Source organism: Lissotriton helveticus, chromosome 3_2, assembly GCF_964261635.1.
Source record: "Lissotriton helveticus chromosome 3_2, aLisHel1.1, whole genome shotgun sequence".
Lineage (NCBI taxonomy): Eukaryota > Metazoa > Chordata > Amphibia > Caudata > Salamandridae > Lissotriton > Lissotriton helveticus.
The window spans coordinates 133,895,510-133,967,598 of record NC_136062.1 but is presented as its reverse complement, the minus strand read 5'-3'; positions in this window follow the sequence as shown (position 1 = coordinate 133,967,598).

Here is a 72,089-nt window from a genome sequence, read left to right as displayed (position 1 = left end):
GACGTCAGCTCATTGAGCGCTACTTCCCTTGAAGGTGGGTGTCAATGTATGGTGTTGAGATGGTATGCAGGAGGGGTGGTTGGTGATGATGTCTGAATGTGTGTTGTGACTGCTACCTGTGGTTGGATCTGTGCTGCTTGCAAATGTGTGTGGGACATGGTAGTCACGCACGGCACCCAAATGGGTAAGTTGTCACTGGTGAAAATTGTGGAGTGGATAGATAGCACAGCCGTGTTAAACGGTCGGTGTGGTGTGAAGGCTGTGATGCAGTTTCCTGACATGTGTATGTTGTGCTCTTGTTCTCCCTAGGTCGCTTCTTTTTCAACATGAGTACAGACAAGCATTGCTCCTTGGACATGGTAACATTTACATCATTGTACACCCTGTGACTTAAACATGGAGTACATACAGACATGAGTGTTTCAAGGGTGTTTATTTACAATGGTGGCAGTGTTGGTGGAGTGCATATTTACAAGATGGGTGGGTGGGGATCATCAAGTTGAAAGTCATGGTGGATGAGAACATTGTGTAGAACCCACATTGTCGTGGAAATCCAGTACAAAACATAAAAGCGATGGCCTGGCGGTTTGGGGGAGGATAGTCAGCAGAGTGAATCACAGGCTCAGGGCATGGTGAAGTCAGCGCTGGCTCCTCGTCTGGAAGCTGGCTGGTGCTTTGCCACTGGTTTCAGCTGGCTGTTTCCTCGGACATCCCCTCTGTATTTTGGCCTTAGGGGGGACTGCTGTGGGGGCAGCTTGCTCGGGCCACATCCCTCTCTGTGGCCTCAGGGGATGTTTGTGTAATGACATCCTGCAGGCCACTGGGGGTAGGGGGAGGTGGTATATCGGCTGCAGGCTGCTCCCTCTGAGACGCTGCTTGCTGACTCATGATGTCCACCAGTTGTGCCAGCCTGTTGTTGATGGACCGCAACGGCTGCCAGTGCTCCAGTGTGTCTTCACGTGCCTGTGCCTGTGCACACTCATAAACATCCACAACCCTGTTGATGGCATCCAGGGCCTCGGCACCACAATTGGGTGGATGTTGCTGGCCACCTGCCCTTCCACCTGCCCTCATGTCTGAAATCCTGATGCCTCACCTGGGTCCTAGATCGGAGACTCTCTCTGCTCTCCTGGGATGTGGTGGATGTTTCGTTGTCCAATGGGTCTGTTAGGGTGGGACAGGGTAGACTTGTTGCAGTGGTGGTGGTGGTGGTAGTGGGAGTACAGGTCCTGACGGCAGGGGCCACTGTTGGTGTTGTTGTCAAGGTGGTGGTTACAGCAATGTCCTGGGACCGTGGAGGCACTGGCGACACTGGTGTACTGGCCACTTCCACGGCATCCGAGGTATTGAGGTCATCACCTCCAGAGAGTCCATGGTCTGAGGGGAGTGCCTGGTGTTGCCGGTTGCTGACATTTCCTGCTAGTTCACGATCACCTGTTGTACAAAGGATAGAGAGTCATTGATGTGTACTGCACAGGTTGGTTGTTGTGACAATTGGGATGTCATGTAATGCAGCACAAGATTGACAAAAGCATCACATTGTTGTGGTACACAGTACTGGGCATCATGACGGGTTCGGGTGGCATATGCCACTTGGCTAGGTGTCATACTGTGCTGGCCCCTCAACCAAGTACACCCCTCCCTGTGAAGAAGGCTACCTACCTGTTACTTTGGTGAGAGGGGTTGCATTGCTGGCACATGTTTGGGGGAATCTATCTTGCTGGGCTGTTGGTGAAGGGGCCCTGTTGGGAGTTGTAGTGCTGGCCCTTCAACCAGGTACACCCCTCCCTGTGAAGATGGCTACCTACCTGTTACTTTGGTGAGGCTAGCACATGGTGGGGGACTCCATCTTGCTGGGCTGTGGGTGAATGGGACCTGTTGGGAGTTGTAGTGCTGGCCCTTCAACCAGGTACACCCCTCCCTGTGAAGATGGCTACCTACCTGTTACTTTGGTGAGGCTAGCACATGGTGGGGGACTCCATCTTGCTGGGCTGTGGGTGAAGGGGGCCTGTTGGGAGTTGTAGTGCTGGCCCCTCAACCAGGTACACCCCTCCCTGTGAAGATGGCTACCTACCTGTTACTTTGGTGAGGCTAGCACATGTTGGGGGACTCCATCTTGCTGGGCTGTGGGTGAAGGGGGCCTGTTGGGAGTTGTAGTGCTGGCCCCTCAACCAGGTACACCCCTCCCTGTGCAGATGGCTACCTACCTGTTACTTTGGTGAGGCTAGCACATGGTGGGGGACTCCATCTTGCTGGGCTGTGGGTGAAGGGGGCCTGTTTGGAGTTGTAGTACTGGCCCCTCAACCAGGTACACCCCTCCCTGTGAAGATGGCTACCTACCTGTTACTTTGGTGAGAGGGGTTGCATTGCTGGCACATGGTGGGGGGAATCCATCTTTCTGGGCTGTGGGTGAAGGGGGCCTGTTGGGAGTTGTAGTGCTGGCCCCTCAACCAGGTACACCCCTCCCTGTGAAGATGGCTACCTACCTGTTACTTTGGTGAGAGGGGTTGCATTGCTGGCACATGGTGGGGGGAATCCATCTTGCTGGGCTGTGGGTGAAGGGGGCCTGTTGGGAGTTGTAGTGCTGACTGCTTAGCCACATGTGACCCAGGAAATGGTGGTTGCTCCATGTGTGGGTGGTCATGGTGGATGTATTTTGGCCCTGACATTCACACATTTGGATATATGTGTGCTCAACATGCATGGTGCGGGACCTAGTCGGAGTACCATAGCAGTTGTGCACGGCAGTACTTGACATTGTGATTGTGGTCATTAGGTTGTACTTACCAGCCTCCATTCCCTCAGCTATTCCTTCCTGGCTCTCCGGGTGCAGTATTCCAAGCACCTTCTCCTCCCATTCAGTGTATGGTATAGGCTGGATGGGACTTCCTGCGCCAGTACGGTCGGCCCGCTCACCGTTTTTGGCTCTCATAGACTTCACCTTTGCCTTGAGGTCGTGCCACCGCCTCTGGATGTCTCTTTTGTTGCGTGTTGCGGTCCCTGATGCGTTCACTCTGGTGACTATCCTTTCCCACATTTTGGTTTTGTTGGCCAGTGTGGTCTGTTGTACAAGGTTTCCAAACAGGTTGGGATCTACGCGTATGATCTCATCCATCATGACTTTCAGCTCACTCTCTGTGAATTTGGGCTGTTTCTTGTGGGCCATGGTGTGTGCTGTGCAGGGTGTTGGGGGTGCAAGTGTGTGTTTGTTGTGATGGTGTTGTGGTGGATGGTGAGGTGTGTGTGTGGATGTGCAGGTTGTTGTGTGTCTATTGGTGTATGTGGTGCTGTGCTCTGCTTTGTAAGTGGTGCTGTGCTCTGCTGTGTGCCTCTTCCTCTCAATTCTGCTGTGAGCCTCTTTCTCTTGGTTCTGCTGTGATGCAAAGGATTGTGGGGATGGGAGGGGCTCCTTTTATTTTCGTCTTTGTGGCTGTGTCCCAATGGGATCTTGCAGACAGGTATGTTGTGGGTGTGGACCCTTGCCTGTCAGGTGTTCCACCATGGGGCTATGTTTTTTGTTGTAGGTTATTGGGGGAGGGGTGTGTTCTTGGTAGATTTGTGTCCTGATTTGATGGATTGCATAGTGCCTTGCTGCGGCCATTTTTTTTGCGGTCAGACCGCCGCGGGGGATTAGCTTTGGCCCTTCCGATGTTATTCCGATGTCGATGTTATTTTCCGTGACGGTCGTGGAGGGGGATTCTTTACGTTGATTAGGCGGTGTAATCCTAATCGCGCGGCTGGTCACTCCGCTGCACTGTCGGCGGTTGGGCCTGTTACCGCGGCCACTCCGTCCGCGGCGGTCGTCTTTTTTCAAAACTTCCGGCTGCGGTCGGCGGTCTTTGTTGTCATCCCTCTGCCGCGGACGAGTTTTCTATGCTTCCGTCCGTGGTTGGCAGACTTTGATGACATCTGTCCGCCGCGGTCGGGTTTTGCTGGAGGGGAATCATAATTGCACCGCCGGTTTAACCACGATGCGGTCGGACGCTCAATTGCCGCGGGACTGGCGGTCAGGACGCTTTCCGTCCGCAATCCTAATCGGCCCCATAGTTTGCTAAAATATCGAATTTTTTTAAATCTCCTAAAATGAATGTAAAATTAATGAAATAATAACTATAATTAAGTAAAACATACTTAAAATACTTAAATAACCTTAAAATTAATAAATAATAAATGTAAATTAAAAAATAAATAAACATGTATTTTATTTTTATTACATATATATTAACTTAATAATATTAAAAAGTAATTAATATTTTTTATAATTAAATAATAAACACATAATTTTAAATATAAATACATATATATATATATATATTCACTGAAAAAACCATAGGTTTTACACACGTTATAGTTAGGAAGTAGCATTTAAAAAACCTATGAAATTCACTGAAAAAACCATAGGTTTTACACCAGTTATAGTTAGCTCGTATCACTACATATGATGAGTGAGTATATGTATGAGTGACTATATAGAACTGTTGGTGAATGAGTGGATGTATATATAGATGGTGGAATTATTGAATTGGTTGTTGTAACTGGTATGGGTATCTCCATTTTGTTTGAAATTTTTAGTTTCTATTTTTGAATATGTATTTCAAGGGTTACATTACAGTGAAAGGAGGTCTGTCACTCTGTCACAATGATGGTGTCATCAGTGATGTCATGAGTGATGTCACTGACCATGTCATGAGTGATGTAATATATGACGTCATCAGCAGTGCATTGCACGCGCAAGTTATAGTGAGTCCAACTAACTATAACGTGGGAATTTCAATGGTTTTATGCGTGTAAAATTTCGAGCTAACTATAACTGGTGTAAAACCTATGGTTTTTTCAGTGAATTTCATAGGATTTTTAAATGCTACTTCCTAACTATAACGCGTGTAAAACCTATGGTTTTTTCAGTGAATTTCATAGGTTTTTTAATTGCTACTTCATAACTATAACGTGTGTAAAACCTATGGTTTTTTCAGTGAATTTCATAGGTTTTTTTAAAGGCTACTTCCTAAGTATAAGCGGTTTATAACTTATTTTTTTTCATTATATTTCATTGGTTTTTTTAATTGCGAAATATAAAATATTTTTTTAATGTATTATATAGTTTTATCATAGATTTTCGAGAAATTTTTTCATAGTATTACAAACTTTTCTTCACTGTCAGAATTGCTTGGGGACTCCTTGTAAGTCTCAAAAGGTTTACAAAATCTTTACCTTACGTTCATTTTACCGTTTTCAGACTTGTCACTAAATGTTGAAAAACGTACTGAGGTGCACGACCGAGTGCACGAACCCCGGTATTTTGAAAGAATAAAAAAGGTTTGAAACGTTATCGGCATTGTTCTTGTGACCCCATATGAAGGTATTTAACATTTGAGAATGTATACCTTTCCTCCTTTTCACATTTTAAAACTTCATTAAATTAGACCGATACTTCTAATTGACGTAGGTGTCCGGAATACGTCACCGCGTATACGTCCTAATACGCGCATGTCAAATCATGTGACTTGTAAAGAACACTTCCTATTGGTTCATAGTAGTTTCTATTCTGCAATTTTCCAGACACCACCAACTTCCCTCACTATCTATTTGGCGCTGAAGAGAGAAACAACCTGTATCATCGTTCCTGAGACTTCGCTGAAATGGCTGCCGCACGCAATTCATCTTCGGAATCTGAAGAAAATGTTCATCTTCCTTTAAAAAAAAAGAAGGAATCTTTCATTTGGCAATTCTTTACCTTTCCTCAGGATCAAAAAAAAGTAAATGCTCCGAAAGTAACTTGCACAATTTGTAGCTCAGTACTTTCAAGAGGAAATCCTTCCAAAAAATATTCCTTTTCAATTCATACCATGAAGAGACATATGAGGGGGCGTGGCTAAGCACGCGATGTGAGCGGACGTTCCCGGGCTGAGCTCCGAGTGAAGCTCCCCTACCACGGGCCATTTCTCCTCCATATCCTGCGGTGGCGAGCCCAAACTCACACCGAGTGCACCCGGGAGCCTAATCCGCCGCCAGAATAATTTTTAGGCAGATCGGAGTGACAGACCCTCCGACCGACGGCAAACCCGGCTTCTACCCGCCCAGGGCTCACTTCCGGTCGGCGACCCAACCACCTGAGACCGGGGATCCGGCCCTGAGAGGTAGGCCGCGACGCGCACATCCTCCCCGGCGCGGCCCGGAGGGGGGGGGATCGCGCCGCGGCGCCAGATGCCCCCGGCGAGCCAACTACTCAGGGGCCCCAGACGCTGAAAGTGGACACACCACCCTGGCTCGCTGCAAGCTGTGACACCGGCCCACCCTGCCTGCCGGCACTGGAGGCACCCCGCCAAGCCTAGTGGACGCCGAAGGGAGATCGCGCTCTCTTGTTTGGGGGCCCACACTGGCGATATTACCCCTGGGCCCCTACGACCGCCGACGGGGGCTGAACAGTCCTGTCTCCTAGGCCTCTGCTCCCGCCCCACCGCCCTGAAATAGCCACTGACCGACACCGGACCTGGCCAACACTCAGGGGCCCGGCCCGCACAGTACGCAGTCTACGACCACAACGGAGCAGCCCCACCGGCGACCGGCCCTACATTAAGAGGACTAACCCGTGCCTGCGCGGGTGAGGAACCAGCGTGGCCCCGCACTTTTCACCGCTACTGACCTGGCGCTGGGCTGCACGGAGCCCCATGCAGCGCTTGGTGGCGCCTAGAGTGGCCCAGCGGAGCGTGCCTTTCCAGGCCCAAGGGGCGGACACGGTCGGAGAGACCACGCGGTCCGGCCTAGCAGATTTTCACGTGGCGCAGCCAGGAGGCGGTTCGACACAGAGGCACTCACAGAGACAGCCGGTGCACGTGGGAGCTCCCATGGCAGTCAAGACACAGCCATCTCGTCCTCCCCAGACGGCGACATAGTGCAAGATCCTGAGGGCCTGGCGGTGTGGCGGTTCCCCCCCCTCCCGCGGACCACACGCCACCCGACACGAGTGGAGCAAAGTGCCTACCCAGGCGGCCCGCGCACACAGGTTCCGGCGGTGTTCACTGCGAGGGCCTACCCACCTGGCCGCTTTGCGGCATCGACCAGCCCCATGTCAGGGGGACCAGAGCAAGGACCAGCACCGGTGGGGCACTGAACAAAGGAAAGATGGCGAAGAACTCAGAGGCTGACCAAACCGCCTCCAAGCTGGACACTATGCTGGCGGCCATGGAGCGCCTGGAAGAATCCGTGCAGCTGACCCGTACGTCACTGGAGAACAGGATCGATAAGGTAGCAGTGGACCTGACGCATCTCCGAGCGGACCACAAGAAACTATCCGAACGCACCACGGCCTTGGAACAAACGATGGCGGAGGCCTCGCCCAAGCTGGCGCAGACAGATAAGCACGTACGTGACCTACTCAACCGGGTGGAGTTCCTCGAGGATAGGGCGGAGGATGCGGAAGGACGGGCCAGAAGAAACAATGTGTGCATAGTAGGCCTGCCGGAACGATGGGAGCGGAGGGAGACAGCGGAACACATGGAGACCTGGCTCAGAGAACTATTGCCGGAGGGCACGCTGTCACCACACTTTGTAGTGGAAAGAGCGCACAGAGTACCGTCCCGTCCACCCCCGGAGGGCTCTAACCCGAGACCAATGCTTATGCGAGTGCTGAACTACCGTGATCGGGACGCCATCTTACGCGAAACACGGAAACTGTCAGACATAAAGGTGGACAACGCCAAGGTGATGTTCTTCCCTGATTATACGGTACAAGTTCAACGACAGCGTCAATCGTTTTTAGCGGTGAAACAACGGCTCAGGCGTCTGGCTCTCAAGTACTCATTGCTGTTCCCGGCGCGCCTCAGAGTGGTGGCACAGGACAAGACCCACTTCTTCGATACTCCGGAGGCGGCGGCGACCTGGCTGGATTCGGGGGTGGACACGAACCACGGGTCCGCACCGATGGAACGACGCAGAAATCGAGGTACTCACAGGCGGAGACAGCGGCGCACCTCGGGGGCCAGACCGCCGACCACGGACACAGAGATCGGTCCCACACCAGAGCAGGTTCAGAATGAACGGCAAGAGGCCCTCCGGATAGCAGCTGAGATCAGTGGGTCACAATCACCCATCCTGCTCTCCAACGCCAGCCCACGGTCACGCGAGAGCGAAGACGATGAATACCTGTATGGATTGCCGGATGGTTCGAACACAGAGGGCCTACCGGATGTCACACCCCAAACGGCGGACTTGATAGCATAGCAATCCTCCTCACCCTAGCCCTGGCTGGGCTACTGCAACTGGCAACATGGAGCAGTTTGTTCGCTTCCGGGGTTGATCCAACCGGCCACCTCCCCGGGGTCTGTGCTCTGCTCCCGACCCCCCCACCTGCCAGACGGACGCGGAGCCGCCGCGGCTGCCGGGAGGGAGGCCGGAGCTGTCCCACTGGAGCACCACCGGAAACACTGTTTTGGTGGGGTGGACGGACCCCTAAAGGTGAGTGCCCCCCCCTCGGGGGAAAGACGGATGGGGTCCCCCCCGGAACTCAACCTCCGAGTCCAGTGACACTGGGAACTCTGACCCTGTTTGCGGGCGCTGCCACTGTCTTCTGGTACCCTTTGACCCACTGCCCGTGGAGGGGAGTCACAACGGCTCCCTTGGCATAGCAAATTAACTTGTTTTACCTGAGCGACGTACTTTGTCATCCCCCCCATTGAACTCACGGATTGATTGAGCTCGATAGAGCGTTTGGGCGGCGACTTGTTTTGTAGTTGCCCTTTTGGTATTATGGTTCTGTTGAAGTTCCTCCTTTTGAGACTAGTGTTGGTACTGGAGTGTTACAACGTGCATTCCTGGGTCTGTGTGGGATGGCGGGTGGGAAAAGTGGTCATTGATAACTGCTGCTGTGCGTGTGTGGGCGGGGCGGGCTGGGGGTTGGGGGGGGGCGAGTGCTTGGCCGCAATGGATACTGTGATGACTACGTTTAAATTCTGTACCTGGAATGTCAGGGGCATGCACACACCCTCGCGTAGATATCAGGTGTACTCCTATCTTAAAAGACATCAGATCCAGATTGCACTACTATAAGAGACACACCTGGTCGCCACTGAGGTAGCCACACTTCGCCGTAGGTGGAGGGGGCAGATATTCGCCACGACCTTTTCAGCGTTTGCACGAGGGACCCTGATTTGGGTTCGGCCCGGGGTTCCATTCGCACTGACACACAGCAATGTTGACACTGAGGGGCGCTATGTCTTCATACAGGGCAGGCTAGACGGGCAGCAGATAGTCATAGCCTCCATCTACGCACCTAATGTCGAGCAGGGGAAATTCTTCACGCGATTATCGGCGGTAGTTGCACCTTGGCCGGACGTACCCCTACTGTTAGGTGGGGATTATAACTGCGTGCTAGATGTCTCCCTTGACCGCTCGTCCCCCCCAGCGACAACCGCCCCGGCGCAGGCAGCCTCCAGGGCCCTACTTGATTGGGCGGCGCAGTGGAATTTGCAAGATGCCTGGCGAGTCAGGAATCCTACCGCCCGGGTGTATTCCTACTACTCGGGAGCCCACTCATTGCATGTCAGACTGGATAGATACATGATGTCCCGCGACCTGATCCCTTCCGTGACAGACACTGACTACCTGGGGCGGACGCACTCAGACCATAACCCACACACTCTAGTATATGGGTGGAGGCGCCCACGACCGCCTGTACCCACGTGGCGCTTACAACCGGACCTCCTGCTTGACACCCCATTCCGAGAGGAGATGTCCAGGAGGATAATACAGTATTTCGAGGACAGTAGTGACTCGGCCTCCTCCCCGAGAATCGAGTGGGACGCCTTCAAGGCGGTGACCCGGGGGGACTGCCTCGGTGTGCAGGCGGGCCTACGAAGACAGGTGGAGAGAGATCTGATACGGGCGGAAGAGACACTGCTAGACAAAGAACGAGAGGCGGCGGAGGGCGATGACTCCCAGCTGATCTCGGCCAGGGCGGATCACGCTGTTTTGATGGAGCGCCTGAAGAACATTAATTTCGCAGCACACTCCGCACGCACCCACAACACAGGCGATAAACCTGGCAGGCTCCTGTCATGGCTGGTACGACAAGACACCCAGTCCGCTTCGGTCCTGTCGATCCGCACGGCTCAGGGCATTGAGGTCTACACCCAGAAGCAGATACACGAAGCGTTCACGTCGCATTACAGGTCCTTATACAGCTCCCGGCTGCGGTCCACAGTGGCGGAGATCACGAACTATCTGGCGGCACTGCAACTGCCGGTAGCTACTACTGCCCACCAGACAGAGTTGGGTGCTGCGCTTACCAGTGAGGAACTACGGGAGGTGATCTTCTCCCTCTCCAATGGCAAGGCACCAGGCCCTGACGGACTCCCGGCTGAGTTCTACAAAGCCTACTCACTGGTGTTAATACCGGAACTGTTGAGGGTGTATGTGGCAGCATCGGAGGATGCTGAACTCCCGGCGTCCCTGAACGAAGCTAACGTGGTCTCCCTACTAAAACCGGGTAGAGAGGCAAACGAGCTCGGCTCGTACAGACCATTGGCACTCCTCAACACTGATTACAAAATCTTAGCAGCGACACTGGCTCGGAGGCTTGTGCCGCTGGTCCCCACACTTGTACACTCTGATCAGAACGGCTTTGTGCCCACCCGGAGCACGTCCTACAATCTGCGCCGCTTTTTCAGAATCCAACGGTATGCGACCCCCACCTGGCCACGCTCAGGATGCATCATACTTGATCTGGAAAAAGCGTTCGACTCGGTGGAGTGGCCATATCTCCTCCGAGTCCTCGAGAAGTACGAGCTGGGCGACGCCTATGTCCAGATGGTGGGGCTTCTCTATCAGGCACCTGCGGTGCGAGTCCGGACTGGGCGATTGTTCTCTGACAGGATTCGTATTGGGAGGGGCACCAGGCAGGGCTGCCCCCTCTCCCCTCTATTATTCGCCCTGGCGATGGAGCCGTTTGCAGAACTGCTCCGCACCTCCGGCGACAACTGGGGCATCCCACTGGCGGATGGCATTCATTCGGTGTCTCTGTACGCAGATGACTTATTATTATATATCAGGACCTCACCTGCATACACGAGGCAATCACGGACATCTTTCAAACGTTCGGGGACATGTCGGGGCTCCGCGTTAACTGGGCCAAATCGGGGGCATATGCTTTCAGTGACGAGATGCCACAATGTGATGTGCGCATGATGGGGGAGACGCTCCGGTGGCACCCGACGGTATTCAGGTACCTAGGGATCTTAATATACCGAGACCCAGTGGATCTCCTGGAGGGCAACCTAGTGAGAGCCATATCCTCGCTCTCGGCCCAGATCACGTTCTGGAACTCCCTCCCACTGAATGTGCCGGCCAGAGTGGCGCTAATCAAGATGATAATGCTCCCCCGGCTCCTCTATTATTATACTAACCTGCCAGTGTATGTGCCGGCACGCGTATTCAAAGGGTTGGAAGCCCTCACCAGGCGCCTCATCTGGAATAAAGGGCGACCCTGGGTGGCATTGAAGACCCTCTACGCGGCCTCGGATGCTGGAGGCTTGGCGGTACCCAATCAGGAGCTATATTACTTAGCAGCCCAGCTACAATGGGTCGCTTGCTGGCTGAGCGGCAAGAACCTGATGGACACGGCCACGATCGACGCCACCCTGACCCCCGTACAGGTGCTGACACTTTTCCACCCCCTGACGCGGGGCCGGCCCCTCACTCAGGTCCATGTGGCAGTCGCGAAGCAGTGCTTTATGCGGAGCCTCAGACTTACCAAAAGTACGGTGCCTTATGCCCCGAACCTGCCTCTACTGGGGACTCCCTTTGGCACTAGCGTGCTGTCCTCGGCCGAGCTACGCAGTTGGACTGCGGCAGACTTGGACGAACTGGGCAGCCTGTATGGCGACGGAGAGCTGTTGCCCTTCGAGTCCTTGGCCGCAGATACCGGTCTACCGGTGGGCCAATTTCTGACGCATGCCAGACTTCTCCGTGAGCTGACGGAGGCATGGGGTGACATGGGACACGAGCCATCCGCACATATGCTTATCCAGTATCTACATGTGATGGGCGATGGTTCCCATATAGTGCATTGGTTAGCACAAGCGCTGCACAGTCATACTCAGTTTTCCTCTCGAAGACTGAGGGAGAAGTGGACGACTGACCGGGGTAGCGACTGGACTGACAAACAGTGGGCCGCAGTATTAGCGGGCGCCAGGAATATTCCTCGCAACGCGCGATTTAAGACCATCCAATATTACATCATACACCGCGCGTATTTGTCTCCTGACAAACTGAATCGCTACTTCAGACTCACATCGTCGGCGTGTCCCAGATGCGGCCTCCTGAATTCGGACTTCCTGCACGCACTCTGGAGTTGCGCCCACCTCGCCTTGTACTGGTCGGCGGTCACTGACACATTGACGGCGGCCACGGGTGACACCCTCCCCAAAACCTGGGAGGCATGCCTGCTGGGACTCTACAAGAGAACCAAACAAACCAAACTGCGGGCGCGTTTTTGGGACTTAGGACTCATTACGGCTAAACGTCTCGTCACGAAACGATGGAAGAGTGCTACCCCACCGCGCCCTGCAGACTGGCGTCGCTCTCTTGGCAACTGGGCTTGCGCGGAGAGTGTGTCTTTACACAGGGAGGAGACTGCGGGCCTACGGAAGTACCCGATCGCCCGCGACTGGGACGCTACCCTGACCGCGTACCATCGGGCGTGCACCCAGGCCGGTATAGCGTGACCGCCCCGACACGGAATAGTGAGGGCCCAGTTGACTGCTGTCCGGGCGTGGCGTGAGCTCCCCCCCTCCCCCTCTCCTCCGCCCCCCCCTTCCCTTCCCCCAGCCACCGGGGTCTTGCCCACCGGGGGAGGTGTCCCCTGTTGTCCCCCCTGCCTTTCCTCCCCCCCCTCCCTGCCCTACAGCCGCAGCGACACTACATTCTCAACCGCCCCCACACGGCCCACATAGGGTGCACCACACACAGCTAGGATCACTGATACACTACTGTACACACAAATACTAGTCCAACAGTTGTTGAAATGTTTCTTCCTCCCCCCTTCTTTTGATTCCCAGTTATGTCTCTTGGTTGGCAAAGAGATTGTTTATGCTGTACTCATGATAATGCTCGATTTCCCCTCCCTGTTTATTTTTCACACAATGCCTGTTGGACATTGCCAGGAACAGGAGACTGAAACCCAGCGACCCGTATGACTAAGTGGGATATGATCCTGCCTTTGACTGCTACTGTGTCAATCAGGGAACGCGACCCAAGACAATGGTTGTTGACTTTCATGACCACGTTGGTCCTTTTGCAGTGCTGCGGGCCACGAGCACTACAGCACGAGACATTTCCTCGCACTGCCGCTTGCGGACTAATGCATCTCCCCTGGCTACTGTTTATTTTCACTCCTGTATAACTGACATGTCGAAATGTGATACTTGCTGGGTACCGTTTGTAGTAGTTATTCTTTTTTTATGACATTGTGTGAATAATTGCCTTCTTATCTGTGAAACTAAATAAAGTTTGGGACCATTGGTCTTAAAAAAAAAAAAAAAAAAAATGAAGAGACATATGAGCCAAGTCCACCCTGTGCAATATGCACAGGCAGCGACAAGAGCTCTGGCAACAGAACTACCACCAGCTGAGGCCAGTACTTCATCGACCAGACGACCTACATCTCCATCTACTGCAGATATGGAGTTGAAACCATTTTTTTCGAAAGTGCATATAAAATGCAACAAGTGTAAAGGATTGATTGTGTACGGGGAGCAGAGCCTCATTCTTGTTGAAAGAAGATATAATGACCATGTAAGATTCGAATGCAGCTAATTTTTTAACAACTTCCTATGTTCCTGTTTTACAGTTCAAAAATGTGGTTCCAGTTTTACAAATTATAAAGAATAAAAAACTTTTTGAAAAAAAAACAAAAGAAAACGTTATTTTCAGAACTACCTCATTATACCAAAAAGAGCTCTATTCATAAGCTAAAGTATCGCCGCATTTTCAGAACAATAATTAAAGAATGCGGCAATACTTGGGGCATATTATGAAGAAGGCGTGATAATTTATCGTCGCTTTTATCGGCAGAACGCAGTAACAAAAGCGCCGATAATCGCCTTCATAATATGAGCCATATTATCAAGGACGGACGATACAATATCGCCGCTTCTATCGGCAGGAAACTACCGATAAAACGGCGATAATGGACTTGATAATATGCTGTATGGAATTCCTATCGAAGCCGATATTAGATATTTTCACATCTCACATGGGCTTCGATAAGATTTCCATACGGCATATTATCAAACCCATTATCGCCGCTTTATCGGCAATTTCCTGTCGATAAAAGCGGCGAAAATGTATCGACCGTCCTTGATAATATGCCCCTATGTTCTAAAAAATTCAAATTGAAACGTATGTTATAAGCCTTTATATCTAACATAACGTTTGACTGCAATTTATAAAGCATATTATGGACGCCGTTTTCGCTCCTATATCGGGAACTTCCTGCCGTTCAAGGCAGCGATAAAGTCTTCCGTATCCTTGTAAATGTTCCTGAACACCTTTGTTAGAACGTCATAACACCGCCTGCGGTAAAAGCACAAAGCACTTTGCATGTGTGCAGCACAGACAGTTAATGACATGCATAGTAGGCATATGTTAAACTACAAGCAAAATCTCTTTAAAGGCGAAAATACTATCACGTACACGGCTATTGTTTGGAAAACAGTTTAAATAAACTTGTTTATCGTACGAGTTGCACGGGCTGCTTTGATAAAGCATTTGGCAGTGTTAACATGGAGGTGTGGAAAATAAAACTAAATCAACCTCCTCTCCTAATTACAAAGCACACATTAGTGCATAAAAACAACGCTTGTTTTCACGCGGTAATGTTAACATGCACTATCATCACTAGAAGTAAAATCATAGTCATAGTCTATTTTTATTTAAAGTCACGTTTTTTGCGTTTAGAAATCTACTTACCGTAAACAACTAGCAATAATTATCACTATGTTGGCTTACTTCCAATAATTTTTCGTCAACCAACGGCGATTTTTAACGCTTAGGAGTGTTAAAATTATCAAACTTTATTTCTAAAACTACTGATTCCCAAACTGTGCACCGCGGCTCCACAGTCCGCCGTAATGAGGTGCCAAGGGCACGGCGCACACTAGGGTGACCAACGGTCCGTAAATTCCACAGACGTCACTACCCTGTTATGTGTAACTGTATCCATCTCAGAGAGCTGCGCGCTCCTCCCCTGTGATAAGGCTCACAGCCCATGCTAGAACGGCCTTGGATTTTACTGCACCAGAAGCACCCCTCCCGCACATTGGAATTCTCAAAGGAGCTTCCTGCCTCAACGAACAGAAGGCATTGCCTTAGATAAAAAAAGTAAAACCACCAGCATGCCATATTAGGAAACACTAAGGCATATTACCAAGCAAAAGCGATAATTATCGCTATTGCGTGGTTAGAGACAAAATTTTACCGCAGAGCTGCGGCAATTTTTATCGCAGATAAACATTGGTATTACCAAGGTTTATCGCAAATGCGATAAAAAACGGCCGCAATGCATGAATATCGCTGGAAAGTCAGCGATATTCATGCATTACCGAGCTAATGCTCTTAGCCATGTTATCCACCTCCCATTGGATAACATGGCTAAGAACTGCTCAGGGCAGGTGTTAGCTTTTGGAGATATTCGCGCTTAGCGCGAATATCTCCAAAAGTTGGTAAAAGGAGATAGCGATGTTAGCGACTGTTTCCAGTCGCTAACATCTTGGCACGCCCACTTTGCATTTCATTAGTGATAAATATCACTGACATGCAAAGTGGGGCCCAAGATGGTCGCTATCTCCTACTAGCTGTCGCTAACTGGTGTTAGCGACAGCTAGGTAATAGGGAGATCATTTTATCTCCGCTTTCTTGGCTTTTTAAGCCAAAAAAGCGGAGATAAACCCCCTTGATAATATGCCCCACTTTCTTTAAAGAAGACTATGAAAGAAAATTAAAAAAAACAGATTAACGTTCTTTCATTCTGTCATGAATTTTGAACAGCAGTATTTTCATTAACATATTCAACAATGCCATGGTTACTGCTTTTGTACTTAAAGGAACTAGCACCTAATGTCAAAGCCAATAGTATTTGCTTATTGTTTGTGTGAAGGTATTTCCTGTTCTACATATCTGCATGCAATCAGACATACACCATACCACCAGTCGAGCACCACCCTATGCTAGACGCATATTTGTAGTTTAGGTGCTTTAATGTGCCCACGGAATTACATCCAACACCTCCTTTGAAAAGATCCCTCCCTTTTTTTAAACAGTCCTTAAAGCCATGGAAACAACACCATTTAACAGTAACCTCACATCCTGTTACTGAACATCATGTATAACTGATAACTTCTACGTTTTCAGTCTGCATATGTAAGAAAGTATTGTAAACTCTCACCCACCGCACCCCACCCTTTGCTGTAGGTTGTTCTTCACAGGCCTCTTCTCCCTACAACTCTGCAGAGAAAGACTCAGGTCATAAAGTGCAAAGGTGGGTGAGTAAATAAGTTTCAAATGTCTAAATGGCTGGATCGATTACTGAAAGGATGAATGAAAAGAGAATAGTTATATAATCTCAGAAAACATGCATGAATAAATAAATGAGAGCAAATATAGATCAGAGAAAAAATAAATAGATGAATGTATGGCTGGAAGGCTGCTTGAATGGCTAGAAGGATGGATAGATATGTTAAAGGATGGATGCATCAGTAAAAGAGCACGTGATGGATCAGTGATTTAGTGAATGGATGTGTGAAAGGATACATAGATAAATAAATGAAAGGGTAGATGATGGTCAAGTAAATGCGTGGATAGATAAATTGATATGTGAAAAGCTGAAAGAATAGTTAACTGAAAGGGTGATTATAAAGATAAATTAGTAAGTGAAAGGGGGTAAATAGACAAAAACATAGATACATCAGTGAAGTAAAAGGGTGGTTAGTTAAGAGAGCGGATGGCTGGATCAGTGAACAGATGATTGAATGAGTGATAGAAAGTGTCTCAATTACTTTAATAAAGGTAACAGGATGTACAAAGCACCTACCAACTGTTAGGTAAAAAGGTGTGGAACCACTGTAAACTGCTGAGTAGGTCAAGAAACCCACAGGTGACCATTGTATGCGAACCACTGTCCTAAGTGATAAAAATCGGTCCAAATAAATAAATATTGTTGTAAAGTCAGCAATATTCATCCATTACCAAACTATTTGTCTTAGTCATGTTATCTACCTACCATTACATGACATACGTAAGAACTGCTCAGGGGCAGCTATTAGATTTTTGAGATTTTGGAACATGGCACAAATATGTTTCAAAGTGGGTAAAAGCAGATAGCAATGTTAGGAACTGTTTCCAGTCACTAACATCTTGCAATGCTAACTTTGTATGTCAATTATATTAAATTTCACAGACAAACAAAGCAAATCCCAATGTAGGCATTATCTATTATTAGATGTCGCTAACTGGTGTTAGCATCTGCTACATACTAGAGAGATAATTCTATCTCTGCTATCTTGGCTTTTAAATTCAAAATTGCAGAATAAAACCCCATTGATAATATGCTCTAAAGTTCTGTAACACATATCATTTACCTGTAATGTTTTGACACATCCGCATTTGTGAACTAACTCACTGAAATGTTGCTGATTTCTTAAATTAATTTTTAAGAGGCTCCTTGTGACCGTGCAGCCAATCTTCCATGGAAGTGCTCACATAAAACACAACACTAGTATGACCAGGATACTCAAAGAAATGAGACAGTGTTGAAAAAGTATTTTTATTATTTATACTTACCTAAGAAATAGTAATAAAGAAAAACTTAAAATCTTTAAAAAACATGGTATCTGTGGAAGGAAAGTACAAATATGGTTATAGTGTTATTTTATAAAACAAAACAAAGTAGAAGTGAATGAAACAGAAAGTGAAAGAAAAGAAGACTGAGGGACAAAAAAAGACCGAGACAGAATAATTTGAAAGAAATAATAGCACTCAAAGAATGACTGTCTAAAGGAAAGTAAGGTGAGAGACAAAATGAGAGTATGATCACTGATAATACACAAAACAAACAGTCTGTGAACTAAACAGACTAAGAGTACCTAAATGTCTCAAAGACATAGATAAAATAAAGAAACAACACTAACAGAAAAAGAGTGAAAAAGGTTGAGTAACAGAAGATGAATGGAATACAAACAGACATAGAGTGTAAGAGAGACAGATAAAGAGAAAAGAAGTAGGGTGAGATAACTAAACTATAGATTTTAGCTTGGAAATTGAGTATAATTAAAGAAAGCAGAGTAAGGGAACAAATTGTAAGGTACAGTAAGACAAAGAAGTTAAGATTCAGGAAACAAAGGTGATAAAGGATCAATAAAGGTGACTCTCTTTAAAGCAACATAAGTAACAAACTGAAGAGTAAGAAAGACTGAATAGAATACTAATAGAAAAGATGTAAGAGAAAAAGCATGAGTTAAAGGGAATAACCAAATGTAAACACCACTAACAAAGGAAGAGGATGAAGAAAATAAGGATAAGACACAGGTACACAAAACTCTCAGATATGATTAGTTGTTCTTACCTTAAAAATGTAATATCTGTGGAAGACAATAAAGAAATCTGTTATAATACATATTTCTAAATCCTATGTAACAAAATAACTTAGACAACATATTTACTGGTTTATTTTTGCTGTCCTCAGATAAATTGATTTTCACTATAAACAGTGATTTCAATAGTAATCATCCTGTGTGTTGGGACTGGAAGTCTCCTGCATGTCTCTGGAGAGAGTGCTTCCCCTGCCTTATGCTAATCTCCAGGCAAGTCACTCAAAAAGCTACTGTATAGTTTCTAGATCCCTACCTCAGTGAGCATGACAATCATACATGTCCACTGAGGGTCTCCCTGTTTACCTGGATTGAGACCCTAGAGCTGGGCTCTGAGGTCGAGGGGGGATGCCTAGTGCACCCCTATTTTTCAGAGAGTGGCTACTGCCCTCTCTATTATAGCTGTGGTAGACTGACAGTGGTAAAGAGTCCTTTCACTCCGAAGGGGATTAAATGCTATAAGTGCCACGAGAGGGACACTTAAAGCCAGACTGCCCAGTGAAGGACGTGGTGCCAGTGGCACCCGTGATAGCAAGTGTGCTTTCAGTGGGGGCAGACATGAAGGGAGGCCCGAGTGAGTTTAACTTAGTCACCAGGGACATCTGGGAACTTGACACAGATGCCCTTAAGCATATTCACCCTAACTCAACGGGGTATATGAGTGTGGCAAGTATCAATGGAAGGAAGGTTCCTGCCATGAGGGATACTGGTGCCCACAGGACTATGGTTGAACGCAAATATCTCAAACCCGAAGAGATCATTCCTGGTTCCAAGGGGTATGGACTTGTAGCTAGTGGTGATGACATGGAGTACCCTCTTGCTAGAGTGGAGGTAGAGGTGAATGGCAGGAAGGCCATGGTCAATGTCGGGGTGCGAGAGAAGCAGGGTGCTGGGTGCTTTCTGGGGAATGATCTTGTTGAACCCGGGTTAGTACCAGGCCCTGAGGCCTATATGGCCTGGATTTCATCAGCTGTGCTCACTAGGGCACAGAAGGTAAAACTGCTTCCTAGTTAAGTGGGGACAACTCTAGCGGAAGAGACACTAGAGGGGAACAGGCCCGAACAAGGACCAAGGGCAGATTCTGAAAAGGCACCTGTCCTGGTATCGGCACCTCCTGCTCCAGTGGGAGAGGAGGGTGAGCATCCAGAGGCGGATAAGGTGTTGGAGTCTGGGTCCCTGCCAGAGCTGCAGGAGCTGCTTGCGGCAGGCGGACCGTCCCGTGAGGAGTTTTGTAAGGCGCAGGCTGAGTGTCCTACACTGGTGGGCCTGCGGAAAGCTGCTCAGGAACAGGTCTCTACTGGAGTAGTCAGAAAGCACAAGGTGGCTTGGGAAGATGGACTCCTTTACAGTGAGCCTGCTGACCCAGAGCCAGGAGCCAGCAAAAGGTTGGTGGTTCCTCAGGTGCACAGGAATTTCCTGCTGCAGCTAGCCCATGAAGTACCCCTAGCTGGGCACTTGGGCATCAAAAAGACAAAGGACAGGTTAGCACCTCTGTTTTACTGGCCAGGAGTTGGTCAGGATGTGGAAACATTTTGCCGAACCTGTCTGGTCTGTCAGGCCAGTGGCAAGTCTGGTGGTCAGACAAAGGCACCCTTGGTGCCCCTACCTGTTGTGGGGGTGCCCTTTGAAAGGGTGGGGATTGATATAGTTGGTCCGTTTGACCCTCCATCATCCTCGGGCAACAAATACATTCTTGTTGTGGTGGATCATGCCACCAGGTACCCTGAGGCTGTGGCTTTGAGGAGCACTACTGCTAAGGTGGTAGCTAGGGCTCTTCTAGGGATCTTTTCCAGGGTTGGATTTCCACAGTCGGTGGTGACTGATAGGGGAACCAACTTCATTTCATCTTATATGAAGGCCATGTGGGAAGAGGTCGGGGTGACTTACCACTTCTCCACCGCTTACCATCCCGCAACCAATGGTTTGGTGGAGCGCTTCAATAAGACCTTAAAGAGCATGATGGGGACTCTGTCTGATCCCCTCAAGAGGAAGTGGGATCTCCTCTTGCCATGCCTGTTGTTTGCTTACAGGGAGATACCACAAAAAGGGGTAGGGTTCAGTCCCTTTGAACTACTTTTTGGGCATCCTGTCCGAGGTCCCTTGACATTGGTAAAGGAGGGCTTGGAAGGCAACCCTAAGTCTCCTACCCATGATGAGGTGGACTATGTCTTGGGCCTCCGTAGGCTGATGGCCCAGCTCATGAGTAAAGCAAAGAACAATCTTCAAGCCAGCCAACAGCTCATGAAGGAGTGGTATGACCAGAAGGCTATGCTGACTGGGTACCAGGAGGACCAGGAAGTTTGGGTCCTGAAGCTGATTTGTCCCCGGGCTCTGGAGGACAAGTGGTGTGGCCCCTACAAAGTTGTTAGGAAGATTTCTGATGTCAATTATCTAGTTGACACAGGTGCTGCACGGGAGCCCCAAAGGGTATTCCATGTCAATCGGCTGAAGCCGTGTCTTCGCAGGGGGTACACGGTTTCTTTGCTTGCAATGGCTGAAGAGGTGGAAGAAGAGAGTGAGTCCCTCCCTGACTTATTGCAAGGTGATGAGAAGGATGGTTCATTTGAGGGAGTTAAGCTTGCCTCTGAACTGACACCTGAACAGCAGGTGGAGTGTAAAGAGCTGCTTGAGAGATTGTCCCGTCTCTTTTCACTTACCCCTGGGCTGACGCCTGTCTGTGCGCTTGACACAGACACAGGGGACACCCGGCCTGCTAAGAAGCAGCCCAGGAAGGTGATCTGGACTGAAGAGTGTCAGGAGGCATTTGATGGATTGAAGGCTGCACTATGCAATGCACCTGTACTGAAGGCCCCTGATTACAGTCAGACCTTCATTGTGCAGACGGATGCTTCAGACAAGGGAGTTGGGGCAGTTCTTGCCCAGCTCAATGAAAAGGGAAGGGAGCATCCGGTGGCCTTTATCAGCCGCTGACTACTCCCCAGGGAGCAGAACTGGTCTGCAGTTGAAAAAGAATGGTTTGCCATAGTGTGGGCCCTTCGAAGATTCAGGCCTTACTTGTTTGGTGCAAAGTTTGTGGTTCAAACAGATCACAAGGCCCTCAAGTGGCTTATGGCAATGAAAGGTGAGAATCCCAAGTTGCTCAGGTGGTCCATATCTCTGCAGGGACTAGATTTTACAGTGGAACATAAAGCAGGCTTACAGCACGGTAATGCCGATGGACTTTCCCGCCGGTTTATCCAATCAGATGATCGGTCTTCTCCCACTGGGAAGTAAGTACCGGCCATTCTGATCTGGGTAGGGCATATGTTGGGACGGGAAGTCTCCTGCATGTCTCTGGAGAGAGTGCTTCCCCTGCCTTATGCTAATCTCCGGGCAAGTCACTCAAAAAGCTACTGTATAGTTTCTAGATCCCTACCTCAGTGAGCATGACAATCATACATGTCCACTGAGGGTCTCCCTGTTTACCTGGAATGAGACCCTAGAGCTGGGCTCTGAGGTCGAGGGGGCATGCCTAGTGCACCCCTATTTTTCAGAGAGTGGCTACTGCCCTCTCTATTATGGCTGTGGTAGACTGACAGTGGTGGCAGCAATAAATCTATAGTCAGGAGGGGTGAGTCCCTAGGCACCCTCCTGACCAAGTCTGTGCAGTTTGCCATGCCTGTGGGCTTGTTGCCGTTGTCTGGCTGATGTGTGTTTGAGAGCCCGTGGGTGTACAGGGGAAGAATGGTAATTTAAGCCAGTGTGAGGAATGTGAGCTGTCCTGCTGGACATCCCAGCTCCCCCGTCCCCCTCCCTATTTCCTTGGAAAGGCCTGGTGGGCTGGGGGAGATCCTTAGCTCTTATCCGGGTTTAGCTGCACTAACTGTGTGGATAGGACCCTCCCTCACTTGTCAGGGCCTCCTGGGCTGGAGTTAATTAAAATTCCTCTCTAGAGGGTTGCGCAGCCTGATACCAGAACACGACATGCTACATGCTTTACCCATGCATTGAACACGCGGTGAATGGTCTGTGATTGGAGGTGTAAAAAGTAGCAGACCCTCTGATTGGATGAGCCTATCAATCAGAGGTGATAAAAGTCTGGCCTGAGTGGTCAGCTGTTGTTCAAAGACTGGGCTATGACAGAGAAGATAGCCAGGCACGGACCCCGCTGGTGTGAAGACAGATGATAAGACTCTGTTCACTGCGGTCTGGAAGGAAGGTCATTAAGGACCAGCTGTTTGTGAGGCTTGGATGAGCGTTCGCTTTGGACCAAGGAAATTACAGACAGCTGCCCAAGGTGTGGGAAGGAAGCTTGCGGCACATCACCCAGTGTGGAGAGGAAGCTTACAGCACATCACAGAGGCTGGTGGAAAGAAGCTTGCAGCACATGACGAGAGCCAGAGAGGAGGATGCTTGATTCTAGTCCTTGAAGGTGAGATCAAATCCCCTCTAGGCTCCTCCCTTGCGCTGTGGGAGCCTGTACAAGCAGTAACTGGGAAGAGAGGCCAGTGAAGCAGACCCCACCTTTCTTTTTGTGAACTCTGAGGGTATCAGGGTGAACTGGCACTCTGCCCAGCCACTACCCTTCTTCAGCTAGCCAGTGGCTACTGGACTAGTGGGACTCCAGTAAACTGTGCCAAGACATCCGGCACCTCTGATCAGATCCCTGACACCTCTAGAGCAGTGTCCTCACTCACAATGGGAGGGCACTTCTGTTGCTTTGGGTGGGGGGTTATGGGGCTGATCACGACCATTTGACTTTGCATCATATGCTGAAACTCTATCCTTTCAATACAAAGTTTGGTATCAAGGCTCTAGTGAATGAGAACAGCCCTGTGTAACATGATCTGTAATATGCAATGCTTACTGTGTGTTTTCATGTTAACTGTGTTTTTATAGTGCTTGGCGTCTAGGCGCTATAATACTGTTCGGGGTCAGAACTCTGCCCCAGAGGGTTGTAGAGACTTCTGGTTTTCACTGTTTATCCTAGTTTTATGTGTAGAATAATTATATTATGTGTATTAAAGTACTTTTCTTTTATAAAAAGTAAAGCACTGACTGGACATTGAGTTTATCAGCTGGTGGTACGGTTTACACTGTAATCTGAATGTCTAACCCCACCTCACCTCCTTGAGTAAGCCTTGGACTGCTCTGTCTCACTACCCTGAGAGAGTCAAGTGCTGGAGAGGAGTACTTGGTTATCCAGTTTTGGGTCCTTTAGTACTGAGGCCCCAGGACATCAGTGAGGGAACACTCCAGTTGATGCGATTGGAGCGCAGTTACCGCTGAGTGCCCTGGTGCCCAGGAAGCCGGGTCTAACAATGTGACAGCGTGAAAAAAAACACAATCAAAATGATTGTATTTAAAAAAAACGTACAAGATCTCTATACATACCATAAATACCTAAAAAAAAACATGTCTTAAATGTTTTTCTCTAAATTGCAATTTCTTGAGTAAGCACAGCACATACTCCACAATTACAAACTAATTAAAGTATACCAGTTACTTTTAAATACCTCTCCACAAATAACCGTGCAACTATGTTCTTAAAACAATTATCTCAAGTCAACATTTTGATATCTCATTTTTTTCCGCATGGCCAAATACTATGAGTTAAGTCGTTATTTTTTGAGTACCTCTCAACAAACTTGCGAGTAAGTATGTTCTAGAAACATTTATCTCAAATCCAGATTTAGATATCTCATACTTTTCCGCATGGCCAAATAGTATGAGCTAATTCGTTTCTTTTGAGTACCTCTCAACAAGCTTCCAAGTAAGTATACTCTAAAAACATTTATCTTAAGTCCATATTTTCATATCTCATTGTTTTCCGCGTGGCCAAATAGTATAAGTTAATTCCAACATGTCCTGTACCATCAACATTAAGGAAACCTTACCTTATGCTATCTCTTTGACACATAAAAGTTTCATTTCTATATTTGAACACCCTTAAACACATGATATTTCTAAACAACACATTTTCATATCTTTACAGTATTACTCTGACTAGACCAAGTAATTTCACTGAAATTTTGTTTGCAAAAATATCAGATAAGAATTTCTTAACTCAGAAGGCAAACGATTCTTAAAACTTAATTGACTATCATTGCAGAGCGTCCAACCAGTTGGACACTTCAAATAAGCTATGTAATGTCCTGATGATATTGATGGCCCTTCATGAAAAATAATTGCTACAGTTACAAATGTTCTTCTAGAAATAGATATTTTAGAAGCCACATAGTTTTTAATTAAAGTTGACAATTTACTTCCATCAGCTCTGCATCGTTGAAGCATTAAAATTACATACTGTCCATATCTATGGATAAATAAGGTTGATAACATTTCTGAATTACATTGAGAACAAACCATGTTCTGATACGCATCTTTAACTAGTTTATTAAAGGACACTGTTTTACAATCAGGTAATGTTAAATATATAAATCTTTCTGTGTGTATGTCAGTACTACTTGTAAATGAGCAATTATCGCAAATATGTTCCCATTTATAAGAAAGGCCAAAAAGACTATCAATACCTACACCTTCTTCTTCCAAAACTGTAAGCATATACATAATAAATTCCTGACAATCTTGCTGAATATTCTGAGAAAATTGATTTAGTCCTGCACATATGTCTAAAACATTCCTTACTTCTGAAACACTTCCTACTTCACTATTACCACTGGTACATTTTTCAAACACAGAATTTAAAGAACAACAAAATGTTTGCTCCTGATTTTCTCTAATCTGTTGCTGTAAACTTTTTAGAAAAAAACCACATTAACCACTACATTTGCATAGCAGTTGACACCAGACCTATTTTCAAATTTAAATCCAACAATCTCTGTAGTACTAACCTTTTTCTTACTCCTACCAATGACAGTCTCATCTTTTTTTCTTCGTTTCTCTACTACTTCAGTACATTGTTCCTCATTTCTCCTTTTCTGACCAACTATACTCTTTTTAATTAAAGGATATTGAGGTAAACTTGGAGCATATTCTCTTCTTAACCTATTATACTCCTTCACACATTTTAAATCTGCACTGATCTTTGTCTCATCAAAATCAATTAGATAAAACCCAGATAAAGTTCTAACTCGTGATAAAGCAACATATCCCATACCCTCTTTGAATACACTATTTCCAATATTGACCAAAGCACAATCTACACTTAAACCTTGCGATTTGTGAATAGTCACTGCATATGCCAAACAAATTGGAAATTGTTTCCGACGGACATACAAGTCTTTCACAAGTAAAAAACGACTTGAGCAGCGACTGATTGGTTGAACTTCCTCAATTCCATCAAATTTTATTTGTAAAAATTCAATCTCATCTCTATTTGGGTAATTTACAAAACCAACAACATTACCCATTGCTCCATTCACCAGACCTCTTTCTACAAGTAAATTTCTGCGTAAAATAATCCGACAATTTAAACATACATACAGATTCTTCTCTAAACCAGCAGTTTTAGATATAGATATCTGTAGACTATCCAATTTTAACTTTAATTTATCAGACAAAACAATAGTACTTCCTTCATACTCTATTTTATCTTTTGCTTCCAGTTTCTAAATTTCTTCATTTTCCAACTTCAACATTTTCTCATTGAAAACTGAGCATTCTTTTAGAGTTGGCATCAAGCATATGACTGACTTATCTTTTACCTCTTTACTATATATTTTCTCAGGTACATTATCTTCATTGGGAAACAACTTACAAAGTAATCGAGTTTGTAGAGTTTCTTTTGCATCTTCAGTTAGTCTTCCAATCCTTATATCTTGAAGAATATTTCCATATTTAGTATCCTTTGCCTGTCGCATATTTTGTATCAGTTCAGTATATTTGAAATGTGACCATATATTAACATTTCCAATACTGCCAAGGCACTTTCTGGTGTCTTCATGTGTAACAGTTTCAAATACAGATTGTCCTTTCACAGGAGTTAGTTGCAGTAGATCTCCAAAAACTATGACATGTTTCCCTCCAAATAAAACATCATAGTCAGTTTTAAGTATCTGCTGCATTCTTAAATGTACAAAAGCAAGCATTAAATTGGATACCATGCTTACTTCATCAATAATAAGAAGTTTCATTTCTTTAAGAACTCTAGAAACTTCATAACAAGCGTCTCCAGATAGCTTGTGATATTGTAATTTATTTTCATGTTCAACTGGCAGCATCAGTAAACGATGTAAAGTAATACCTTTAATATTATGTGCTGCCAATCCAGTTGGTGCTGTTACAACACAAGACAATGGTGACTGAGTTCTTTGCTGTAGATATGTACTAATTCCTTTTATAAGAAAACTTTTCCCTGTTCCAGATTCTCCACTTACATCTAGTCGAATAGGTTCAAATGACATACATGCGCATTCTTTTTTGTCATGACGAAAACCATGCTCAATATGCTCTGTCACTTCGTCATATATCTGTCTTTGCTCAAGATTAAATTCCTTCTCCAATTCTTCTAAATTTATTATATCCTCTTGAGCTTGCTGCATTGCTCTTTCCACCTCATCCATGGCAGTGGCTGCTTCATTTCGGATAATTGGTTCTCCCAGTGGATCCTGACTCAACGATGCTGAACTTTGAGTGTCTTGTGAACTTTCTCTAGCAATCTCTGCTGCAATTGTTGCTTCTTGCTCTATTTCGTCGTTCAACATTTTAAGATAATTACTAAAAACAGGACATTCTATACTACTTTTAGATGCGTTAAAGGAATCTTCATAACTAACAAAGTCTCCAAGTAGTTCCTCTTCAGTACGCCATGGTTTAAAGAGTTGCAAAAGAGCTAAATAGTAAAATTCTCTTTTGTCTGGATTTTCACAACTCAGTTTTCGGTGATTAATCAAATGCCCTTTTGTTTGTTTCACCAGACATCCTTCCTGTCCAATTACAGCGTATATACCTTTTTCAACATTCTCTCTAATATTCCTTTTAAAAGTGTATTTTTCAAGTACTTCATACAGACAAATATTTTCAAGCAGAGTACTTCTATTTGGATAGTATGTATCCAACATATTTGTTTTCAGAATGTCTGTACTGTCTGGTTCTTTCTGTGCTAAATATTCAATTTCTTGCACAGTTTTCAAAACACGGTTTCGTGTTCCTGCTAGACCTAAACTCACCCACAGGATACTTCGAGATTTCGCATAAAGACTTGCTGATGATAATCGATCACAACATTCATATGCTCCAATTTCTCGATGTGATAACATCTTCAAACTGTATCTATACAATTTCTTGCTTAGGCTCTTTTCATGAGAAATATCTTCCCACATCTCCTTCAATTCCGTTTTTTCAGATTTTGTGATGTAAGACGTTACATATCGAGCCACAGCAATAGAGTTGTCCGCAACATATTGTATATCCATGTTAGCATTCCACATGGTCAAAATGACAGGGTTGTAGTCATTTATATATTTGGACTCTTCTCCTCTTCTTAAATTGTATGTATTTTTGGGTGATCTTCTTGTGATATTATGACATCAAATTGTTGACTCTTCCTTTTGAAAGCACCGGTCGTGCAAATCCAAAACGACATTTTGTATAGAACTTATCCTTTGATTTGAATTTTCGCAGACAATATTTTCCACAACGATGTCTTTGAAACCGTAAAACTTTTCCTCTTAAGTCTTTATCAGTTGTACTGTTAGGTATGTCACAAGTGGCATATTGTTCAATAAAAGCCAGTACAGTGTCATCGGAGTCTTTTCCAAGTTTGGGAGCATCCTTGATCCATAGTAACATATGAATATGAGGAGCACCTCTTGCTTGGTACTCTTTTCTCCAGAAGAAATCCAAAACTTCACCAAGCGGTGGATTCTTCTTGTTTGTAATAAACGACATCATTGCTTCAAATCTATGATTAAAATATCTGCAAACATTAACCGGATCCAACGAACACAATTCTCCTGGTGTCTTGTAGTTTATATTTTCAATATTTACATTCGCCTCTCGATATTCAAGTAAATCTTCCCAGGCATACTCTGCACAGCTTAGAGTTAAAAACCATGTTGGTGCTCCCAAGTTTCTTAGCATGCATTTTAAATCTCCATGACGACGGTACCAATATTCATTAGTACCACGCTGACATGCCATTAAATTAATTAGGTGAGAATCCAAAACACTATCTTTCTGTTGCACTTTATCCATAAAATCCTTTGCTGAAACATTTTGCAGATGCACTCCACTTTTTAAAATATGGTTTACTGCATAAGAAAGACCAGATAAGTCACTCTCAAACAGAAGATGAAACAAATATGGAATACATTGACGAAATCTGAGATCTTCTGCATATAATCTTGTTGTCCGGTACTCAGATGCAGGAATCTGCATAGGTCGATCATCATATCGCGCACCTTCACCTGTTGGGAACAACTGTGGGAAACAACGACCTTCCAAACTTTCTTCCCACACACTAATAGGACTTCCTTCTGCTTTTTTCATCTGAAATAACTCAATAGCATTCCCCATTGCTTCTTTGGAATGCAGTGGATGAACACTGTAATGTTCATAAATTTCTTCAGTTCTGGACATGTCGACTTTTTCAATTTGTCCAATAGACAAATCATTATCCTCTTCATCACTTACATCTTCTTCTTCTACATACACATTTTTATAGTATTTATTATTTTTGACTAAATACAACGTTGCCTTTTTCACTTTCCTAACATCCACTAAATCTTGCCAGATTTTCTTACTCTTTGTAGGTACACCATTAACTAGAATAACAAGAGGTTCCTCTCCTACATTTTCAATACCAATTGTCTCCATATTTTTTTTTAAATCAAGTGGCAAATATACAACTCTACCCTTTAATCCTCTTTGTAAATCTGTAGGATTTAATTTCCCAGTCTTAGGCTCCATACGAACAATAGCCTGAAAAGGATGTACACATTGAATCAAAATAGTCTCATAAGTATTTAAATCCTTCAGTTCTGATGGAATATTTATCAACTCAAGATTATTATGAACAGCTCTAGCAGGCATTTTATTTTCATTTAATTTATTATAACAATATTTACAAATACGTTGCTCAAAACCCAAATCAAAATACTTTTCTACCAGCAAATAAGTTGCAAACTCTCTCCACTGAGTATTATCTTCATCTTCACTTTTTAAATATAAATCAACTAACCTAGTTTGACTTTTGTAGTGAATGCGTCGACAAAACACACAAGTTAAATTTGGTTTTTCACCTGCAATCACCTTAAATTTTGTTATTTCCTGTTCAAATTCTTCAGTATTAAAATGTCCAACATTTTCTAACACATTTCCTTCTATAACTATATCAGTTTCTATATTCTCTTCATTTCGACCAAAATAACTTACCTCAATTTCTGCACAAATATTCTTCACATCTAATGCACATCCATGCAAAAGAGCACTATTTAACTCTTTAAGTTTAAGTGCTGGACTTTTTGCATAATACATATTTCTGACTAATTTTCTCATTTTGGTATGATGCACTGCTAACATCCTAAAGTGATGAAAAACACTCTGGCATATTTTTTTTGACAGACAAGCCAGAGAATGGCCTTGCAAACCAGTTTTTTCTCTCACTCTGCAACGATCTAATTCTTGCAACATTACAATTTTTTTTTTAGACTTTCCTTACTGTACTTACGTAAGAAATTGCGAAAGAAATCAATTGAATCCTGTCGTACACTGCAAATACTGCTACAATTCCAACTATAAACAGGAGCATGAACACGTCCCTGTAAAACTTCTCCACCTATTTCCTCTTCTGTATTTCTGACCTCAATTTTCTCTTTCTCAATAGGACAGCCATCCTTCACTTCATACGCTCGACCACTGGTGTCAACTGCATGCAACAAATCGTTACTTTGAAAGTAACTCTCTTCATTAAAAAATGGCTCAGAATTTGAAGTATGCATCCATTTACCAGAATTTTTTTTACAAAAATTAGTTCTATTTATGTGTTTCTTCCATTTACTCTTAGCTTTTAAAACTCTGATTTCCTTATTTAGTGTATTTATTCTTTTAAGCACTAAAACAAAAATAAATTTTTTGTCTCGAACACATCATCCACAACTTCCTCTATATATTTCTTTTTCTTATAAAAAGCAGATTTCCTTTTAGAAACTTTTTCCTTTTGTAATAAATTTATAACAACTCTCTTATGAAACATACGTTTCCTTATTTCCGCAAACTGATTCGTACGTCTTTTACTGTACATACTTTCCTCACCACTGTTTTCAGACACCGTTTTCTTTTTTCTTCCATTTCTCCTTGTAGATACTGAAAACTGTTTTTCCTTTTCAACATTATCCAATTGACTTTTCCTTTGACACAATTTAAAAAAAAAATCCTTGCTGCTCTTACCAGGAGCACTCTTGTTTTTCTCCGTCCTTTGTTGATTAGGTAAATCTTGTGCCTCTTTTCTCTTCAAATGGTATGTCTTTTTATACAGCTTTCTTTTTTCATTTCTCGTTGGCATAGTGATTGATGTTTGTGATATAAATGACAATCTGTTTGGAAAAAAGTAAAAAAATATTATAGACCCCTACTACCATATAACATACAAATTATAACCACTGCTTGATTTTATAACTTGAATAAAGACAAAGAAACAGTCTCTGGTCAGAGTAGAAGATCCTATAGTGAATATTGTTTCTAAATTTATGACACTCCATATCTGTGTTATCATTACACATGTATTAAATGAATGTAATTTTTCAGGCATATAAGTACTATTCTATCTTTCAAGCATTGTAGTTGTTCCTAATGCTTTTTATTTCTATAACTTTAATCTTTTATGCACCTCATCACAACTTTTACTGTCATTCTCAAAAAAGAGAATACCGATTAATAGTACAACAATAATGTTTTGAAGTTTTTTTTTTTAAACAAAAATATTTTTATTGATTTAATAATTCATATTCCAGAAGCACATGTATCATCATTTCATCAGATACTTCATTATTGTTTTCCTCTTCCAAATTCTCTTCTTCTTCCACCATTTCTAAATATGCACTAACAAAAGTGCAGTCCAAAAACTCCTCATTTTCTGTTGTATTTTCCTCTTCAAATAGTCCTTCTATTAATTCTTCAATCAGTTCAGTTGCCATTTCAAAATGGACATTCATATTTTCTGAGTAATCTTCCATTTTATTTTTTATTTTCTATCTTCTGTGTCCTTTTAAATAAATATAAAGACAAAATTATATCTTTTTTATGATTAGTTTACCAAAAATTACCTTAACTAATCTTTGAACTACATACATTTTCATACTTTTTAAGACATTAACTACATTGATTAATATAGGACCTACCTCTTTATTTTAGAAAAAAACTGATACTATGATCCTAGACATTAACACTATCCCTTTTAATTTCTTTAATTGAAATTATGCTGTAAAAACACATTTCAAAGTGAAATTTGTTTTCTGCATTTCTGTGCTGTAGAACTATGTATACACTTTCTAATTTAATTGTAGAGATCTATTTTCTAACTTCACCACTACAAACTGTGATTCAAACTATATGCAAACTGAAGAAGTGACTCACAATATACCAATTAAACATTCACTAAACAGATTGCTACTTCCCACAGAGGCAGTTGCTTTTACCTTTAACAGCATACTCAACATGTAAATTTCATTTAATGGAAAACATTTCATCATAACCATATGAAACCATATTCAGCCGCAACTCGTTCAAGGAATTATGGTGGGGCAGGCAGACGAGGAGGGGGAGGTCTACGGTGGAGGGACCTAAAAACCAGAATATAGATAATTTGTAGTAAGTACATAATTTAATTATTTAAATGAATTTTGCAGTGTGCACTGCATTCCAAAATGCGATGCTGTGTACACTAAAAAATTAATTTTATTAATTGAATTGTATACTTTCCTGAATTTATCTATAGGCCACATTTTAGATCTCTCCACCCTACACCTCCCCCTCCCTCCCTCCCTGCCCCACCGTAAGTCCCTCCATGGCGTCAGACTGACCTCATCATAATACACCTGTGCAAATGCATATAAATAGTGCAGATAGATAGTACAGTCACAAAAATGCATCCGAAATGCCCATCACGCCAACAGCCATGTCATAATACACCTCTATAATTTCAGAAAAATGACTGTACACAAATGATACAGCATAAGTTAGAGACATAATGATGACTTAGCAAGAATTAATCCATGTAAACAGCAAACTCTTACAGTCAAAGAATAGATGAACCAAAACTGCATAGAAAATAACACATGGACCCGACCCATAAAAAAGTTGTAGCAATAAACAATGGAACCGTATTTCAAAATACATATCTACTACAAGCATGTACAAACATGTTTATAATAGAAATTAAAATCCTCCTGCAAAAGAGAAGCAGTGTAAATTTTCTTAAAAAACATGCATATTATGGTAATCTGCTAAAAAATTAAATTATCATTTAAAAATTATCAACTCATCTGTAAAAAAGGATTTTCTGTTTGTATACTCTCACGTTCACCTCAGGTTGTTGCTTTTCAGCACCAAACACTCTTTAAAAAAAATAAACAACTGAATTTTACTTAACATAATACAGACATATGTATTAGACAACATACACCCATTCTACCAAATATCATGCCTAACAGATACATTCCCTAATTTTCTATCCAATATATATCGTAAAGCCTAAGTTTCAGATTTCTTTGTGAACCACATTTATTTACCAAATTTTTCACCCACATTTTTTTAAAATCAATCATCATTTACAATATAATCTACCATACATTACCAGGATACTACATGCAATATTTTTGATATGCACTGCTACACAATCTTACTTTCTATATTTATTTCCTAAATACATATAGATTATGTGCTGGGTGTTTTTTAACAAAATGGCGGTCAACACTTTCTGAATTCCCCCGAATTGAATATTTACTGACATTAAACAGAAAATCACAATGCCATTCACGCACACCCGCATAACTGACTAAAAAGGAAGAAAAAGTTTCTATGCATTGAATGTGCAAAACCGAGAAACAATCCTGTGTAATGAAAAGGAAACGTGGTTTATAATTAAAATTTAATGGTGCAAAAGTAGAGGAGACATGAAGATAGTTTTAGGTCTTAAAGTTTTATAATTTTGCCTTTTTTTCCAAATATGCAAAAATTTACAGTTAGCGGAATTATAATTTGCTGCTCAACGTCTGTCAACATTCGATTCGGAGGAAATGAGGAAGTGTTGTTAGTGCGAGTGCATATATTCTACTGAACAAACGGTGAGAACATGGAAAGAGAAAAAGGTACAAATTATTTAAGCGAGTACGTTTTCTCAGGGGGTGCAGTATAGACCCTGTACGCGAAAACAACATTTTTTTTTTCTGAAAAAGTTACAGGATGCGCGCACTCGGTCGCGCATCCCTATTTACAAGACTGTGATTCACGTGGTTTATAAATAAAATTTAATGGTGCAAAGGCAGACGACACTTGAAGATAGTTTCAGAACTTTAACTTTAGTTATTTTGCCTATTGTTTAAAATTGCAAAAATATACAGTTTACAGAATTCTGATTTTCTGTTTAACGTCTGTCTACATTAGAATCGGAGGAAATCAGAAAGTGTTGCCCGCCATTTTGTAACTGCGAGTGAATGTATTCTACTGAACAAAGGGTTAGAACATTGAAAGGAGAGAAGGTACAGATTATCTAACCGAGTAGGTTTTCTCAGGGGGTCCAATATAGACCCTGAACGCGAAAGAAACATGTTTTTTCGCCGTAAAAAGTTACGGGGTGCGCGCACTGGGTCGCGCACCCCTATTTACAAGACTGTAGACTATTGCCTTTTCTCACAGATTATTAGCTGCACATGTTAAATAAACCTTAATTTACTTATCTCACTAATGTTTAACAAACTTCAACTTACAGTCCCGCTGACACTATAGCAATATTCTCATACCTAAGTTTGTTAAAAAATAAAAAGTATTCCATACTAAATGTAACTCTCTTTAAAGGTTTTCCGTTCCGTAACCACACTACATTCACCTAACATCATTTCATTGCGTCACTTCTCCACTACTCATAAGTACACAGTGTCAAAAATATCAATGCTGCACATAATCGTTCACATCCAGGCACTACCAATTGCATGACTTAATTAACAGGAAGCGCTGTAATGTTGCATGTGTTTTCAAAGGTACACCGGTATCTCCTATAATGCCGAATTTTACCTTAACACTCAGCAGTAATTATTTATTTTCAAGCAATGTCAATTACTATGACTTTTTAAACGACAAGCTTTAGTCTGTAATAGTCACTCTGCATATGCCTCTCTGTAAAAATAAACTTCATCCACCCACGCATGGGAACCTTGATGTTTCCATCTGGCCGCAAAATACGGCCTTGAACTCAAAGTTCCATCCCAAGACTTAAACAACAGCCTTATTGTCCCAAAATGAAGCTACCCAAGCATCTGTTCACAAACATATCTCATTCACTTAGCTAACACTCGCAAAAAACTGCAGACCTTATTAAATAGTGACCTTCCTTTACAATTTTCTAAGGTGACTCTCATAATCTTTAACGCCTCTCCACTTCCCAGCTGCACTATTTTTTTTGCAACTACTAACCAATGGTTTGGTGATTTTTTTGCACCAAATCATTTAAAGGCATTCTGCTACTCTCACTCCATACTCTCAGATCTATGTTTCTGAACTTCCTCATCTACTACCAGCAGCTGCAACGTTTGTATTCCTATTTTCGTTATTACAAAATGGATGTCCGTCCTGCCTTCGCAAACGAGCTGGAACACTTAGAACTATTTCGCCACAGGATGCTTGACCAGTATGGCATTCTGCCACTCGCGACTTTGAGTGCATCATATGGATTATCGTTTTGATTTTCCTATTTCACCTGTGTGCAGCCTGTATTTCATTGCCTGAGCTGTGATTTCATGTGGGCCCTGGACTTATGTCTCTGCAACTCCGTACCTCCTGAAGTGAATTACAATCATCTCATGAATCCGTTACTTGATCATGAACAGCTTTGTTCCGACGGAGGGATTATGGTCTTTGCAGCGATACATGGAATTCTGGGTCATTGGAATATTTTCGCAGCGGCGCAAGATTTCTTGGCACACAGCTACATTGAAAATTCACCGAGTTCTCCTCTGATGCTCCAGTAATTAATGACCATGTATGTTCATTTCCTCTTTTCAATTGGATGACTGACTTGTTTTCGGATGATAACAATGACTTTCTTTTAGAAGCGGTTGCCACTTACTTTGCCTATTCAATGGAAGGATAACTGTTATGCAAGCCATTGATATCTTGACTGTTTTTTCCCTTCCTAATTTTTCTTATTATTTTTTTTTTTTTATATTTTATATAAACAGACCTATTGACTTTACTAACATTGGACATTGCACTTTCCCCCTGGTGAGATTTTTTTTTTTTGTGGAGTAAATTTTTTTTCCACACCTACTCGATTTTCTTCAAAACATTTCATGATGCTCTAATTTCAACAAATCACTACCTTATGTTATCTTATCTGATTTGAAATATTCTCGAAGCAAGGCTGCGTAAAATATGGTTAAATGTGCCCTGATAAATGTGTAAAGACTTTTTAGATCGTTTATCACCATTTTCCCTTTCTACTCCAATTTCCGCCTTACACACATATGTGCTGTTTTTGTTTTATGCCTATTGAAAGATTTTTGATTCATAACTGAAAAGTATATGATTACACTCATGTTACCCATGCTTATCAACCTGTATGTTACATCGAGTACTGAAACCTTTCAAAAAATTATCTCAATACAGTAGTTGTTCTGAGTACTAATTTTCAAACGTACCGGCAGATAACATACATGCACCTCCAGCCAAGTTCTCGCTTTTGGCGCGTTTTTCATTTCCTTTCACAATACCATACAACAAGCTTGTTAGTGCTTCGTATGCAGAAAACTAATTGTTAATGAGGTGATGTTTAACCACTAGCATTTTCATATATGATTACTGAACTTAAAATCGAAAGACACCTTCTTGCATGCAATATAATTTAATATATTTGATTGCGGGGCTGTACAATATGTTTTTTAAACGTTATTCATTTTGCTTCAGACTACATTTCCATCATTTGTGTTGTATTGACTAGTAACTATGCCCACTACTTTCTTTATAATATGTTTACTTGTATTACATCAAAAACTTCGCTTCAAAGTACTGCATCAGTGAATAAAAATTTGAAATATATACGTTCCCTCTTTTATCCAATATTCACAACTGAAATAATGTATACTAAAACTGTATTCATGTGTTTGACGTAATCTCAGCTGTACTCAATTCATGTTTTCTTTTGTCAACCTGAATTATTCATAGTTCAACCCGCTGGCCTGCGACGGTCACTCAAGCCTTTCTTTGCGGGTTGTGAACGATAGCATCAATCGTACCTCTGGCAAAAAAATAATTTATTACTGTAACCAAGCACCGCCGCAGTTGTGGTTCACTCAGACTGTTAATCACTGCTCCCCCGCTTCCACAGAGCACACGCTATCTCGTATTTCAGTACTTATCACCCTTTCATCTCCACTATAACAAACACTTCTTTGCCAGCCATCAGACAACAAAGTGAGAAACCAAACGGACTAAGAAGAGAAACACAACATATCCTCAGCTCTGAGGAGCCCACCGAGTGGTAATTCTGAAACTCGACATACACTCACTAACGCTTCCAAAAGCCATCTCAATTATATAAATAATATTTTCAAAACCTGCCAAGTACTTTGATGTGACTATCTGTGTCTGCCTGCAGAACAAACTTCCAGCCCAGACTGAGCGCACACACACACACACATACACACACTAAGATAACACAAAGCAACTGATACGGAAAGCAGGAGTGAGATGAAAATACAGTTACACGGCGGAACACAGACACCTCTATATATATTTGGTCTTCTACATCAATTTATGAAGGCATATACTCCACGAACCTGTGTACAACCTCATGGTCACAATTTTTCATTTGATTGTACTGGGACACCTCTCCTTCTCACCCCACCCCCACCACTGCATCCCTCAGCCGCAAACCACACTGTAATTTTTTCCTCAAACTTAAAGTTTAAAATACCTAAAGCATTCCCACTTTTTGTTGACGATATCACATATAATCTAATATTTTTCTCTCTACCTGCATTATCAGTGTCTCTGCTAATTTCTTTTTTTTGATCTGTAACCAACTTTACAAATTATATGCAAACGCTCCCAAATCTCAATTTATTTCTGTCTATTTTATTACATTTTATATTCTGTTTATTCAGTATACCATAAATACATTCAAAACTATAATTCACACTTGAAAGAAAGTGAAAAAACGGCGCACAACCCCCATTAACTTCACAGAAATTCAGCCCCCTTCCCCCCCGCCTCACGTCTGCTGTGGAAGCCCAAGATAACATACATCCCAGATACACACAGAGCCGGACCTGAACATTTCACATCTGTATAAAGAACCATTTCATTATTAATTAGGCCTTGCACTTGTTTTACCCATTCTAAGAGCCCCTCCACCTTTACTCTACCTACTGATTACACGTTCATGTCCCCCTACAAAAAATAATTTTTTTTCGTCCCCCCCAAAATTCATTGCAGATCCGTCTCTAACTGACATTTAATTCATAGACCTAACAGTAGTTGATAGCATAAGAACATGACTGAAGTCCACTAACCTTAATCAAATGTATTAATCGTAATTTTAAGCTAATAATTACAAAGATACAATGTTTAAAAACAGTGATGTAATAAAATGGAACAGTAGTTGAAAACATATAAAACCGTAACAAAGTCAAAAATGTGTTTGCTTAGACACTGTAAGTCAAATAATCTAATATAGTGATCAAACCACATTTAACGGTACATCATAAAACAAACATTTATACACTGACCTTTACCAATGCTTTATCAGATGTAGAACAATGATAGTAGCAAAACGATAGCCGTTTGACGGAGCTCTCAATAATACTTCTATCACTGCAACCAAAGAATAATGGCATAGATTTCCTGTCAATACACACTCATATATGTCTCTCCAACCAATCATATTTGTTCCCGCACAATTTCATAATCAAATTAACATTTCATTTGGTTATCCTTTCAATATTTTCAAAGTCACATAACGGTCACCCTTCACCCTCTGCCTTTTCTGCCTGTTACCATGGTAACCGGTCATTCTGCACCTGGCTGAAGGCAAAGGTCAAAAGTTCATATCTCAACGTTCTAAATCAAAGCAATAAGGCGCAATTCCCTGCAAACACACCTGCCTATCCACTGTTTTTTTACATTTCTTTTTTTCCACAACCAATAGAACATTTCGTTTTAAAAAAACAGTAACATACAACGTAGTCTTCAATCTTGAGGTATAACAATCAACCAATCATTTTCAGTTTTTCATCAACACGACACCTCATACACTTTTTTATTGTGATTTTCACCATCTACTTGCCATTCCACTTCCAGAACCCATTGGAGTTCTACTGCATCTGCCTTGAAAATGAAGGTTTGGCTTGTAGGACACAGTTATATTCACTGGAGTGAAAAATATGCTGCAAACAGACGAATTTCTAACCTTGACTTACCAAATGTGCAAATTACGTGGATTGGCCAAAGAGGATTAAAATGTCACCAATTGATACCATTGGTGAAAACTTTTATGCATCTCCCTGAACCTAACCTGATAATTGTGCACTGTGGTGGGAATGATCTAGGCACATTAACAGGGGTAGGTCTGGAAATGCTTCTAAAAGACAACTTTCGTCAATTGATGTCACTTTTTCCTCGAACTGTCTTGGTGTTTTCAAATATATGCCAAAGACAAAAATGGAATTGGTCCAATCAACGTTGTCCACAAATTAAGAAAGCAAGGAAACATGTAAATAAATCTGTTTCTGCTTTCCTCAGAGAATATAACATGGGTTCTATATACAACAACAACCTGCGTTTCAACATGGAAGGCATCTATCAGAGAGATGGTGTTCATTTCACGGATGAGGGAAATAGAATTTTCCTCTGTAACATGAGACTCTGCATCGGAACTTACTTATAAGTGCAGAAAAAACTCAGTTAACACAAGGGCTCTTTTAAGAGCCACCTTAGATCTAAACACTCAAACTTGCAATTTATCTCCATCTTTCTTTATGTTTTTTGATCGCTGTGCGCGACCGGGTACGCGCACCACGTAACTTATTTGCAAAAAAAAGCAACTTTTAGACTTTTGTCATCCTTACTAAACCCCTCAAGAAACCTACGAAATCAAACACTCTCCACCCTGCTCCCTTTCCATTGTCACCACTATAGTATTTCACAGTCTTATAAATAGGGGTGCGCGACCGAGTGCGTGCACCCCGCAACTTTTTTCTCCCCCAAAAAAATGGTCTTTTCGCGTTCAGGGTCCATACTGCACCCCCTTAGAAAACCTACCCAGCCAGACAATCTCTACCTTCTCCCCTTTCCATATACTAACCCTTTGTTCTGTACAATATATTCACTCGCACTAACAAAATGGAGGACAACACTTCCTGATTTCCTCTGAATCGAATGTTGACAGACGTTAAACAGCAAATCACAATGCCGCTCGCGCACACCCGCATAGGTGCGCGCACCCGTGCGCGCTTACAGATATATAACTGATTTTCTCAGCAACTACTGAACAGATTTACACTATTTAAACAAAAGCGTGATCTGCGACCCACACTCTACCTTTCTACCAAATTTCTTATAAATCCATTCAGCCGTTCGAGCTGTAGCCGTGTCTAAACGTCCTATGGAAAATAACATCGGAAAAACACGTTTTGGGACCCCCCTTTTATCTCAGCCCCCACTTCACCAATCCCCCCAAAACTTTCACAGAATGAGCGCAGCGGACCGAGCCATCTTCTTTGAGAAATTCGCAAACATTCGTCCACCAGGGCCAAAGTTTTTCCCAATAGAATGTTACGGATTTCCTATGGAAACTAGGTCCTAACTATAACTACCTACTGGCGACCGCCAGTAGGTAATATATATATATATAAATAAACCTATAATATAAATATAAAAACAAATTATATATAATAAGTTAAATCATTAAAATGAGTTAAACGTTTTTTTATATTTTACACTACATTAAATATAACAATACTAAAAAATTGCATACCGTAAAAGATACAATTTCTATTTCCACTCCAACAAGTGGTACAGTAGGAAAAATATTGGATAGCGGGTAAATACAAATTACAATTCCCACTCCAGCGAGTGGAACAGTAGGGAAAGAGTTGGATAGTGCGAAGGTACATTTACTATTCCCACTCCTACTTCCCTACTGTTGCACTTCAGTGAGTGCAACAGTAGGGAAAGCGTTGGATAGCGAGAGGGTAAAAATGACTATTCCCACTCCAGTGAGTGCAACAGTAGGGAAAGCATTGGCTAGCGAGAGGGTAAAAATTACTTGTCCCACTCCAGTGAGTGCAACAGAAGGGAAACCGATGGATAGCGGGAGGGTCAAAATTACTATTACCACTCCAAGAAGTGCAACAGTAGGGAAAGTGTTGGATAGCGGGAGGGTAAACATAACTATTCCCACGCCAGTGAGTGCAACAGTAGGGAAAGCGTTGGATAGCGGGAGGGTAAAAATTACTATTCCCACTCCAGTGAGTGCAACAGTAAGGAAAGTGTTGACTAGCATAGAGGAGTAATTTAATATACCCACTCCTAAAATGTAATTAATATTAATTAACAATTTATTATTTTTGTAAAATGAATTTACCTCCCACCATTTACCCCAATGAACATCACTTACAATATTGTAACATATTAATATACTTACAAATTAATTGTTAATAATTAGTATCTAATTAAGTACTAATTAATAAAAAATATTACACACTTAACATAATTGCCAATTAATTATTATTAATCAATGTATAATTGATTAATAATACATTAATTAACTTAATTAACAATATAAATACATAAATATTAAATATTAAAATAATAACTTAATTTATTTAAATTAAATTACATCCCACCCTATTCCTCTATAAACCCACAACCCGCTACAAAATTAAATGACACAATTTTTTCTAACAAATAATTAATTAATTGTAAATATTGCTAAAAATATATATTATAATTAAATTACTTCCCACCTATTCCCCTATAAACTCACGTTAATATAGTGATTTTTGTGGTTCACCCTGACAATATTTGTATTTAATTTTTGAGTTTGGCTTTCACAGCTCTCAAGTAATAACCCCATTTCTTACAGTGAGGTAATAGGGCAAATACAAAGAGCACCACCAGGAGCAGCTTTCCTGCTGCTTAGTTCGTACACCAACTGCCAACCTCACTCATCCAACATTCCACAGCATCATCAAGCACCAACATTCTACACCACACTCGCACTGGTAGTTGGGTAGCAGTGCAGCCTGCTGCAGATGTAGGAAACCAGCTGGAAAATCTTTCAAATGTAAGACACTAGCCATTGTGCATGAAAGCCTGCTGAAGATGAGTGGAGTGGTAGTGCAACCTGCTAGAGATGAATAATACCAGAAGGAAAGCATGTTACAAATGTAAGGCATTAGTCACGGAGGAGGAAAATCTGCAGGAGATGAGTGGGTAGCAGGGCAACCTGCCGGGCATGATTGAAACCAGCAGGAAAACATGCTTCCAGTGTACAACACTAGCCACTGAGCAGGAAAAGCTGTTGGAGATTACTGGGTAGCAGGGTTATCCGGCTGGAGATGGTCGAAACCAGCAGGAAAACATGTTTCAATGTAAGATGCTAGCCAGCAAACAGGAGAAACTGCTGAAGGTGAGTGGATATCTTTCTGGCAATGCAGGAAGCAGTCCATAACACAAGGAAAGGATGATGCGCATAGGCCATGGAGTAGGAAGATCTGTTGCAGACCATAAGATGCCCAAAAGACCTTGTGGAAATGTAGGTTGTGTCGAAGCTCACCATAAGTTTAAACTAAAAAAATGTTTGTTAAGGGTTATTGAGGCCTAGGAAAGAGACAGTTTACAAATTCCAACACACCATTAACTGCTTTAAGCAAATATAATTTTGGACATATTAGTCAAATATACACTACTTTGTTGATGCTACAATTCTAAATATGCCTATTTATTTCTAATTGGATAGTGGGCAAAAGCCATGTCATTTGGGAACCACGTTCCTCTTTTGCATATTTTATGTACATTTGTGAAGCACAATTTTACCCATGATTGTATCCTGGAACTGAGCTTAGTGTGGAAATTGTTGTTTTGATTCAGTTTAGTTGAACCCATTGAAATGAAGTTGAATGGCTTGTAACATTAGAACTGAGCAAAGGAATCATGGTGTCCCATCCTTATGGATTTATCTGGTTACACTTTCCTGTAAAGCTGAATAGATATATAACCTTAAAAATGCAATTTGCACCCAATTATGCAGAAAATGGGGGAATAATATGCAGTTAGGCCTTGTTATTTCCTATCCCTGCATGAGCAAAAAGAGCTTTTGCTCAATTTACACCTTAAATTGTATTGCGTCGCTAGAATTTTTTTTTGTGGAGGGGCTCTGAAAGGGTACACAAAAAAGTGGTGGGGCAACCTTAATAGGCTAATTTATGAAAAAGTGTCCCAATATGCATTTCTATGTGGGTGAACCAGAATACAGCATTTATAATGCATGCCTTAACCACGTAATACCTTTACCACCCAAGCCTTTACAATGAAAGGTAAGTATATTTAAGATTTAAGGTAAGTGTGTGTGTGTTTATATATGGACTAGCAGCCCATCCCGACATTGTCCGGGTATGAAATAGAATGTGTGTAATGTGTGTATTCTGATACGGTCATTCGCGTGTTCCCCCGCTTGAGGCCCAGCTGCAGCCCTGGTTGATGTTAGCAGGCGCGTGTCCCCCCGCTTGAGGCCCAGCTGCAGCCCTGGTTCATGTTAGCAGGCGCATTTAATTAGTGTAGTGATCCGTCGCCTGAGCCCGGCTACAGCCCTGGCTGATGTTAGCAGGCGCGTGTAATTTGGTTTAATGTGATAGTTCAGTAACAGCGCGCATGAGAGGCTGCAGTAATTGTCCCCGCAGACACGCTCAGTCGCGTGTGCCCCCGCTTGAGGGCCAGTGGCGACCGTCTAGCAATTAGATTTGTGTAAGTCTTGATTGATTGTTTCCCGCTGTTCTTTTTTTTATGACCCACATCGACGCTCTTCGGCCCGAGTGCTTTTTAGACGCACCCTGGCCAAGCCACACACTGCGTTCGGCCCTTTCAGATGCACCCAGGCCAAGGCGCACACTGCATTCGGCACCCCCAGTATGTGTGAGACAACGGGCAGTCCCCCAAGAGAGTCATGCGAATGGTTACTTACCACGCTTCGAGGTGAACGCCTTTGTGATGCCCCCAGCTCACGGCCACAGCAGACGATCTGATTAATGTACGAACCAGATGGCATAAAGTGCGGAACGAAGCAAATGCCCCCAGCTTTTGTCACGCCCCCAGCATGCCCCTTGATGCGGCACAATTGCGTAATTGGCACTTCACATGACATAAAGGGTGGACACACACCCACAGCGCAATCACACGCCCACAGCGTTTGTCACGGCCCCAGCGTGCCCCTTGATGCAGTGCAACTATGACTCACATGGCATGAAGGGCGGAACGTACCACACGTCCCCCAGCGTTTGTCATGCCCCGAGCACACGCCCACAGCAGAACGCAGACATGCCCACAAGGGACTACTTTGCTGGCACGGTTCTTTTACCTTTTAAATGTATATGGTGGCCGTCTGCATAGCCTATGACCTTCTGCTGCAACTGCCCTTTCCAACGCTGTATTGGGTGTTGTGATTGATGCTGTGGTTACTGAGATTACCCGCCTCAAAGGTTTCAGCTCTCTCTTTATAATAATAGTATGGATATTCAGAAAAGAAACAAAGGGTAGGAAAATGGGAGATCCACACAAATCACACTTCTCTGGACTCGGCTAGGTGTCTAGTTTTCAGAAATGTCAGGGTTTGGTAGGTTTCCCTAGATGCCCACTGAGCCTGGACCAAGAACGCAGGTGTCTCCCCCGCAAACCCACGTCTTTTGTGATCAATAACTTTGAATTCTCCACAGTACATTTTGGGCCATGTACTGTTGCGGGCACTAGGCCTACCCACACAAGTGAGGTACCACTTCTACGAGGAGACTTGGGGGAACGTAATAATAGTAGAACAAGTGTTCAATTGACGTTCTATGCAATTCCGCCTTACAAATATAAGACAGTGTGTAAAAAAGAAATTATTTTGAAAAATTCCCTCTAATACACATACTAGAATGGGCACCCACAAATTCGGAGATATGCAGATAACCATTGCTTTTAAACTCCATATGTTGGTCGTATTTTGTAAATACATAGGTGTCCTTGATGCCTATTTTTCACTCTTTAAATTTTACCAAATGAATTGCGGTATACCCGCTAGACAATGAAAAACCATTGCAAGGCACAGCTCAGTTATTGGCTGTGGGTACTTCGGGTTCTTGGTGAAACTACAAGTCCTATATATCCCCATAACGAGAAGGGTCTAGCAGACGTAACAGTATAGGGCTTTAAAAGGTAGTTACAGGTAAAAATATACGGACAAATTGCTGTTTTTTTAAACTCAGTTTCAATATTGTTTTTGTCAACTGGTACTTTCTTTAGGAAAACCTTAAAGGATCTACACAGACAACCCCTTTCTGAATTCAGAATTTTGTCTACTTTTCATAAATCTATAGCTTTCTGTGATCCATTATTGGTTTCATACCCATTTCTATGTGAAAAGAGGTTGAAAGTACAAACAATAGGAAAAATAGGCTTGGTCCAAGTAAAATGTCAAAACTGTGGAGAAAAATTTGATTTTCAGGCAAAAGTCTGCCTGTCACTGAAAGCTGGAAAGATGGTAATTTTAGCACCACAAACCATTTCCAGGAAAAAAATAACTGAAACTTTCTTCTGCAGCACTATTTTCCCATGTTCCCCCAAAAAACAATATTTAGCCGCATTTTAGCTAATTTCTCAGTCTCCTCCAGGGGAACCCACAAACCCTGGGGACATGCCCTCCCCCATTAAAATTATTAATCCACCCTCCCCGGATATGGCCTACCCAGGCAGCATACACAAAAGAAGCGTGTGAGCCTGTGCTTGTTTTTTAAAAATGTTACCACGGATTTGCGGATCCTCTGCGAATTTGTGGCAAAAATGAAAAAAAAAGAAATATTTGCTCTGGTGGGGTCCATTTGAAACACCACCATCAGGCCTCGGGGGTCATGGTAATCCTACCCTGCCCCTTTTTGTATTTTTTGGGGACTCGGGCGCAGCCCCAAATCCCAACATGGCTGCTAACACTTCCTGGTTGAAGTGTTGGCAGCTAATCAGATCTCACCATGAGATTTGTCAGATCTGCAGAGGATCCACATCTCTAGATAGCTATATTTCTTTTTCCTTTAAAAACTGCAAAACTACTTAATGGATGTACAGCAAATTGCAAAAAGGGCTCTTTCTGGACCAATGTGTCTTTCTATCAAATTTGGTGTTATTCATTCCAGCGGTTCTGGTTGTAGTTGCGTCTAAAATCTCTATGGGAAATTGCATCGGGAAAAAGTATTTTGTGACCCCTCTTTTTCTATACCCTGCATGACGAATCACCCCAAAACTTTCCAGACAGCATCTGAAATGAGTGATAAATAAGTTGTGGAAATTTCATGGTTTCGTCAAATGGCGGCAAAGTTATTAGCAAAACAACTTTGTCTATGGAAACAAGGTCCAAACTATGGCATTCTTTAACTGGTGGTGCGATTCCACGGTGGGACTATGCCGTATCAATCGCCTTAAAAAAGTTATAGTTGTAACATTAACAGTGCGCATTCTCGAGTGAAGTATGAATAATTTTATTGCGCAGTAATAGAGCCTGACAAAAATACCCAACGCGTTTCAGACCTTATTCACAGGTTATTTTATGAGTTCTTTTCAATGATTATATCTTTTCACTTCTGTTCTTTCTTTTATTGCTGCTGCCGGGAATTGTAGTTCACAGTACAGTTGCATGAAGAGTTCTCTGTGCTTCTTGTAAATGAATTGTGAAGTGAAGCATGTGCTAGTTAGAAGTGTAAATGGGATCTTTCTTTCAATTGTGCATTAAAAGAGAAAAAAGGTGCATCTTCCAGTTTTATCATGAATGTCTCTCGCCCCTTTTCCTTTCTGCAATTGCTACCATGATTTCACTTTTTCGCTGTGTATTCTGGTAACTGTGGTGCTTTTTCTTGAGCTTTTGTTTTTTTCTATGCCATTGATGTTGTCTCAATTTTTATATTTCTTTGACTTTTATTGCTTCAATTCCATTGAGGACCTCCAGTAGGCTTTTACCACTATTTCTTGTCATTATTCATTCATCATGACTCGATTTTTTGTGTCTTTCTAATGTTATGCGTTGAAGCCCTCCAGTGGCCATTTTCATTGTGTTCCTTATTGTGCTCTCCAAAGAAATCCAATCTTTTGGCAATTGATTCTTGCCAAATGTTTTTCTCCATTCATTACCTTTTTCCCCTTAATCTTTTTTAGTCAATGTAATTTGCATTTGATGTTGTAAGCCCTCTAGTGGACTGTGTCACTTCCTCATTTTCCTTGAAGATAAATATATCCCTTTCAATCAATTTTCAATTTTTTCTTTTTCTTTTTATTGTAAACGCACATATAATTCCTCATTTTGATTTCACCCTTTTGGTGTTAGGTGTGCAATAACATAATGTAGCGTGACTCATTTTTGTTGTAAGATGCTTTCTCTGTTTCCCCCTGTATCTAATTTTATCACCTGGTTAATTGCATAACATTTAAGTTGTTTCCAATCACTTTCATGTTCCTTTTCCATATGATTTGCCACAGCATTGCTTCTGTCTTTGTCTGTTGTTGCTTGAATGTGTTCAGGGAATCTTTTCTTGATTTCACAAGTTGTGCTTCCAATATATTGCATATTGCATGGGCATTCCAGCTCGTACATGAAAAATGTACTTTTGCATGTAATATATGTTATTTGATGTTACATTTATGACCATTTCTATTTTTTAATTGTTTAGAATTAACTGCAATTTTACATGTTTTGCATTGATTGCACTTCCAAAACCCAGGGTGATTGATCCAGTTTTCTTTTTTCTACATTTTGTATTGATGGTGTACTAATTTATCTTTCAAAACGTAAACTCTTCTATATGGTATACAAACATGATGACTATTAATTGGGCAACTCCAGAATCTAGTTTCAAATGTCCCCAATGCTTTCTCAAGATGTTTTCTCATTTGAAAGCGTTTACATTTTTCAATGCTATATTTTTCATATTGCTTTTCTTGTGAATAATTTCTTTTGATCTTGAAAAACTATCAATATGGAATACTCCATTTTAAATGTGTTTGATGGAAGCTATCCACGTGTAGAACTGAGTTTGTGGCAGTTAGTTTCCTGTGAGCTGTTGTGTGAATCATATTCTCATGTATATCTCTATATTTTTCTGTAGCCAGGAAAGTTTCTCATGATTAGCTAATTTCATATGTAAATTTTAAGTTGACTGTGTTGTTGTTGAGAATATCAAAGTATTTTTCAAAGTCCTCTCCTGTGCCACCTCAGATAAGAAAAAGATCATCTATAAATCGCAACCACATGATTGTTTTCTCCACAAATGTATCATATTTTGGGGTCCCAGCCACTTGCTGTTCCCACCAACCCATTGTTAAAATCACGTAGCTTAGAAAAATAAAAAATCCTCTAGCAGTTCCTTTTGTTTGTTTATAAACCACTTTATTGAAGATGAATATGTTGGCATGTAAACACAACTCAATCATCTGTGTTAACACTTGGTTATGTTTGAAAAAATGTATGTTCCTGTTCTTTTGGAAATATTCACAAGCCTGGAATCTTGTTTGATGTTCTATGCTTGTTTTTATGCAAAACAACATCCATTGTCACTAATTTGTAAGTTGAATGCCATGGATCTTCTTGTAGATGTGATATTAGATCTCCAGTGTACTTTAGATATAAACTTATATTTTTTTACTAATGGAGCTAGGAAGTGATCAATGTAATTTGACATTGGCTCTAATAAAGATCCATTGATCAAAAGTATTGGTCTAACCAGATTGTTCCTCTGATTTTTGTGGATCTTTGGGAGGAAGTAAATTATTAGTTTTATTGGATAATTTTTTGGTAGATATTTTTGTTCATCCATATCAATGAGGTCCTGATTCAACTATTAATTTAGTTTGTGTTGTAACTCATTCTAAATTTGTTGAGATGGAGTATTTGTCAACTTTATATAAAGATATTTATCTGATAGTTGGCTATTAGCTTTTTTTACAAAATCACTTTTATTTTGGATTATGATAGCCTAATTATCTACAGGCCTGATCTCCACATTGTCATCTTCCTGTAATGCCATTTCTTTTTTAGTTAAATTGTGTTTAAATATGTTTTCTGTATTTTGTATAGATCATTGATCACTGCCTCATGGAATAAATCTATCTTATTTCCCGGTGGAAGATTTGAGTAGAATAATGATTTTGGTTTTTTACCACTGAGACCCGCTCCAAGTGGAATCATTTCCTCATTTAGTGATGCTGCTTCTTCTCTATCATCATTTTAATTGGGGGTTATTAAGTTCAGTAGAAGTAGTCTGTCTCCTGCTGTGAGGTCATATTTCTGTTTGTCTTTACCAATTTCACCTTCTTTTTCAGAGACGATTTTTGCTAGTTTTCTATTGCTTATGTATTTGTATAAATCAATTCTGTATTGTGTGATATTCATATGTGATATTGGGCAAAAACTAAGTGATTATTTTTTCTGTTTGAAAGAGGTATTACATTAAATTCTTGCGTTTCTTTTTCTATTGGTTGTTTAATCGTTTCGTATTTCCTCAAGTTTGAACTCCTGGATTTAGGGCTCGATTGGTGTATTGACTCCTAAGGGTGTTTCCTGAGAGTGGGGTTCCCAGAAGAGGTATTACAAATTAGTTAAACACATCTTGGTTGTAAATTGAATGCATCACAGGAGCTAGAGAAGATAAATAGTATCCCATCCTTGTGAATGATCGATTTCCTTGAAGGGAGCCATGATAATGTCAGGCACACAACAGCAACGTTGTAAAAGATTTGAAGATTTACATTTTCTTCGAGTGTTGTGCAAACAGAATGTCTGAATCCCAGGGTTTTTACGGTCTCTGAAATGTTTCATAGATTTACTTTACCCCACATGCTTTTAGCCTCGCTCATTGGCCTTGGTGGAGGATTTTACATTTATACACCAACCTACGAACAGTATTAATGGCATAACAGGACATCAAAAGAAACAGAAGAGAAGGCACGACAAGAGGAAAAGAAGAATTCAGAGTGATGCGAACAAATGGGTACTTCAAATGTATGAACGATATCTTTGCTCATCACTCAGGGGTGCCTTTAAAAATCGGTGGGTGGAGGGGCAGAAGCAAAATTGGCACAGCCGCAAATCAATAAGGTTCAATGCAGAAGAGCACGTCATTTGTTTATTTGTAACCATGAATGCATTAAGATTAAGAATATATTATCAATGGTAATGTACCTGAAGGTTAATTCTAATAAAGGGTGGTTTTATGGTTTAGGGTGGGTAGAGCTTTAGGATGGTAAGGGTATTTTTAGGGTTTACAGGTGGGTAAGGGTATTGATTGTCAAGGGTGTTTTTAGGATTTAGGCGTTGGTAAGTATATAGGGTGGCAAGGGTGTTTTAGGGTTTAGGAGTGGCTAAGGTAAGAGGGTGCTAAGGTTACAAAAAGAGGGGTTTCTTCCTAATAATTCAAAATATTGGGGGGTTAAGGTGGTCTCACCTCAGTTAAGAAAGTTTTTAAATGTACAATATTTCAAAAATGGCAGGGTACGGGAGCTCTCCCCCCAATAAAAAACAAATACAAGGATTTAATGGTTTTCAAAGAAGGCTCTCACTCAGAGTTCATGGAAAGATTTTTCTTTACATCCCACAAGACACATTTTGGCCATTTCAAACTCACTGAACACCGTAAAGTATCATACTGTGTTGACATATTAACACAGTATTATATTTGACGGTGCTCAGTGAGCTTTTCTTCTATGTTTATTTGTGTGCACTGTTTTTTTTTTTTTTAAATGTGGTGTACTTGAGCATTGTGATTCGCTATACTGGTATATGTTAGCAAGGAAATTAAAATGCTCAAAACTCATCCTGCTGGGAGTAAAGCGATATCTTCATGTGAACTCTGAGTGAGGGTCTACTTGTGGTGTTTGACCCTGACTGTGCATCTCCATCCAGTGAGCTTGTCCGGTGTTTGTGCTCCACCCCTCATGGACCCGAGGTCTTATTTCTTGAGCATCTGGTCATCAGTGATATCATTTGAGATGTCATCAGTGATGTCATCAGTAATGTCACTCACCTTGTAATGAGTGATGTAATATGTGAGGTTATATGCAGTGCATTGCGGGGCGTCAGTTATAGTTGGCTTCGCTAACTATAACTGCTGAACTTCACTGGTTTTATACGAGTGCAATGTGAGTCTAACTATAACGTCCCTGTAACTTTAGTTTTTTTCTGTAAATGTGTAATTTTTTTAATTTTTGTCCCTAACTATAATGTCCCTGTAACTAATCCCTGGGTGTAGGACTACGCTACGCTCGCGGAGTGTGCGTAGTTTGCGCTCCTACGCGCTACACGAATTGCACAAAGCACTGTGCAAAAACACGTAGCATAGCTGGCATTTTTTGCTTGCTCGCGGTCCTCAATGTCAAGTTGGCGACCGCGAGCGAGCAAAAGCTATATCCAGGCAAGACTTTTTCCTCATTTGCGATCATCAACATCAAGTTGCTGATCACGAGCATGGAAAATATACCTCCCAGCAAGATTCTCAACGCGGGGAGGTCAGGTTTCTCATTGCGCGTGGTCACGTATGCTTGTGACCGCTCGCGATGAGAAACTCCCAGTCCGCATTGAGAAAGCTGCCGTTCAAGTACGAATCTACTCAAGCGGCAGAAAACGACCGTTTACACTGTGCATGATGTCGTTTGCAATGATTGTACAGTGCGGACAAGCATCCGGCACTGTACAATCAGTGTGAACAGCATTTTTTCTACCGCACTACGCAGTTCGCATAGCTATACGTAGCTCGCGTAGTGTGAAATGCACTGCGCATAGCTATGCGTAGCGCTACTATGCAAACTACGCCCAGGGTTGCCTGTAACCTTTGTTTTTTTCAACGAATTGCCAAGGTTTTTTGAAATGTTGCTTCCTAACTATAAAGCCCCTGTAATCTTTGTTTTTTAAGTGAATTTCTAAGCTTTTTTAAAACAAAAATCCTAATTGCAACCTGTAACCTTTGAGAGTGAATGTGTGAGTGACTGCATGTGTGTCTCAGTAGATCTGTGAGTGGGTGTGAGAGTGTCTGAGTGGGTCTGTGAGTGAGTACATGAGTCTACGAGTGGCTGTATGAGTCTCTGATGGGTTGCGTGAATGCCTGAGTGGGTCTTTCAGTGGGTGTATGAGTCTCTGAGTGGGTCTGTGAATGGGTGTGTGAGTGTTTGAGAAGTTCTGTGATAGGGTGCATGCATCGCCAAATGGGTCTGTGAGTCGGTGTGTGAGTGTCTAAGAGGGTCTGTGAATAAGTACATGAGTGTCTGAGTGGTTCTGTGACTGAGTGCATGAGTCTCTGATGGGTCTGTGAATGGTTGCGTGAATGTCTGAGTGGGTCTGTCAGTGTATTGCATGAGTGCCTGAGGGGGTCTGTGAATGGGTGTGTAAGTGTCTGAATGGATTTTGAGTAAGTGTGTGAGTGCCTGGGTGGATCTGTAAGTGGGTGTATGAGTGTTGCAGTGGGTCTGTGAATGGGCACATAAGTACCTCAGTTGGTGTGTGAGTGGGCGCATAAGTCTCTAACTGGGTATGTGAGTGGGTGCACCATATTTGTCTGAGTGGTTCTGTGAGTGGATGTGTGACTGTCTAATTAGGTCTGTGAGCAGATGCATGTATGTCTGAGTGGGTCTGTGAGCGGGTGTATAAGGAGTGGACAGAAGTCCACTGCCCAGATGGTAGTCATGAAAATAATTAGGTTGCAAAATGAAGAGGAAGGTGTTCCATGTACAACCATCTGAGAGATTTCTGTCTTAAAAAATTACAACACCCTAATGTAGTTTGTCTTCAGGAGGTACTCATGCAAGATTCAAGGCTTTATCTTATTTTTTAATTCCTTTCCATAGATTTGAATAAATATCTGGATACTATCTCATCTGACCAGTATATGCATACATTTCTTGTCAAGAGTCACTTATACCAAATCTTTCAAGGTATTGTGTTTTGTCATACATGCAGAGTCCTACACATAGACTTAACACCATAGAATGTGTTAATAGACAACAAAGGAGTAATTAAATGAGCAGATTTTGGTTTAGCATGGGTCTTTTGCATACCGGTATGAGTTTACACCCATTAGGTTGTGACTATGTGATACAGGGCGCCGGAAGTGCTGCTTGGGTCACTTTGGTACCCCACTCCTGTGGCTGTATGGAGCATTGGAACAATATTTGCTGTAATGGCAACAACGAAGCCACTCTTCCATGGAGGCAGTGAAATGTATCACTATTTTTATTATTCAGAGCTTTAGGGACTCCAAATAATGAAATCTGTCCGGAAGTGCAAGATAATAAAAAATAAAAGATAATTAAAATACAGGGCCCGATTTACAAAAGTAAGGAGTAGTAAAGTTAGTGTACCACCACTCTGTGCTAAACTAGGGGGAACAGTTGTCTAGGGTGCAATTGTGGCTGGAGTAGATTCCTTGGACTTTGTACAATCATTTGTCCAATGGGTCTTCTGTTTACAGATATGACACCATGGTTTCTGTTTGCCTTTATTCTTGTTTGATTGTGACTCCCTACAGACGAAGACATTTGGGGCCCTTGAGAAGACTTCTGGTCTTTACCCTTTTCCCCAACCTAATCTGAGGTTTTAGAATCTTGCTTCTTAGAGTCACCACCTTGGTTCTGAAATTTCTGCCTCACCATGGTTCTAACCCATTTGTCTGCCTTCTGTCCCAATTCTTTGGGAGATGTCGGATCAGAGTCCACCAGGTACTGATGCAACAACTGATTTTGACAATTATTAAGGTTCTGCTCCCTCATAATTCCATTGTACAATCCTTTAAAATCACACACTTTACTGCCAAGTAACCAGCCTTCCAGAGCCTTAGTAGCACAATCTACAAAGTCAACACAGTCCTGAGTGGGTGCCTTCTGGGTGTCTCTGAACTTAATCCGTGGTTAAGCCAAACCCATAAATGAGAGCACTTTTCAAGACTAATTATCAGCAACCTCTTCTCTTCCAGTGAGGAGCTGATCTCTACCTTTGTCAGCAAAGGAGAGCCACAAGATAGCTGCCCAATGCTCTTGAGGGACCCTGTGTAATTTACAGGCCCTCTCTAGAGCAGTTATCCATTTGTGGATGTCATGCCCACTCTGATAGGGAGGGACTATCTTGTTCAGGTTCCTATGAGTATATTCTCTACCTCTAGGGACACTGTTGCTGCCACCATGGGGTTTTACCCCAAACCTTCTGGAAGCTCTCTGGAGCTCTAGAGATTCCCTGTCTAAGGCCAATTGTTCCCTCTTGATTCTGAGTTTGGTCCTCTCATACTCAAGTAATTGGCACTTCTTCTCATAAGAGGAGTCCCTTTATGAGAAGCAGAGGTCCCTACAAAAGTACCAGAATGATTAGATTCCTGAGAAAGAGATTTTGATCTTCTAGGTAAACTGTGTACTTTCCCTGGTGGAGTAAAGAGAGGGCCTTCTCCCCACCTGAAGGAAGAGCTGGATTTTCCAGGGTAGAATCGTCTTGATCCTCCTGGCCAGGGTTTGAGCCAGCTCATAGAAGTGTTCGCTTCCTGCTCTGTCATCATCTCCTGTCCCACCCAACTTGCCTGCCTTATGAGACCCTGGGGTCTTTCTGAGGTCATCTAAGAGCAACATCTGCTTGAGACGTTAGGTGCTTGCACTTCTCCCTGTCCTCAGTTTCCTAGATGTACACATATTTCTCAATTCTTAAAATGAGAGATGGTCATGTCTAGTTGTCAGAGGCCCACTGGCTTGTGGCCTAGAAGACATACTAGTGTTATGTGGTATAGGAACCTACCTAACCTAACGGGAACTAAACTCTCTTGAGATGGAGAAAAGGTGCGCTAGACCCTTGACTACCCAACTCCAAGTTCAGTAGAACTTACTTATTCTAGTCTTGATTTATATGTACCTAATACCTTTAGTGGTTTTCAGTTAATCACTCAATGAGATTTATCTGGTAAAACAATAGCAAACTTGAATCCCAACAGTTGCACACCAATGTGAGAAGTTGGCCTGGTATATGCTGTCCACTAGTTAAACCCTTGCACCAGTCCAAATGACCCTTACTGATGATTAGGTTAAAGACAACCTTTATTGAAAGCTATCCTAGTGGTAGCTATAGAGAGCAGCCTTCAGGCTAAATCTCGAAGGAATGTAACGCAGCTTGTTTTACCAGATCCGAACCTCCTGAATGACCAAATGAAAGGAGAACCACACAAGAGATATATAAAATATATGTATTTATTACTAAACACTCTCTACTAAAATCTTTATGAAATTAGAGCACAAAGCAGCAAAAACACCTGGTACTGCGGGGCAGTAGCAAATGTAAAGACAGTTCACGCGACATCAGGATCTGCAGCACAAACCAAGCAGCAGCGTGAAAACACTGAGGCTCTCTTCCCGCCCGGTGCCAGCCCAGAAGGGCCTCTACTGCCAGCAGCCCTTGGAACCCACAGCAGCAGCCGACAGGCCGCCGTGAGTCAAAGGAGTGAAAGGAAGAGCACACACGGCGGGCAAGATAGAGGGTGCGCTACATAGGAAACCGTTCCTCTAATTTCGACAAAATGGGGAGAATTAAAAAATACTGTTGTGTTAGTGAGCATGCTTGAAATACTTCAGCATGCACACCAGAGACTGTGGGGCTTTGACAGCACGCCAGAACAATCAACTAACTATGGAGCCCACAAGCGAGAACACCCACCGGATGGAGAGGTGGGCCGCTGGGGGGCACCGGGCATGGTCGCGATCCCACGGTGCGCGAGCACATGAACTGAAAGCGAAGAGGAGATGACATGTGCGTGCACACAGGTCTGTCTGTGCATGCACATTGTTTGTCTCCCTTCGCAAACCAAAGCGACGGCAATAGTCTCGTCAAGGCGAAGCAGCGTATGCACTGCGTTCGCTAGGCGAGACCTAAATAGCACACTGTAAAATTGTCGTCACTGGCTGTGCTGTAGAGCTTTTTTTTTTAGCTTTCAGCAACGCTGAACATCATGGCTAAAAAACATTGATAAATCCAACAGCCCTTGCGTAGGCAACGTCTACTAGCAAGGAGGAGCCCCGAGCAACAATGATTTACTCTGAATCACAGGATATTGAGCTGACACCTAGACTCAAACTTGTTTCCCCAGTTTCAAAGTCATCAGCCCCAGCCATTACAGCACATCCTCTCCCTACTGCATGTATGTAATGTATCTGGCCGGAATCTCATTAAAGATTAAAAACATTTTAAGATATTAAATGAAACACAAGAGATGTTTTGTACAGCGCACATACTGAAGTCACTTAATGGAAGGTATGCAATAATGAACATACAGGATCCTCTGAGAGATAATATATTTTCCTAAGATCACACAAATTGGGCAAGAGAGGAACACTAGGATCGATTCCTTTCCTTTGATATCACAGCTCTGTGTGTCACAATTAGGGAAACTTAGCCTTCTGTGAAGGAGGGCAAAGATTCCCGGCTATGTCCGATTTCACATAGACAAATTTGAAATGGTGCACAGACATAATATCGACTCCAAAATATCGTTTGGACAGAATATCGAGTTTTAAATATCGTTTGGACAAAATATCGACAGGACAGAATATCGACAGCCAAAATATCGTTTTTAAGGTAAGTGAAGTAATATCGACTGTAAATAATATAGAAAGTGAAAATATCCAAGTATATAATCTAGATAGTAAAAAATATCGTTTTTTAAATATTTAATTATTTATAGTGTTTTTATGTTATAATATGTGTGAAAAGCGTCATTTTATGTTATAATTATTTTTAAGTAATGATTTTTTTTTAATTATTGTGTAATTTTATTCTGTAGCGGGTTGTGGGTTTATAGGGGAATAGGGTGGGAAGTAATTTAATTATAATTAATTAAATATGTAAATGTATTAATTGGTAGTAATATTTAATTAATTGGTAATTAAATAATATTTGTTAATTATTTAAAATTTAATTGGTAGTTAATTTAATTTAATTGATCAATTGCTAATTGTGTAAATTTAAATAATTTATTTCCTGTAGCGGGTTGTGGGTTTATAGGGGAATAGGGTGGGAAGTAATTTAATTATAATTAATTAAATATGTAAATTTAATAATTGGTAGTAATATTTAATTAATTGTTAATTAAAAAATATTTGTTAATTAATTAAAATGTAATTGGTAATTAATTTTATTTAATTAATTAATTGCTAATTATGTAAATTAAAATAATTTATTTCCTGTAGCGGGTTGTGGGTTTATAGGGGAATAGGGTGGGAAGTAATTTAATTATAATTAATTAAATATGTAAATGTATTAATTGGTAGTAATATTTAATTAATTGATACTTAAAAAATATTTGTTAATTAATTAAAATGTAATTGGTAATTAATTTAATTTAATTGATTAATTGCTAATTATGTTACATTAAAGGGGTATTTTTAGGGTTCAGGGTCAGTTTTTAGTTTTTGGGTAAAGGGGTATTTTTAGGGTTCAGGGTCAGTTTTTAGTTTTTGGGTAAAGGGGTATTTTTAGGGTTCAGGGTCAGTTTTTAGTTTTTGGGTAAAGGGGTATTTTTAGGGTTCAGGGTCAGTTTTGGGTTTTTGGGTAAAGGGGTATTTTAAGGGTTCAGGGTCAGTTTTTAGTTTTTGGGTAAAGGGGTATTTTTAGGGTTCAGGGTCAGTTTTTAGTTTTTGGGTAAAGGGGTATTTTTAGGGTTCAGGGTCAGTTTTGGGTTTTTGGGTAAAGGGGTATTTTTAGGGTTCAGGGTCAGTTTTTAGTTTTTGGGTAAAGGGGTATTTTTAGGGTTCAGGGTCAGTTTTTAGTTTTTGGGTAAAGGGGTATTTTTAGGGTTCAGGGTCAGTTTTTAGTTTTTGGGTAAAGGGGTATTTTTAGGGTTCAGGGTCAGTTTTGGGTTTTTGGGTAAAGGGTTTTTTTAGGGTTCAGGGTCAGTTTTGGGTTTTTGGGGTACAGGGGTACAGTGTAAAAATAAAGTAAAATTAAATTTACATTAATTTAATTTAATGAAATGAAATTAAATTAAATTATATTAAAATAATTTTAAATAATTTAAATTAAAAAAATTATTATATACTTACCAATACTTACGTTGTAATGGTAGTGCGTTGTAAAAGTTGCGTTGTAACGTCATATATCCACTGTTGCACTCTTTGCAGTGGGAATAGTAATTTTAACCCCTACGCTATCCAACGCTTTCCCTACTGTTGCACCCACTGGAGTGGGAATAGTAATTTTTACTCTTTTGTATTTGTACGTTAATAATATTGGCTATTATTTAATTAAATTTTGTTACTATATATATATATATATATGTTTTAAGAAATATGATTAAAAAAATATTATTTTTTTACTTTCATTAATTATTTAATTATTAAAAGTTATTTTAAGTATTGTTAATTATATTTTAGTAATGAATTTTTTATATTAATGTAATTAAACATTGTTTTTATTAAAGTCGATATTTTTTACAACTATATTTTTGTAAACGATATTTTGTACTCGATATTTTTGTACTTACCTGTTTGTACATACAAACTCGATATTTTGGCTGTAGATATTTTTTCCTCGATATTTTGGGTAGTCGATATTTTGGCAGTCGATATTATTTCAGTGATCCAGGATCGGACAGGGATGATGATGATGATGGTGCAGGTGCTGGAGTCTGTGACTTTAACTCTGGGGAACGTGCATGGGCTCAGATATAATGGCTTTGTCATGGGAAAATATATGTTAGATGGAGCAGGATTTTGTTTCAGGGAGTCAACATGCCAGTGGCAGGGTCTTAAACTGGAAACAGCTGGCATGTGGCACCAGTTCACCCAGTGAAACGCATTTTAAAAATAATTTGTGTTGCTTCTTCAAAAGAACACTGAAGTTACCCTTTTTAAACTTTAAAATAAGAATTAAAGTTCACACACCCTAGTTAATAGGCCAGGGTTGCCATATAGCACAGAACAGAACAAACAGTATTATGCATCTTTTGATGTCCCATAATTAATCAATCAATCATAGTATTTATAAAGCGCACTACTTATCCAGGAGGGTCTCAAGGTGCGTGGGGGGGGGGGAGAGCTGCTACTGTTCGAAGAGCCAGGTCTTGAGAAGTCTTCTGAAGGTCAGAAGTTCTTCGGTCTGCCGTAGGCGGATGGGGAGGGTGTTCCATGTTTTGGCAGCGAGGTGGGAGAATGATCTGCCGCCGGCAGTCACTCTTCGGATGCGGGGGACGTGGCGCGAGTGCGGTCTACGGAGCAGAGCTGGCAGGTGTGGGTGTAGAGGCTGAGTCGCCTGTTGAGGTACGTTGGTCAGGTGTTGTGGAGTGCCCAGTGTACGTGGGTGAGGAGTTTGAAGGTTATTCTCTTGTTGACAGGGAGCCAGTGCAGGCCTCTCAGGTGGGGTGTGGTGTGGCTGCGGTGAGAGATGTCGAGGATCAGGCGTGCGGAGGAGTTCTTGATGCGTTGAAGCCGTTTCAGGAGTTTGGCCGGGGCTCCTGCGTAGAGTGCGTTTCCGTAGTCCAGTCACTGCTGATGAGGGCCTGGGTGACCGTCCTTCTCATTTCGGTGGGGATCCACTTGAAGATCCTGCGAAGCATGCGGAGGGTGTTGAAGCAGGAGGAGGAGACAGCTTTGGCCTGCTTTGTCATGAAGAGGGTAAAGTCGAGGATGACCCCTAGGTTGCGTGCGTGGTGGGTGGGTGTAGGGGGTGTTCCTAATGCAGTCGGCCACCAGGAGTCGGACCAGGCCAAGGGGGTGGATCCGACGATGAGGACCTCCGTCTTATCTGAGTTCAGCTTCAGTCTGCGACGCCCTTCATTCCTTCGTGGAGGTTGGTTTTGGCGGTGTGGGGGTCGTTGGTGAGGGAGAGGATCAGCTGGGTGTCGTCAGCATAGGAGATGATGTTGAGGTCTTGCCGTCGTGGGTGAGCGGTGCAATGTAGATGTTGAACAAAGTTGGGCTGAGGGATGAGCCATGCGGTACGCCACAGATGATCCCGGTGGCTTCGGAGCGGAAGGGGGGAGGCGGATGCTCTATGTTCTGCCGGAGAGGAAATAGGAGGGGGTCCAGTCCAGGGCTTTGTCTTGGATTCCGGTGCCTTAGAGGTGTGTTCGTAGTGTGCGGTGGCAGACCGTCTCGAAGGTGGCTGACAGGTCCAGGACGATGAGGGTCGTGGTTTCTCCGTTGTCTGGCAGGGTCCTGATGTCATCGGTGGCAGCGATGAGGGCAGTTTCGGTGCTGTGGTTACTGCAGAACCCGGACTGGGATGGGTCCCGGATGCTGTTCTCCTAGAGGAAGCTGGTCAGTTGTTTGTTGACAGCCTTGTCAATGACCTTCGCCGGGAATTGGAGCAGGGAGATGGGTCGGAACTTCTTGAGGTACTCAGGGTCCGCCTTGGGTTTCTTGAGTAGGGCGTTGATCTCTGCGTGCTTCCAGCTCTCCGGGAAGGTCACTGTCTCGAAGGAGATGTTGATGGTTTTCCGGAGATGGGGTGCGGTGGTGCTGCAGGCTTTGTTGAAGATGTGGTGTGGGCAGGGGTCTTCAAGGGATCCGGAGTGGACGTGTCCATGATCTTGATGGTGTCATCGTCATTGATGTTGGACCATGCGAGCTGGCAGTTGGTGCGGGTGGTGGTCGCGGGAGCGGGGGTCTCAGTTGTTGCCGGGGTGGTGACGACATTGAAGCTGTTGTGGATGTCTGCAATCTTGAGATGGTTGAAGGTGGCCAGCGAGTCGCACAGGTCTTGCGAATGTGGGATGTCATTGGTGTTGGAGCTGGGGTTGGAGAGTTCCTTCACGATGTTGAAGAGCTCTTTGCTGTTGTGTGTGTTGTTGTCTGGGTGGTCTTTGAAGGAGGTCCTTTTGGTGGATCTGATGAGGTGGTGGTGTCTGCGGGTGGCGTTCTTGTGGGCTGTGTGGCTTTCCGGAGTTCGTTCACGGATTCAGTGTTTTTTTTAGTTTTCGGCAGGTTCGCTTGGAGGCCTGAAGGTCTTCGGTGAACCAGCTGGCTTTCTTGCTGGTGTGGGTGTTGGAGGGCTTCTTGAACGGGGCGAGGGTGTTGGCGCAGTCATTGATCCACTGTCTGAGGTTGTGAGCGGCGGTGTTGGGGTCGGTCGGATCTGCGGGTGGGCTCTGGGTGAGGGTGGTGGACAGCTGGTCTTCGGTGACTTTGCTCCAGCAGCGGCGCGGCATCTGTTGGGTGCGGTGGTGCGTTGTGGGTATGCGGAAGGTGAAGTGGATGCAGCGTTGGTCTATCCAGTGGAGCTCAGTGGTGTGGTAGAAGGAGACGTGGGAGCTTGCGGAGAAGATCGGGTCAAGTGTGTGGCCGGTGGAGTGGGTGGGTGTTGTGACGAGTTGTCTGAGTCTGAGGTTGGTAAGGTTGTCGATCAGGGTGGAGGAGTTGGCATCGTTGTTGTTCTCGAGGTGGAAGTTCAGGTCCCCGAGGAGAATGTAGTTTGTGGAGGCGAAGGGTGTGTGTGCTGACGAGGTCGGTGATGGAGTCGCTGAACTGTACTCGGGGTCCAGGGGTCTGTAGACGAAGGTTCCTCTGAGGGTGGTGTTGGGATCGGTGTGAATCTGGAAGTACAGGTGTTCAGCGGTGCTGAGGGTGTCATCGGTGTTGGTTGAGACTTTGAGAGTGTTCCTGTGGACGATGGCGATTCCTCCTCCTACTGCATTGGTGCGGTCCCTGCGGCTGATCTTATAGCCTTCCGGGATGGCTATGGCGATGTTGGGTGCCGAGGAGGGGTTCAGCCAGGTCTCCGTCAGGAAGGCGACATCTAGGGTGTTGGAGTCCAGTAGCTCCAAGAGTTCCACGGCAGGTTTGGGTGCGGAGCCAGTGTTGAGAAGGATGCATCTGAGGTAGTTGGGTTCTTTGGAAAGGTGGGTTGGCGGGCTGGATGCTGGTGAAGCTGCAGTTCCGGCTGGACAAGGGTCCTTGGGTGCACTTCGGGGTGGCCAGGCAGCAGGTGCGTGATCGTCTGGCGTTGAGTGCGTGGAGGGTGCTGGAGTCATAGCAGTGGGGGGCGTTGTGGCGTTCTCGGGGGCCAGGGGTCATGCCGCTGGCCGCGGTCCAGGCGTGGACGGGTGCAGACAGGCGCAGATGGGCTTGCCTTAGGCGCGCCTTCTGCACGCTGGCGGCACGCACGCTGCGCGCGGCCGCCATATATGGTGAGGTGGGAGGGAGGAGCAGCTGAGAGGCGGGAGCGGGGTGGCGACTAGGCGAGTGGGGGGGCGGGGCCGCAGGGAAGCAGCAGCAGGTGATTACGGGTGAACAGAAGGCAAGAGGGGTAAAAAAGGCAGAAAAAAAAGGGGCAAACAGCATAAGAAGTACAGTAGAGGTAACGCAGTAACAAAGACAGCAAAATTAAGACAGGGCAGCAAGTCACAAAAAACGGGGCAGGCAGACACAGGGGGAGCAAACTCATGGAAGAGGCAGCAGAGGTCCTAGAGTCACGAACGCACAGGCTGTGCGGTGTGGGGAGCAGCCTGACCTGCAAGCAGGGTCAAGGGTGGCTCCTTTCACCATGCAGCGGCCGCCATATATGGTGAGGTGGGAGGGAGAAGCAGCTGGGAGGCGGGGTGGCGACTAAGCGAGCGGGGGCGGGTCCGCAGGTTAGCAGCGGCGGGTGATTACGGGTGAACAGAAGGCAAGATGGAGAAAAAGGCGGCAAATAAAGGGGGAAACTGCACAAGAAGTATAGTGGAGGCAATGCAATAATAAAGACAGCAAAATTAAGACAGGGCAGCAAGTCACAAACAACAGGGGCAGGCAGACACGGGGGGGTGAACTCACGGAAATGACAGCAGCGGTCCTAGTGTCACAGACGCACAGGCGGTGCTGTGCGGTGTGGGGAGCGTCCTGACCTGCAAGTAGTGCCACTTGAATCTAATGGCCCTGCCTATATTGCTCAATTTACATCTTTATTAATGTTATGTATTGCTCATTTTAGCATGGGGTGCTTGTTTTTTTCCCGTTATAAAATTAGATTTAATGTAAATAAAAGAAGACAAGAAAAATATTATCCTGTGACTGACTTTTCTACCGTTCTCCAAAGAACATTGTATGCTTATTTGTATGTAAATGAAAACTTGTGCAAAAGCTAAATGGTGTTCATTCTTCACTAAGTAACACATAATTCTGAATTTATCAATAAGGCTTATATTTATAATTAAACCACAACAAAGAAAGGCTCTTGAGTAGTAAGTAGGTCCTCCTCAATTCATCAGGGCCAGCTTAATTTTGTGAGTGCCTGAGAATTAATCAGATAGTCATTTTCAAAACATTCACAAATCATAAGGAACAGTCTCATCTTATAAGTCATCAACTGCTCATCCTCTGATCATCCGGAATAGTCGCACCTTGTGAAGTCATCAGATACCCATTTTCAAGTCATCCTCAAAACATCAGGCTCACTTTTCTAAAATGTTCTGATGACTTCAAGAGCTTGATGATATCTGATGATGTGAAAATGACTTCTACAGTAGTTGGGTGATCATCCGATGACTCTGCGATGACTTTAATTCTGTTTGACCTGGGAACTTGAAATATGTGCTGCCCACTTTATCAGTCAAAGAACTCCATGCCAGTGCGGCAATTAGCTGTCATTTGGTTCAAGAAGCTACCCTTACCTGATGCCATTTTCACATCTATTGAATAGAAAGTGTGGTCGCTTGATCACAAAAGGTGCGCTCCTTTAACATGAAACCATTCAGGTTTCTCATTCAATTGAGTTTTTTCATCATATTTGCATGAAAACAGGCTTTATCCAAGCAATAGGTTCTTGAGAATCATTTTTATTCATTATCATTAACCGGTCCTCTGAAGCTTGTTTCCGGTCCAGGGAAGACATGGCTTGGCAGTTCGGGCTGGACTGTTCCCATGAGGCACAGGGTCGGACTGATTTGCATATAGCCATGTCTGAACTGGGATGGCAGAGTGGGCTAAAGAACGGTGATGGATTAAACCCAGATCCTTTGACCTGGTGTGAGTGTTTGATTGATTCAGATGCTCCGTCCATCACCACCCCCTTTTGTACCGCATTTGGCCGCCATAAGTGTGGCATGGTATGCTCAGTCGTGAGTCCCTTGCTCACTGTGCCACTGGATTCAAGCAAGAAGACGGCAAGAAGACGGCTGGAATGCCAGAAACCGGTCCTCGGAGGCTTGTTTCCGGTCCAGGGAAGACATGGCTTGGCAGTTCGGGCTGGACTGTTCCCACGAGGCACAGGGTCAGACTGATTTGCATATAGCCATGTCTGAACTGGGGTGGCAGAGTAAATGTACAGGAATTTATATAGCGCCAATCACCGAGCGGTTTCTAAGCGCTTGCTTAGGGAACCCGTCCTGGTATTCCCCTGTGAGATAACCCCGGCAGGGTATCCGCAAGGTGAAAGCCAGGCATCCCGCCACGAGGGGCCGTTGTGGAGATTAAGCAAGCTATTGCCCAGAGTCGCAGAGTGTGAACCCGTGAATCGAGTAGGCACCGAAGCGAGAATTGTCGAGTCCATGGACATTTTTTAGGATTCAAGACCCCGCCGAGCCGGGAATTGAACCCTGGTCCCGGGCTGACCTCTGCTTCCAGGTCTGCCTCCTCTAACCAGTGAGCCACACTTCTCCACTAAAGAGTGGGCTAAAGAACGGTGATGGATTTGACTGGGTGTGAGTGTTTGATTGATTCAGATGCTCCGTCCATCACCACCCCCTTTTGTACCGCTTTTGGCCGCCATAAGTGTGGCAGGGTATGCTCAGACGTGAGTCCCTTGCTCACTTTACCACTGGATTCAAGCAAGCCGGGCTGAAGACGGCTGGAATGCCAGGAACCGGTCCTCGGAAGCTCGTTTCCGGTCCAGGGAAGACATGACTTGGCAGTTCGGGCTGGACTGTTCCCATGAGGCACAGGGTCAGACTGATTTGCATATAGCCATGTCTGAACTGGGGTGGCAGAGTGGGCTAAAGAACAGTGATGGATTAAACCCAGATCCTTTGACTGGGTGTGAGTGTTTGATTGATTCAGATGCTCCGTCCATCACCACCCCCTTTTTGTACCGCTTTTGGCCGCCATAAGTGTGGCAGGGTATGCTCAGACGTGAGTCCCTTGCTCACTTTGCCACTGGATTCAAGCAAGCTGGGCTGAAGACAGCTGGAATGCCAGAACCCGGTCCTCGGAAGCTTGTTTCCGGTCCAGGGAAGACATGGCTTGGCAGTTCGGGCTGGACTGTTCCCATGAGGCACAGGGTCAGACTGATTTTGCATATAGCCATGTCTGAACTGGGGTGGCAGAGTGGGCTAAAGAACGGTGATGGATTAAACCCAGATCCTTTGACTGGGTGTGAGTGTTTGATTGATTCAGATGCTCCGTCCATCACCACCCCCTTTTGTACCGCTTTTGGCCGCCATAAGTGTGGCAGGGTATGCTCAGACGTGAGTCCCTTGCTCACTTTGCCACTGGATTCAAGCAAGCCGGGCTGAAGACGGCTGGAATGCCAGAAACCGGTCCTCGGAAGATTGTTTCCGGTCCAGGGAAGACATGGCTTGGCAGTTCGGGCTGGACTGTTCCCATGAGGCACAGGGTCAGACTGATTTGCATACAGCCATGTCTGAACTGGGGTGGCAGAGTGGGCTAAAGAACGGTGATGGATTAAACCCAGATCCTTTGACTGGGTGTGAGTGTTTGATTGATTCAGATGCTCCGTCCATCACCACCCCCTTTTGAACCGCTTTTGGCCGCCATAAGTGTGGCAGGGTATGCTCAGACGTGAGTCCCTTGCTTACTTTGCCACTGGATTCAAGCAAGCCGGGCTGAAGACGGCTGGAATGCCAGAAACCGGTCCTTGGAAGCTTGTTTCCGGTCCAGGGAAGACATGGCTTGGCAGTTCGGGCTGGACTGTTCCCATGAGGCACAGGGTCAGACGGATTTGCATATAGCCATGTCTGTACTGGGGTGGCAGAGTGGGCTAAAGAACGGTGATGGATTAAACCCAGATCCTTTGACTGGGTGTGAGTGTTTGATTGATTCAGATGCTCCGTCCATCACCACCCCCTTTTGTACCGCTTTTGGCTGCCATAAGTGTGGCAGGTTATGCTCAGACGTGAGTCCCTTGCTCACTTTGCCACTGGATTCAAGCAAGCCGGGCTGAAGACGGCTGGAATGCCAGAAACCGGTCCTCGGAAGCTTGTTTCCGGTCCAGGGAAGACATGGCTTGGCAGTTCGGGCTGGACTGTTCCCATGAGGCACAGGGTCAGACTGATTTGCATATAGCCATGTCTGAACTGGGGTGGCAGAGTGGGCTAAAGAACGGTGATGGATTAAACCCAGATCCTCTGACTGGGTGTGAGTGTTTGATTGATTCAGATGCTCCGTCCATCACCACCCCCTTTTGTACCGCTACAAAGCCCTACACAGCAGGGGCCCGTCTACCTCAACCACAGGGTCAACTTTCACCAACCGACCCACAATTCAATTTTATTTGTATATGATTTGGAACTCAGCAGAGATCCACATATTTATAAGAATACAAAACAAAAAATATATTTTTTTTTTAGCAAAAAATTACATACAATCATAACAATTAATATAAATCCAAAAAACATTTGAAAAAATTAAAAATTCTGTAGCAGAACATTTCATTGGGCGGATTGCGCATAGCGTCCAGTAGAGATTTTGAAGACGAGATGCATAACTTTAGGCATATTGGTCTCAACCATTTTCGGCGGTGGGCCATTAAAGCAGGGCATATAAAGAGGATATGGGAAATATCCTGCGTTGAGGAATCAACATTACATAGGTTACATTTATCAGAGCAACCATGCCATCTAGCTAATAATTTTTTTAAAGGGAGGAGGTCGTATCTCAAAAGAAACCAAAATCGGCGTAAGCCGTGTGGGAGGGACCAAGATGCATAGGGTTGTATCTTTTTAAATAGATAAGAATTAGCAACCTCAGTGACACCTTTTTTTATACAAACAACATCTCTATCCCTCTTAAAACTTAGCTCCCATGTAGCCCGTTTTAAAAGTAGTTTTAGCTGATGCAGGGATAATAGAAAGAGCGATGATTCCTCTAGTTCTAATAACGTAACTGCCCTTCTAAAATTCTTTATAAGTAAAGAATATTCATTCATAGGACCCAATAATTCTTTTTTGATTAGGCATCTTAGTGTATCAGGTTGGCCCTTGGCTAGATAAAAAACCCAACGTATTACTCCTGCCAGGGCTTGAACCCAGCTGCTTCGTAAGCCTAATTCAAGTCTAAGGGTTTCTACTGTACATGCATTATTGACAGACAACAAACTACGCAAGAGTCTACCCTCAATGGTATCCAAAAAACCCCATTGTCTTAAATCTATTAGTTCAGTGCCATAGAGCAGGGAAGCGGGAATTTTTGCTCGCAAAGCCACCAGAAGAATGGCAAAATGTCTTCTGCCGGTGGCTTTATAAAGAGCGCTCAGTCCCTTTCCCTGGGACATTGCTTTCCTGATGTTACCGTCTACGTGTGCCTTATCACTCAAGTTGACACAAACTATTTTCCCCAAGAAAACATAGGTTTTTACAACCTCCAATTTCTCATTCCCTAAGAGCCAACAATAAGTACACAGTTTAGGTTTTTTCTTCCCCGTGAAGCATAATACTTTACTTTTTGACATATTAATTTCCAAATGATGATTTTTTGAAAATAAGTGCAAAGCATGCAGGCGACTATTAAGACCCTTAGGTGTAAGGTCAAGAAGAAGTATGTCATCTGCATACATTAAACATGCTACCTGTTTATCTCCTAAAGAGGGGGCAATTCCTTCACTCAGGGAAAGGATCTGTGGAAGATCACAAACATAAAGGGAAAAAAATAGTGGAGCCAATAAACAGCCTTGTTTAAGACCATTGGCTGTCGGAATTATTTGGGAAAGGCCTCTCTCCCCCCCAGCAATACTCTACACCCACAGTCTTCACTCCTCATCTCTTTTCTTAGCCCACATCCCCAGGAGTAGGCGCGGAAGTCACGCCTTCTCTTACCAGCCGGCTTAGAACTGGAACAGCCTCTCCCTCTGCACAGCCCCCAACCTACAGGAGTTCAAGAAGGAAGTTAAGAACTGGCTCTTTGATTAATCCATCTCAGCAGCAGATTCCCCCCCCCCCCACCTACCCCCCACCCCTTCAGTGCCTTGGTACCCTGAGTGGTGATAAGCAGCGCTCTACAAATCGTATTTGATTGATTGATTGATTGATTGATTGATTGATCCGCTGGCAGTGGCATAATGCCTGCCCCTGCATCCACTAGCAAAGGGGAGTCCTCAAGCCTTCAAGTGATCCCATGTCCAACACCAATGAATATCTGTGAAACACAGTAGACTCAGGGCCACATATCACATTCTGCTATGGTCCTTATCATTAAGCCTTACACCGCTGGTGACGCGTGCACTCTTAGTGCCACCCGCAAGAGGTTTTGTTTAAATGTACAAACTTTCATGTTTTTTTCTTCTCTTCCCAAACTTCTAGTTTGCAAATAAACTGGCCTCTGCTCACAAGAAGTTAGAGCGAGAAGGAAATTAATGCGGAAGTCAAGCCTCTGCTCGGGGTTGATGTTTATATGCCATCCTCATTAGCACCCAATCATTTCATTCCATGGCAGTGTTTATACTGACCTTCTACACTCCAGAATGAAAGCATAATCTGCAGGATTATACAGCCAATCAGCTACTCAGATCTTGCGTCCAGCTCCAATTAAATATGTGCTTCACAAGAAATCGCGTTGAATGCATGTACACCATTACTGCATTTTGTAATGCCCTAATGCATCCGAATCCTATTTTCAGCCAACTAATAACTTCAGTAAAAGCCCGTCGAATGCCAATTAGTGGAATGTCCTGCAAGAGCTCAGACACAAATGTCAATCCGAGCACTTAGGTTAGTTTATGAAAAGCTTGACTGTAGGATGACCCACGGCAGTCATTACAGCTTTGGCAGCAGGCTCAGTAGCTGGAAAGTAACTAAACTGAGATAATTGCTCAGAAGCTGACGATAGGCATTTTAGGAAATAGGAAAGGTGCACAGAAATGAAGGGTCCTGCACAGACTAATGGAATGAATATACGAGGGTCAGTGAATTTTAGCCAACAGGCTAAGCATGCTGGGGCATTTCCTTTCAGAAGAATAGGGCTACAAATCCCAGCGTGCTCAGTGCATTTGGCTGAAAACCAGGAATTGCTGACAGTCACACTCATGATATAGGGTAGTTAGCAGCCTAGGTAGGCAATAGGGTGGAAAGTTAATTGGCTGACAGTCCTGTATTTTATGGCAGACGTAAATAATTCTCTGTAATATTACTTGTAATTTCACAACAGTTGAACACAGTTGCTGAGCAATCTGTGTTAGCATTGATTTTCAACCACAATTGAGGCAAACTTCAGATCTTTTCTCGTTACTTTTCTAAAAATCTACATATTATATATACACAGTGGGAAGCAGAGGAGGGTTTCATTCTCACTGTCATGCTAAGTAAGGGTTGTTTGTATATTGTCACACATTCTAGTGAGTGCACACATTGCAATGCATGAGGTGCATTGCCTTCAGCAGCTGACAGTGACTAGCTAGTGAGACCAGAATGCTTTTTAAACTAATAGTTTCTCCAACAAAAGCAACAAATGTTAACAAAGTGCTTACTTAAAGTACAATTGAGATAAACATGTAAACGCACTAAGAACTTGTAGGATCTCACTTCTAAAGATTTTTGCTGGCAAACACTACTTTAGAACACAACACGAGTGATTTTATTTATAAACAGGAGAAAGGTCAAGTGGTCAGTGCTTTATTTGAACTGGTAGTTTGTAGTGCTCGACATCAGCACTTAATCGTCAACACTCGCACTTATGACAGTCTGTCACAAGGTGGTGCTGTTTGTGCAATTCAGAGACGAGCGCACCATAGTTATTTATGAATTGAATATATATATTAAAATAACTAATACCTGCCGCCCAGGGAAATTCTTATAATTTTGCGGGACCGGAATAGTCTGAACTGTCACACTATTAGGAGTGTCGTGGTAAGTAGTTGTGTTGGTTCTGTTATTGGTTGTGCTGAAAGGAAAATAAGTGGTGCAAGCACTTATTTTTTTTTATTTCCAAATTAAGCACTGAAAGTGCCCCAATGCATTTTCCTACTTCTCTCTATCTCATTCCGAGTCATCATTTGTGCATAATCCGCATTGCTCCACCTCTTCATTCTTTAACTTGTGTCGGATTTTCAGTGCATCTGTCCCTCCCTTTCCCTTGGTGTGTGGTTTCCCATTGCTACCACTCCGCCCTCTTTTTCACAGATCTTGCCACTCCATCATGAATGCACAAAACAGACAGAGTAAGGTGGTCAGGAGGGACTGAACATCTTTGCTGAAGGAGCTTGGATGCCCAAATTCCAATCCACACAACATTGTTTGTATCTTGGCCAGGTGCCCCCTGCAAATAGTGGCAGGGGCACCATTTGTCCTGCCAAGGGCAGGAGCAGCCAGAGTGAGGATTCCATCATTGGTGCTGTTATAGTGTCACTGGGCTCATTTACTTTTGATCTTTAATTTATCTGGCACTGCACCTCAGGGTCACTTACCTGGATCATGAACCATGCCGTGAGGGGTTGGATATAGGGGATCCAATCCAGTCATCCAATGAGGACCAGGAATCAATCCAAAGGATATTTATTTTCACAGTTCCGGGTTGGCACCTTCGAGGTTACCTCATCAGGACATATCACTCAGTCCATTGGCCAGTTCGTATAGGATGCTTATCATGAGACATAAAGAAGACACATTTTTCGGGATTATAGGCATTTCAGGTTACATAAATGATCAGATCATCCGGTTGAGGCGGACCTGTAAACAAAGATCCTTTAACAGGGCACATGAACAAGTTCAAAAGGGCAGTTTCCCTGGCAGATGTTCCTGCTGTGACAATAATTGTATCCAATAGTCATTGCAAGCCCATGAGAACTCCTGAAACAGGATACAGTTGCAATACATTTGTAATCCTGAGATATTCTCTCACAGAGACAGAGTCAAGCAAAAGGAAAGAAAAAAAATATGCATGAACAGCAAGCAGGCCTATTTGAATATATGCTAATATAAACAAGGATGTAAGCAACCAAATATGCATTTTCGTAATGCATTATGATATCTAGATATGATTTGCGGTGTAAATATATACTTAAAGTAAGTTAGCCCATTTTAAATTACATGTAACTAAAATGTACTAGTGAATTTTGAAACTACCAACATGTAACTTGATCTAAAAATCTTTAAAATAATTAAATTTTTAGCACATTACATTAGTACATATATCAAGACTATTCTGTGAAAGCTTCAGTAAAATCAAAATTAGCATTTACGTGCAACACCATTTCTTCTTCTCGGTTGATGCACAATTTAACATGAGCAAAAATAGTAATAAGCAACTCTTCAATAATCATTCATAATGTCATCTAATTTGCATTTAGTTCTGTTAATTTTTCACATATATCATTATCCAAAGAAAAGTATTTAGAAATGCTTTCACACGTAAGTCATCACTTTCATGTTTCTATTTCATGCTAAAAGAATATCATGGAATATTAGTAAGCAAACACTTATGTTATTCAAATGAGAAGTTATACGTCTACTATACTCTTTTCTACATGCTATCACGCTGCAGCAACTAAGTTTCTTTTATATCCACATCTCAAAACACTTCAATGTAAATGAGCATCAATTGTGCACTTTTGTTGTTTTCTTTCAAAAAATAACATTTAATTTATGTGTCAAGTAAGGATTAAGCAGTGTATCTTTTTCATCAGTGTCACGAAGATCTTGACGACATCGGGTGGCACCCAGTACGGGGGCAATGGGAGACGAGGGATCGACCTCTATTCTCTCTTCTGCGCACCAGGATAACCAGCATTCAGGAGCATCAAACAGGCATCAGGGTTGTCGGTCCGCTTTATGATATTTTGTCAAGTGAGTATGAGGGGTGCGGTGAGGAGGGTGAGGGGGGCTGCCATCTGTGTAGCCATGGTATTCGTGTCGCCGTGGCTGCACCGCAATCTAGGTGGTAATGTCTGGGCAATCGGGTTCAAATTTGTAACAGCAAGGCACAACAAAGTACGTGCCACTCATGGATGAGTCTCCTTGT